We start from the raw sequence: 72,089 nt of genomic DNA on the forward strand, positions 1-72,089 counted from the left end.
AACATCTGCTAAACTGTGTACTCGACCAATAAACGTTGAATTGATTTTGTTCTGCTGAAAACCAGGGATGCTCTCACACATAAACCTGAGTGTACAAAACATTATGAACACCTGCTCTTTCCATGACATAGACTGACCAGGTGAAAGCTATGATCCCTTATTGATGTCACTTGTTAAATCCACTTCAACCAGTGTAGGTGAAGGGGAGGAGACAGGTTAAAAACAGATTGTTAAACCTTGAGACAATTGAGACATGGATTGTGTATGTGTGTCATTTAGAGGCTGAATGGACAAGACAAAAAATTTAAATGCATTTGAACAGGATACGGTAGTAGGTGCCAGGCGCACCAGTTTGTGTCAAGAACTGCAACGCTACAGGGTTTTTCACACTCAACAGTTTCCCGTGTGTATCGAGAATGGTCCACCACCCAAAGGACATCCAGCCAACTTGATACAACTTTGGGAAGAATTGGAGTCAACATGGGCCAGCATCGCTGTGGAATGCTTTTGACATATTGTAGAGTCCATGCCCCGACGGATTGAGGCTGTTCTGAGGGAAAAAGGGGGGGCGGGGTGTGCAACACAATATTAGGAAGGAGTTCCTAATGTTTGGTATACTCAGTATATGTTTCTGAGCATGAGACAATGGAAGAAGGAGACAAAAAGTATGTGATTCCACCACAACGTGCAAATCCCTTCTATGGGAAGGTTATTATCTCTCTCTTAATGGAAGATGGCCCTAAAGGGTGAGGGTGTCACATTGAGTGGATGGAATGAAATCCTAAGGCTGTGTTGTTGAGAGGTTAAGTTGGTTGGTAACTACTGCCACCTTGTGGATATCAGTACTGCAGCCTCGCATACAAAGAGGTCTCATGCCATGCACCAATATCATAATAAAATAACCTTGATATGGGCTATATTGAATTGCAACACACTTCAATTTAAATTAGAAAATACAATTATCATTGTATAAAATACCGTTCATACAGATTGCTAAATATTTTTGAAATGATTTAACCAATTAGCCAAATTAACACAATGCTAAGCAAGTTCAGAAACACTTTAGGTACTAGCACCATAAGCGCAGGAGTGGATACATTTTTCAACCCATACCTTAGTGTTACTATTGCTGATTGTTTATAGAATGTCAAGAATGTTCCAAAAAGTATCCTAGCTTGGCCATAAAGAGATTATATGAAGCGGGAAAATTCAAAAGCCTGATTTCCACCTTGATAGCGACAAACTCAGACCTGCGAAAAACACACCTTGGATTCCATCCACTTTCTCTTCCCCTGCTTCTCATTCCCCCCCTCTCTCTCTCTCTCTCTCTCTCTCTCTCTCTCTCTCTCTCTCTCTCTCTCTCTCTCTCTCTCTCTCTCTCTCTCTCTCTCTCTCTCTCTCTCTCTCTCTCTCTCTCTCTCTCTCTCTCTCTCTCTCTCTCTCTCTCTCTCTTTCTTCTTCTTGCGCATTCCCTTTCTCTTTTTCTCTCTCACTCCCCTTTTCTTCTTCTCTTACTCCCGCTATTTCTCTTCACAGCTCGTCTTTGTCATCGTCTGCTTCAGCTCCGATGGGACAGCTCACCCCGGTCCCCTTCAGACAGCAGTAGCCCTTGGGGACCTTCTTCAGGTACTGCTGGTGGTAGTCTTCTGCGTAGAAGAACTCCTGGCCCTCCAGAACCTCTGTGGTGATGGATCCATAGCCCTTCTCAGATAACACCTGAAATGGACACAAGATAAAAATACAAGAAATGTATCATGAATGGAGCCAGGAGATTTCCCTCCTGACCATGTGACCTGACCAGGAACAATTCTAGATTTAGTTTTTGAGGCATTGGTCAGGTTACAGGGTCAGGAATTGCCCTAATCATAACAACAACTGACGTCAGGGTTTTGTTTACTAGGCAGAAAATGGAAGAAAGTCGTCTGAAATGGAGCGAAACTGCTCATTTGCATTTTCCATTGCGCAACATTTTAAAAATGTTTTGCTACGGTGTGCCCAGAACATGAACCAGGTACACTGAACCAAAAATAGGCTTTTTCAAAGATAGTGGATTTGCTCTCTGACTTAAAAAGCAGCGTAATTGATTGACACATGAAACAGACTCTGTTTCTCTATAGCGTTGGCTCTGTTCCTCGCGCCCTGGGACAAAGCATGAAAGAGTCTCCGGTTGCTTTGAGCTCTCCATAAGCGTTGCAACATGGTGTAAGCACCTCGAGAGCAGGATTCAAACACACTACCTGCTGAGGGATTACTCCATTGCAGCAAAACACACGGCTTCCTTCCACCACAAAATACCTTTAAAGATTAGCACTCTGGAAACCCTAACAAACAACAATTCTAAGGTGTGCTGGATTGTTCACCGACACAAGGGATCATCACTTCATCCTTCCTCGATTCCTTGCATCCTTGTTTTCTTGGCCTCGTTCTCAAAACACATTGGAAGGTCCGAGAGGAGGAGAGAGGATGCCAAAAATCACTGAAAGACGAATTGAGATTGAGCCTAAGTTGTACACGTGCCGACTAGACTACAGAGCAGTCAATATTAGTGTCTTATTTGTGAGGGAGAAAGAATAAAGCTGCAACATGCAGTACCAGTCTTCAGCCACAAGGAAGGAGTGTAGTATTTAGAGTGGCATTGTGCTGGAGGTGACGCAGAGGTGGTGGTTCTCTCTCTACATCAAAGCACTGGCTGCCCCAGAAAAAAGGCTGATTTCGATGGAGTAGGATGAAGGTGCCCCTAGAAACTGATCTAAGATCAGTTTTCCGTCATTCACTTAATGGCTAAGGTTAGTATTTGGGAAGGTAAGTTGTTCCTAGATCTGTAGCCCATGGATCATTTCGAACCAGAGCACATTCAAAACAGGATTCAAGACCATCGGTCCTCACTGGCCAATACGGTTTGTGATTAGATATTTCTGACTGGCATCGCATCAAAATCAAACGCCACATTTGGAGAAGTTGATGGTCAAAAAGCATTACACTTACATCAAATGTAGGATATGCCTATGGCAAATGCACTGCTATAATATACACATTCCCCAATGAAAGCTGCAAAGGGATTGCCCACCCTTTGCATATTTTACAATGGAGGGCAGCTTTTCCAGACTATAAATAGGCCTACTACCCACTCATTAAAGACAGAAAGCCCCAGGGCATCAGATGCATTAGAGGTTTGCTTTTATATGAGAGGAATACAATGTCCAAGAAATTGCCTGATAACAGAGAAGGAATAGGCTACACTCTCAAGCCTGAATCCAATGCAAGTCACAATACGGCGGCCATTTTGTGCACATAAATCAGAATGCATGCAGACACATCATGTCAAAACCCCGTAGTGGATCTGCGATGCTCACTGCGGCTGGAGAATCAGCTAGCGCTTGTGTTAGCAATGGGTCTGACTGAACTGTCTTTGAGTGCAGGGCACCTTAGCGCTGCACTAGCCCCAGTGAGTCCTGTATTGCGAGCTAGCTCAGTCAGGCCATCTTCATGCCTGTCGGAAAGGCTCGGCTGTCAAAGGCACTACGGCCGAGCGAGCGCGTCTCTCTCCCCTGTGTGACGACGGGAGGACCGCGGAGAGTGAGCTTCACCGCCGCTCCAGTCAAGCGAGAAAGCAAGATACCCCCCCCACCCTGCACCGCTAGCGAGAGAGACGGACAGCCCCCCCGGACACAAATAAAACGTGACACACCGAGCGGGATGAAAAAAAAGAAAGGTTCACTCTCTATCTATCTACCTCCCGAGTGGCGCAGTGGTCTAAGGCACTGCATCGCAGTGCTAGCTGTGCCACTAGAGATCCTGGTTCGAATCCAGGCTCTGTCGTAGAGACCCATGGGGAGACCGGGAGACCCATGGGGCGGCGCACAATTGGTCCAGGGTACGGGAGGGGAGGGAATGGCCGGCAGGGATGTAGCTCAGTTGGTAGAGCATGGCGTTTGCAACGCCAGGGTTGTGGGTTCGATTCCCACGGGGGCCAGTATGAAAAAAAGTAAAACATATATAATGTATGCACTCACTAACTGTAAGTCACTCTAGATAAGAGCGTCTGCTAAATGACTAAAATGTACTGTATTCTCTCCTTTGGAAGGCCCATGCTGCAGAAAGAGAGAGAGACAGAGAGCGAGAAAGTGAAACAAACATACTGAGTCATCAGTAGGACATTTTTAGAGGAGTTTTGCCCTCACCATGGACATTGTCATTTATGCGATCATTTAAAAAACATGGTTGACGGTTCTGTCAAAAGCAAGCTAAAGGACTGTTCCTTTTTTTCCCAGTCCTCTTCTGGGTAATGCGTCACAGATAAATGACATACCATAATATCTAAACAGAGCACACAGCATCCATAATAATGTTACTACAATTAAAATACGTTACTCAATCAAATAAAGGTTGCTAAAAAAATACACGTATTTTCTCATCTTCACCCAACAATGCACTCTACAATATTTTGTAAAAAATGTTTTGAAAATCATATCTTCATTAACAATACCTCATTGTGATATAATATTATAATATGATGCTCCTGACATGTTAGAGATAAATAATAAAAAATAATTGGTCATTTAGCAGACGCTCTTATCCAGAGCGACTTACAGGAGCAATTAGGGTTAAGTGCCTTGCTCAAGGGCACATCGACAGATTTTTCACCTAGTCGGCTCGGGGATTAGAACCAGCGACCTTTCGGTTACTGGCACAACGCTCTTAACCACTAAGCTACCTGCTGCCCTCAACTAGATTCAGCTGTGGGATGATTTTTCTGGAGTGGATGGTCAGGGGGCTGGAACAGAATTAGTAGACTGCAAAGTGACTGCAACAAGCCCAAACAGATCTAACATTTGACTAAAACATAATAATTTCAAAGCTTGCTTACATTTGTATACGGTCACATATATCTCTCTATTATGCGTGGGAATACTTTGGAACAGATTTCCAAAAATGAAATTACATGGATCTGATTTGTTGCTGTTTTTACAGTTTTTTTGTCCAACAATAAAACATTTAAATAAATAAAAAATATATATATATTATTATTTTTTTGCTCTGAAAACTTGGAGAGCCAAATAAAATCCTGCGGGCCGCCAGTTGGGGAATCATGCCCTATGTAGAGGATCAACAGAAAAATAATAGCTGAAAGATAAAGGGAAGGGAGAGGTTTCGACACAATTGTTATCCAGATAGACAAAGAGGGCAACCATGACAGTGTACCAAATGACCTGAGGGAGAGGGGGAGATGGAAAGGGAAGTATAGGAGAGGGGAATGAAGATTGATAGACAGGGAGAGGAGAATAGAGGAGCCCCCTGCTCTTCTCTTTTTTTTCTGGGAAAAAAGGAGGACAGAGAAACGGAGTAGAGAGAAGACATTTTAGAGGCCTGACTAGCAATGTTTTCTCCTGACAGGTTCGGGACAGCGACAGAGCCAAAAACACTTTTGAGTGTGTTTGTGTATCCCTACTCTCCAATGTACCTCTAGTGGTACCCTACATACACACACACACACACAAACACACCCTTCTCCTCACATACATCGAGGAAAGGAGTGTGTCGGTGCATGAGCGAAATAAAAAGGAAGCTGCGTCTTGACAAAATGGTTCCAAAAGGAAATCCGACGAGGAGAAAACTGATTATGCCGTTTGTTCTTTATGGGATCTGGGAATAGTGAACTGACAGCGCACATCACATATGTAAAGTACATTTGCTGTGTGAGTGGGTGCTCAGTTCTGTGTATCCTCTGTGAGAGTGTGAGTGTGTGAGTGTGCATGCTCATTTCTGTGTGTGTGTGAGTATGTGTGAGTGCGCATCTGTGCACGTAGGATCGTCTCCGCTCATCCCACTCACAGAGTGGGTCAGGCATCCATTTTAGGTTGCCTCTCTAATCTGCAGCCAGAGTGCGGTCCTACATTTTGTGAGGGAGGCAGCGAGCGACCAACAAGCGTGGTTGTGCTTTTCCACAGCCACAGCACTCCAGCTGCACGCTGCGATATCACGCAGCTCACCTATGAACAGTTATTTCATTTCTACTTATGCATGACTTTTGAAATACTTAAAAGTATTCTGTACATGTACATATGAATGCACGCAAGTATATGCATGTGTTACCTGCATGGGTTTTGCATGTTCAATAGTGAATGGCAGGGGATTTTAGTAGCATTCAGAGCCTTTTTCATTGTGGCGGTTATAAACTAGTGGGTGGATAAGTAGGTGTAAGGTGTGTGTGTGTGTATGATGGAATACAGACTATGGGGATAATCGGGATAGATATCACTGATAGTTACACTCAAGAGTATGCTGAGACACAACAAGGACATACGTAGACACATTCATGGACACGCACAGACAGACACATAGTCAAAGACCTCACATAGGGAAAGACATGAGTTTTATGGACCAAACCAAGGTGAGGAATTGGATAAGGCATTCCACAGCTCATTAAGCCAGGCTCTCTTATCAGAGGGCACACTTGCTTCACCAAGGCTCCTATCACACACACGCACGCACACACATACACATTCACTCAATGCACTCTGGCTGGCTTGTTAAAAACCATTGTTCTACACACAGAACGGAACGCGGTCGCACCCTCCCCCAACTTCCTACAAACCCCCTAGCCCACCTCACCCCATCCCCCCCCCCGCCACGCTTCTCCCCCTAATCAAACCTTCCCATCCCTCCGCTCTTCCCCATAGCTCAGGAAAGAGACACTGCAGCAGAGAGAGAGAGAGAGAGAGAGAGAGAGAGAGATGGATGGATGGATGGATGGATGGATGGATGGATGGAGGAAAGAGAGAAAATATGAAAAGAAAGAGAGAGAGAGGAGAGAGAGAGGGAGAGAGAAGGAGAAGGAGGAGAGAGAGAGAGAGAGAGAGAGAGAGAGAGAGAGAGAGAGAGAGAGAGAGAGAGAGAGAGAGAGAGAGAGAGAGAGAGAGGGAGAGAGAAGGAGAAGGAGGAGAGAGAGAGATGGAGAAAGAGAGAGAGAGAGAGAGAGAGAGAGAGAGAGAGAGAGAGAGAGAGAGAGAGAGAGAGAGAGAGAGAGAGAGAGAGAGAGAGAGAGAGAGAGAGAGAGAGAGGGAGAGAGAGAGAGAGAGATGGAGAAAGAGAGAGAGAGAGAGAGAGAGAGAGAGAGAGAGAGAGAGAGAGGGAGAGAGAGAGAGAGAGAGAGAGAGAGAGAGAGAGAGAGAGGGAGAGAGAAGGAGAAGGAGGAGAGAGAGAGGGAGAGAGAAGGAGAAGGAGGAGAGAGAGAGATGGAGAAAGAGAGAGAGAGAGAGAGAGAGAGAGAGAGAGAGAGAGAGAGAGAGAGAGAGAGAGAGAGAGAGAGAGGAGAGATACATAGTGTGTGTGTGGGAGGGTAAGGGGGGCAGAGCGTTATGGTGCTCCTTAGCACAGCGCTGCTCCAGAAGTCTTTGATGTTCCGCAAATTTCAAATGTCATTATAGCAAACCCCCCACCTCCTCCTCTCCTCTCCTCCATGCCCTCCCCTCTTCTCACGCTTAAACAAGCTTTTCTGCCTCTCTATTTTTTTTGTTGGTTTAAATATGCACACTATCTTTTTTGTGCCGCTGTGCTGAAGTTAAGAAACTGAAAGCCCTGCAGAAGGAAGGAGCCTTGTAAGGGTTAATTATTATTTGGGCTGTGTGTGTGTGGCACGCTGGCAGGTTGGCAGTGGGGTAGAACCTGGGTCTTGTTGTGATGCCCATTTTACAGTCTCTTGGGCAGCCTCTAGTACCTATTGCCAAGCCAACCACATCTCTTCAAGGATGAGGATGTGCTTTTAGGGAGGCACACACACACACACACACAAGCACACACAGTCATGCATGCAGTGCACGTGCGTGCAGTACACACACACACACACACACACACACACACACACACACACAGAGAGCTCCAAATCATAATGAGACGGCATAGCAATAGTAATTTCATTACATCAGATATTACGCAACGGACAGATTCTTTGAAATCCATCTGATGTGCTTTGGCACTGTACGAATGAGGACTTGGGGTATATAGAAAAGACTAACCATTTAAGTTATCATAGCGAGACAGAAGTCCTTCTATGGCAGGGTTCTATTCATTAAGGTATGCAACGGAAAACATAAAAAAAAACGTTTAGCAAAACTGAAATGAGTGTTTCTTATTGGACAAGTAGTCCTAGTAGTCCTTCTCTGTTTCAGTCCGTTTTTGTCCATTCAGTGCCTTACAAGACAAACCTCTCTCTACAATATGCAATTGTCCAAAACTAACCAACAAGGCCTCAAGCTCCCTGAGAAGCAAACATTTGTTTCGACAGTTTATTGTTAACTGCTTTGACCGTTGTGATCTTGAACGGCCCCAACCGCAGCCTATCTGCACATACAGCCAATGACTGGGTTTAACGGTTAGCCTCTCAATGACAATGACTGGGGTTAGCGGTTAGCCTCTCAATGACAATGACTGGATTTAGCAGTTAGCCTCTCAATGGCAATGACTGGGGTTAGCAGTTAGCATCTCAATGACAATGACTGGGCTTAGCAGTTAGCCTCTCAATGGCAATGACTGGGGTTAGCGGCTACCATCTCAATGACAATGGCTGGGCTTAGCAGTTAGCATCTCAATGACAATGACTGGGCTTAGCAGTTAACCTCTCAATGGCAATGACTGGGGTTAGCAGTTAGCATCTCAATGACAATGACTGGGCTTAGCAGTTAGCCTCTCAATGGCAATGACTGGGGTTAGCGGCTACCATCTCAATGACAATGGCTGGGCTTAGCAGTTAGCATCTCAATGACAATGACTGGGCTTAGCAGTTAACCTCTCAATGACAATTACTGGGGTTAACATTTAGCCTATGGAGCCCTAACCTTTTGCATTGGAGGCTAGTTTGTGAAACAAGCCATCTTGCCTATTCACCCCATCTTAGAATGACACTGCGCTTCTCTCTCTCTTTTTCTCTCTAGCTCTCTCTGTCTCTCTCTCTCTCTCTCTAATGGCACATTAATCCAAACCGACTCTCAGATGCACATGTATTCCCTCATCCATCCCTCCATCCCGTCCTAAATGGGATTCATAGGAAATGAGGGGAATGGGAGCGCCATGGTAACTGATCGCTCACAGGGTCAGCGGTCATGGACCAGGGGGCTGTCAGGTTGCCGTGACAGTGACCCACCCCCCCAGCCTTGGCCTTGGGCATGGGTCAAATGTCAGGCAGGGGTGGCAGCTGGGACAAAGAGAGGGGATGAGGGGGGCTAGGAGGAGGACAGGGGGGGACGCAATCAGATCACAGAGCCGAGACTGAAGGGTTAGGTTAAATGCGGAAGACAAATTGAATGCATTCAGTTGTGCAACTGACTAGGTATCCCCTTTCCTTTCCCAAATCGTAATGAGACACACACACATGACCCTCACACCCCAGGACCCACCACACACACATTTATCCTGACCCCCCAGAACCCAAGGGACGAGGGCGGTGGAGGGCTAGGTCCGTCTATCCGTCCAGACTGTCACAGAAGGACAGTAGGACACGCACAAGAGGCCCTGTCACTTCTGTAACCTCAGTGTCAGCCAAGAGTCCAGTGACCTGACTCAGCAGAAAACAAGAGGGACAACAGAGTCCCCTTCAGTCACAAACCCTGCTGAGGCCTCTGATGTGTCAAACATTTCACTGTCCTCAGTGCAACTGATGCGGAGAGGCCCAAAATGGTGCCTCGGTAGCCTAAAGGGTAAGACACAATTAGAAATCTGACTGCCGATAGGTACTTACCACCTCTGCTCAGTGTCAGAAGTTAACTTTTTGTTGTTCACATAGAACAGTTTTACCTCCAATTTGCTTAGTTTAAATACTCCAGGCCACAAGGTGGCAGTGGCTTGTTGGCTTGTGCCTGTAGCTATTAAGCTAACTATCAAGCTGCGCTAACATTGTTGCTAGCTAGCTAGAATTGTAGTAGTATTAACCAGATGGCCTCAACTAGATAACTAGCATCATTATAATTCAATCACAATGGATTTGTTTTTTAATGAAGCTGCCTGTTAGCTGTAGAGAGTTGGCGGAGTAGCTAGCTAGCTATGTTGTGCTAAATGGCGATGCTAACCATTTAGCTAATGTTAGCTAGCGATCAGGAAGGGATAATGCTAAGCGGGAATCCTTGAAATGTAAAATGGTTACGGTATGGGTGTCACGGAATCAGTCGAGGCTGCTCCTCCTCCTTGCTCGGGCAGGCTTCAGCGTTCGTCGTCCCCGGAGTACTAGCTGCCACCGATCTATGTTTCGGTGTTTGACTTGTTTTGTCCTGATTGTGTACACCTGTTCCCCATTATGTTGTTTGTATTCCCTATTTAACCCTCTGTCGTGCATTGTGTGTTGTGTGTTATTGTATTTCGTCATCGGCAGTGTTCGTGTGCGGGTCGTTTATTCCTCCTATGTTGGAGATTGTTTCTTCTCTGGTTACTTTCGAGTAAAGTACGTTTCCAGAAAGCTCTGTGTCCTGCGTTTGACTTCACCTACCGCATTTCACTGTCGCCTTCTGACAATGGGTTAAGGTTAGGGTTAGGTAAGGGTTATGGTTATGGTTAAGGTTAGGGTATTGGGTAGGGATGTCCCAAGGATCCCAGAGAGCACTAATCATGGGATAATGGAGAATGAATTAAATTATTTCATCATAATCTTGCTAGATCACTAGCTTGGTAAAGCATTTAGTGTTCTGTGCATTGTGCTGCACTTACCACCCCATTTGTTTCATATGAAGTGTGTGTGACTGCCTGGTTCAGTTAGCAAGCTAACGTTAGCTTGCTAACTAACTAATGAGCAGATGCACATTATCAAACTGAACCTAACAGAAAAATCCTTCTTCAAGCACATAAATCCTTTGCTAGATGTAAAAGATGTAAAGATGTGTATATATTATGCAGCTTTATTGTTTTAGTTAGAACAATTCTTGTGAAAACACCAGGAATAGTGCCCTCTTTTTTCCTTTTTCTTGTCACTTCTGTTGGCTTCCCCACATGGAGGTTTGTGCTCTCTGATTGGCTCAAAGTCAAGTTCTCGGCCACTGACAAGCATTGCGATTCTACAAGTACAAATGGCAGGTTCGTCGGTACCAGGTCGGTACACAGCAGGGGCATCGTTTGTTCTAGCAAGTGAAGAAACAGCCTCCTGCTGTGCTACAGTAAGTACCTATCGGCAGTAAGATTTCTCTGTGTGTCTGTACCATAACATGGCTACTTTGGAGATGAATGCAAGTGGTTCTATGATATTGAAGGGTTATCATTTGCTAGCAATGAATCATGACTTGCTGGAGACAAGTGAACTTGAGGAGCAAAAATTATTCAGTGTTTTTACACAGTAGCATTCGTGATATCAAAATTCCCTGATAATGACGTAATGTCAACGTAAAGCAGAGATTCAGGTTTGTTTAAACCAGTGTTTCCAAAAATCGTTCCTGGAGACCCTGGTTTTTGCGCTAGCACTACACAGCTGATTCAAATAATCAAAGCTTTATGATGAGTTGATTATTATTATTATTATGTAGTGCTAGGGCAAAAACCAAAACTGTTAGCCTAGTGTAAGAGCGAAGTGTTAGAAGTATAGTGTTAGATAATAGTGTATGTGAGTACACAAAACATTAAGAACACCTACTCTATCCCATGACACAGACTGACCAGGTGAATCCAGGAGGTGAAAGCTATGATCCCTTATTGATGTCACCTGTTAAATCCACTTCAATAAGTGTAGATGAAGGGGAGGAGACAATTGATACATGGATTGTGTATGTGTGCCATTCAGAGGGTGAATGGGCAAGACAGAGTATTTAAGTGCCTATGAACGGGGCATGGTAGTAGGTGCCAGGAGCACCCGTTTGAGTGTGCCAAGAACTGCAATGCTGCCAGGGTTTTCACGCTCAACAGTTTCTTGTGTGTATCAAGAATGGTCCACCACCCAAAGGACATCCAGCCAACTTGACACAACTGTGGGAAGCATTGGAGTCAACATGGGGCAGCATCCCTGTGGAATGCTTTCGACACTTGGTAGAGTCCATGCCCCGGCGAATTGAGGCTGTTCTGAAGGCAAAAGGGGTGCAACTCAATATTAGAAAGGTGTTCCTAATGTTTTGTACACTTAACGTGTGTTTGTGTAATGTAGCGTAAGAAGGATTTCAGAGTCAGCTCTGGTAGTGACATTGAGTTTGGTTAAACCCTTTGGTGTGTGTGCATATGTGTGTGTCAATGGAGGCTCCTCAGAGGAGGAAGGGGAGGACCATCATCCTCAGTGAAATTCATAAAAATTAAAATAGTGAAACATTTAAAAAGCTATCCTTTTTAGATAAAACTATACTAAATATATTCACATCACCAAATAATTGATTAAAACACACTGTTTTGCAATGAAGGTCTACAGTAGCCTCAACAGCACTCTGTAGGGTAGCACCATGGTGTAGCCGGAGGACAGCTAGCTTCCGTCCTCCTCTGGGTACATTGACGTCAATACAAAATCTAGGAGGCTCATGGTTCTCACTCCCTTCCATAGACTTACACAGTAATTATGACAACTTCCGGAGGATGTCCTCTAACCTGTCAGAGCTCTTGCAGCATGAACTGACATGTTGTCCACCCAATCAAAGGATCAGAGAATGAATTTAGTACTGAAAGCATAAACTACAGCTAGCTAGCACTGCAGTGCATACAATGTGGTGACTAGTTGACTCAAAGAGAGAGAAAGAGAGTAGTTGAACAGTTTTGAACAAATTAATTTATTCAAAAATGAAGGAGAAGCAAAAGAGTGAGAGAGTAATTTTTTTCCACTTTCACTTACTTAGCTAGCAAATGCAGCTAGTTAGTTTAGCCTACTCAAACACCTGGCTCAAACAGAGGGATGCTATGTTAGCTAGCTGGCTATGACTATCCAACACTGTAACTCTTCCAAGTCAAAAGTAAGCTTTTGGTTTTACTAATTTACGTGTAACTGCTAAACTGCTTACTGACTGTACACACTGTACTGCATGATTGTAGCGGGTTTACTAACGCGTTAGTTCTATTAGCTACAGTATGTTGATTATGACGTTACTTTAGCTAATATGGTGACAACGATGTAGGCTGTGTGTAGCGGTTATGATATGGTTTGGTTTTGATTTTTTTTTTTGCCTGGTCACAGACAGCTGATGTGTTGTGCATTGAAGTCCACAAGTGAAGGGAAAAGGTGAGAGGAGGAGAGTGCCTAGATGCGAGAAGGAATACAATGTGGCTGCTATGAAAGTGAACTGTGTTTACGTGTGATTAGGGGTGTATTCATTCCACCGATTCTGTTGAAAAAAGAATCTTAAACGGAAGCAAACGGAATTAAACGGGGATAAACACACCTGAATTTGTCCAATAGAAACTCTCGTTTGCAACTGTTGGACTAATGATCACACCCTAGATCAGCTTGATACAGGCAAGAGTGTGCAAGGCGGTATTGAATGTGTCACTGTCTGTCACCGAAAAAAATTATCTCGACCTGTGTGCACCTCATCTTAAACGGCACAGACCGCCACTGGTGTGTGTGTGTGCGCTTGCATGCATCTATGTGTGTGTGAGTTCACACGGGTGTGTGTGTGTGTGTGTTTGTTTGTTAGTGTAGTGTTAGAAGGGTTTCAGTACCTCTTGGTAGGCTTGTCTGGTGTTGAGAGCCAGCTCCTGTTGAGAGGGACTGGAGGTGTAAATGGCTGAACGGTACTGGGTTCCATGGTCTGCCTGCTGCTTCATACCTGAAAACACACAGACGGGAGACAATGCAGGTAATTATAGTTGAAGTGCTAACAAATAGTGATTTACACATCATATTTTTGCCATGAAAGAGCAGACTTAATTGTTCAAGATTTTAGCATACATTTTCTACACCACCTAGCCACATTTCCATATTGTATGATCAATTATTCAGATTGTAATGTATGCTCACTAAACTAAGTCAACATTTAAACTGAACTGAAATTACATTTGTCATTGAGTTAGCAATTTAAATATCTCCATATATCTATTTCTATAAAAGTGTAGCTCTTTCTCTTGTGTTGTAGATACAGTAGTAGAGTGTATCTGTTTCCCATTCTCAGTCTGCTAGCACGGCTTGTCAAGCTGTGCTCTGCAGCTTGTCAATATTTTCATCAGCTTTACATCAGACACGTTGGAGAAGACTTGGCTCCCGTATGTGTACTGCTAAGCGGCCAAATAGCTTGCTTCTATTTTATACTTTCGAAATGCCACTATCCTGGGGGACGTTTGGCATCGAATGGCATCGGAGTCTCTCTTAGGCAATCTGTCCCTCTATGCATCTATCTCTTTCTCTCTCCTTCTCTCTCTTTCTCTCTCTCTCTCTCGCCATCTTTTCCCTCTCTGGTCCTTCTCATCCCCTTCTCCATCCATCCCTACCTCTCAATTTTACTCTCCTATCTGTTCTTTCACTATCACTTTCTGTCCCTCTTTTCAGCCTTTTCTCCTTCCCTTTCTCTCCCTCTCTATCTCCTTCCCTTTCTCTCCCTCTCTATCTCCTTCCCTTTCTCTCCCTCTCTATCTCCTTCCCTTTCTCTCCCTCTCTATCTCCTTCCCTTTCTCTCCCTCTCTATCTCCTTCCCTTTCTCTCCCTCTCTATCTCCTTCCCTTTCTCTCTCTATCGCTTCCCCTCTCGGTCCCTCCTCTCATCCCTTTCTCCATCTATCCCTCCCTCATATCCCTCCCTTTCTTTCTCTCCCACTCTCTCGTTCCCTCTCTTTCTCTCTCTCCTTCTAGCTCTCTGCAGTGCTGGATGCAGGCCATCTTACCCCCAGCTCCCGTCAGTGTGAAAAGGCTTATGGCTGCCGCCACCGCCTTCATCAAAGGGCACAACAACGCTCTCTGATTGGCTGCCCCAGCGCTGGTCCCGCAGCGCCGCCGACCGTTCCCGTGACCTTCCCGTGTGACCTCCTAGGGTCCCTAACCAGCCACCGCCACGGCAACCATCGCCGTTGCCACTTCACGCCCCACATGGCTTTCACCATGACACAGGATGTCAAACGGTCGATAACAAATATTTTGGAAGCAAAAGGGACTCAGGTAAACTGGGTTTTATAAATAAAGGGGGAAGAGGGGAGAGATGAATATTGGAGTAGAACAGATAGATAGAATAGGATAGGTAGAATAGAACGGAATATAATAAAATATAATAGAATTAAATGGAATTAATATAATAGAATAGAACAGAATAGAATGGAATAACATAGAATAAATTAAATAAATAGAATGTAATAGTTTTCACTTAGGAGGTTGTGTTGGAGAGGGAGACAATGACGAAACCAAGGAATACATGACACTATCCACGGCGTCATTACACTTCGCCCTATATCACGATTAAATATGGTAAATCATGTCACATTTGATACCTCTTACTCTTCCTTTAAGAACTCCTCAGAGCCCAAAAAATAATCAAATACTTAAAAACTCCCCATCTTTCCTTCTCTTCCTCTTCCTTTATTTTTAAGGGCCCTTATTTTTCTCCACCATCCATCAAAGAGCATCAGAAATTATTAATGAGAGCCTCCCTGTTCCTCTTGAATAATTCATGAGTGCCTTGCTTCTGAAAACAGAGGGGATAATGGGGGGGTGTAGAGGGGGCTAGGGGTTACCCACCCACCCCACATTTCACAAAAGGTCACCCACCTAACCTATGCCCAACCAAGCCCTAATTTAAATTGGGTCCTTAAAAAAAAGAACCCCTTCCCAAAAAATGAACCCCCCCAAAAAAAATCAAAAAATGTTGCAACAAAAGAGGTGTGGTAAAAAATGTTTTTTCCTGAGCTCTAGGGAGATGACTAGTTAGTAGTGACTACTCTCCCCAACAACACATCTCGTCTGCGTCCCAAATGGCACCCTATTCCCTATATGGTGCACTACTTTTGACCAGAGCCTTATGGGCCCCGGGCCAGAAATAGATGGAATCGGCTGCTATTTGGTATACAGCCCTCTTGGTTGTGCTTTAAACCCTCAAGAGATTTCCTACTCCTCCATTCTCCACAAAGAAAATCTCTTTCAGCACTAACTCTGGCACGCACGTATACCCTATCGTCCCCGCAGCTAGCTTCCTACTTCTGGCTGTTGGATGTGGACACATCCTAAAAGCCTCCTCTTTCTTTCTTTCTTTCTTTCTTTCTTTCCTTTCTGTCTCTTTCCTCTATTTCTCTCTCTACCCCCCTCTCTTTCTTTCATCTCTCTCTGCCACCCTGATGAAATCGCGTGGCCGGATGAGGAGTGTGTGTGTGTGTCTGTCTGTGAAACGTGTGTGGGTATGTGTGTGTGTGTGTGCATAGGTCTGAGCGTGTGTGTGTGTATGTGAAACGTGTGTGTGTGTGCACCTTTGTGTAGGCCTTGCACAGATTTGTGTGTTTTTCGGTTGCAGGCAAAAAAGAGGATGAAACGGTAAGAAGTTAATCAGATTAAGAGGCACGCCGGCTGCTATGAAAAGACAGCCATGGCAAACGGGAGGACGGATGAGGAGGAGGGGTGGAAAGAGGGAAGAGAACAGAGGGAGAAAGAAGGTCTACTCAAAACGATGAGGAACCATAATTCAGAAAACAAAATGGCAGACACCACCACCACCTCGGTACTAAACAAGCTTTGTTTAAAACGCTCAAGCCAAAAGACGACAAACTATGTTTGATGGAGACGGTGTTACGGTGTATATGTGTCCCCATCCGACAGCCTTTATCCTCCCCATTGCCCCAGCCCCGCCCCCACCGTCCTGAACTCGTGCCCTGAACCCGGCCAGCTAAGTCCTCTTTGGCATATTTACAGGAATAGTCCCTTATCCCGTTATCAACTTAAAGTGCTCCGATTAGCCACTCCTTCTCGCCCCGTTCCTCTCCTCCTCTCTGGCCCCTCTTTAGTTCCCTTCTCACCCTTCAACGTGCTTTTCTACGCAAATATACGTACACACACACTCATGTCCTCGTGCCTGGCAGAGATTGGAGCAGAGGTGAGGACAACTCAGAGTCACTCAGAGTCACAGTCAGCAGCTAGGACAGAGCAGAACAGCCAATGCAATCCTGCAGCACTATCCCTGCACATCTCGCAATAATTTAAACCAGAGAACACAACCACGACAACACAGGCCACTTTATTCAAATCGACTCACATTAAAAATAAAGAGAGAAATAAGCCCATTAGGCGTAAGGCTAGCCGATGTGATAAGAATAGCGTAACTAAGCCCACAGTAATATCTACACACACAAGAACACTTCTTCTATTTTGGAGGAAAAAAACACCCTAAAACACAAGCCAAACTCCTTCGTTCATAGCTAGTATTCAAAATGTATTCTATTCTAAGGAGCACAATAGTACTACAGAGGAGAGCCGCAGTGCTACTAAAGTACCCAGGTAGCGCTGTGGCCCGCGGGACTGCTTGAGTTGTGTGCGTGCCAACCCAGAGACCAACCGCTCCACTCACTGCTGCTATTTTTGCCCCCGTCTTATGTAACCCGTTGCTGACGCACAGGAGAGGGAAATGTAAGAAAGAACCCTCAGGACCCATACGCAATGAAAAGTGCGTGTAAATGTGCACAAGCAGGATGGCAATCACACACACACACACACACAAAGTCGCACGTTCCACCCACTCCACCACGCACTCTCTCTCTCTGGCTGGGTGAGAGGGTAGAGGTTAGGAGTGGGGAATCAGTGAGGAAGAGGGCATAGCTAACCCTCCAGCTAACCTTGCTAGACTAGAACAGAGCTGCTCAGCAGAGGGTTGGCAGACCGACATGCACAAACACGCTGAGGATCATGGAGAGAGACAGGGGAAGATGCTCTGTTTGTCTGCAGGTACTCTTTGTATATAGCCTCGTTATTGTTAGGTTATTGTGCTATTTTATTGTGTTACTATTTTATTTGGATCTATTTGTTAATGTTCTAACTTTTTAACTGCATTGTTGGGAACTGGCTCGGAAGTAAGCATTTCACGGTAAACGTTACACTTGTTGTAATCGGCGCTTCTGACAAATACAATTTGATTTGATTTCCTCACTGTCTAGTCCAAGTCTTCCCGCTATAATAACACGACCCTGTGAGTGTGTGTGTGTGTGTGTGTGTGTGTGTGAGCTCTAAATAAAACCATACTGTTACTGCTTTACACTAAGGCAGACTGCATCTACACCATATTCACCACTACTAACAACATAAAGCTTGGTGCTTTTACTATCTGTACAACCACATGCGCTACTGCTAATATGGCCCTTATATCAATGCACAGCACACCACTTGGGGTCTTCAAGCATCAGTCTAGTCTGTGTGTTTACAAAACCCTCACCTCCTATCACCACATATTGGTGTATTTGTATTTGGGGGGGGGTTCACCGGGTACATGTCTGTTGATTATTTGTTGTGTCTCATCACATGCTAATTCATCTCCTCAATGAGAAATGAACGCCATTCCGGGAAGCCTCACCTACTACCACTACTACTACCACCACACACACACTGTAACGATCCCGGCAGTCTGAGTCGGGTCCTGTCTGTGGACTAGTTTTTCTGCTCGTGATCTCCAGTTTCCCGAGGGTTCTGGAACGCTCCGGGGAGCTCTCTTGATTTCCGCACCTGCATCCCATCAGCAATCTGCACACCTGGTCCTGATCATCACCCTTCTTAGGCTCTGGCCTAACATCCATTCCCTGCCGGATCGTTAGCCATGAACATCACTCGTCCGGAACCTTCATCCAACCTCTGCCTGGTGGTCGGCGGCTGCCGAGCCATGATTGGATCAACCACTGCACCCCCAACAACTAACCAACGCCGCCCGCTCTGTTCCCTGGATTATTCAGCATCACTCTTGAACTTGTAAATAAACACTCACCTTCGTTTCAACTAACCTTGTCCTGGTCTGCTTCTGGGTTCTGGCTTTGTAACTCCTGACAGAACGATCCGGCCAGTAATGAACCCAGCGGACCTGGACTCTGTTCGCCATGCCATTTCCCATCAGGAGAAGATGTTGGGACAACATAGCACGGTACTACAGGAGATAGCGTTGTCAGTTCGGAACCTTTCTACCGGTCTGACGGAGGTCCAGAACCAGCGCAAGTTTCCGGTGGAGGATCCACTACCGGTTTCACCCATCTCGCCTGCCGCGTCTGGAGCTGTGTCCTTCCGTGAGCCCAAGGTTCCGGCGCCGGATAAATATGAGGGGGAGCTGGGAAGATGCCGTTCTTTCCTTATGCAGTGTGGGTTAGTGTTCGATCTACAGCCCTACTCTTATGCCACAGACAAGGCTAGGATAGCCTTTGTGATTGAGTTGCTGCGTGGTCGAGCGCTGGAGTGGGCTTCAGCCGTTTGGGAACGACAAGACCCCTGCATGGCTTCATACCAGGGGTTCACGGCCGAGATGAGGAAGCTCTTCGACCATTCCGTCCGAGGGAGGGACGCAGCTAGGCGCCTGTTTTCGCTTCACCAAGGAACTCGCAGCGTGGCCGACTTCGTGATCGAGTTCAAGACGTTGGCTGTGGAGAGTGGGTGGAATGAGGAGTCTCTGCAAGCGGCCTTTACCAGGGTCTGTCGGAGCAGCTCAAGGATGAGTTGATCTCCTATCCGGAGCCTAGTGACCTGGACAGCTTGGTAGCTTTGTCTATTCGGGTGGATAATCGAGTCCGAGAGCGAAGGAGGGAGAAGCAATGGGGTCCGTCCAATCGATCAGCTTCTCAGTTCCCAGTCGGGTCGGGTGGTGGACCAGAACACGTCGATCATTCTCCACCACAAAGGATTAGTGGAGAGGTCCTCTCTCCCGATTCTGAACCCATGCAAGTGGGGCGGCACGGGTTAACCAAGGAGGAGCGTCAACATAGACGTAAGACCAACTGCTGCCTCTACTGTGGTAGCTCGGGACATTACATCTCCACTTGTTCCCGGCGGTCGTCAAACTGCCCGGCTCGCTAAAGTTGGGAGGACTTTTAGCGAGCCAGTTTCAACCTCTCAGTACCTCTGTCAGACCCCGTTTCCCGGCTACCCTTGTGAACAGGAATCAGAGCTTAGCGATTAACGCTTTTATCGATTCAGGTGCCGATGGAAGCTTTCTTGATGCCGAGTTGGTGGAACAGCTGGGGCTTTCCAAGGAGCAATTGCCGGAAGCCATTGAAGCGACCACTCTGAACGGCAGTAGTCTGGCACGTATCACGATGAGGACTGAACCGGTTAAGATGCTGTTGTCGGGGAATCATTCGGAGATGATTTCATTCTTCATTCTGCCGTCTTCCCATGTTCCTCTGGTCCTTGGATACCCCTGGCTGAAGGAACACAATCCCACGTTCGATTGGGTGACGGGCAAGGTAACGAGTTGGAGCCTTGATTGTCATGCTAACTGTCTCAAGACTGCCTGTCCCCATTCGGTTCCCAGTCAGGTGATTGAGGCTAAACCCCCCAGATTTGTCCCTGGTTCCCGAGACATATCACGATTTGGGGAAGTGTTCAGTAAGCAGAAGGCTCTGTCACTCCCTCCCCACCGACCATATGATTGTGCCATCAACCTGTTCCCTGGAGCTGTCTACCCCAAGGGAAGGTTATACAGTATCTCCCGCCCTGAACGTGAGGCTTTGGAGACCTACATCAAGGAGTCCCTAGCTGCTGGTCTCGTTCGTCCCTCGTCATCACCCCTGGGGGCAGGATTCTTCTTTGTGGGTAAGAAGGATGGCTCTCTTCGACCGTGTATTGATTATCGGGGGTTGAATGACATCACGGTCAAGAACAAGTATCCCCTGCCCTTGATGAGTTCTGCCTTCGACTCCTTACAGGGTGCTACGGTGTTCACCAAGCTAGACCTACGCAATGCGTATCACATGGTCCGGATCAGAGAGGGAGACGAGTGGTTGACGGGTTTCAATACACCGATGGGTCACTTTGAGTATCAGGTGATGCCGTTTGGACTGACCAATGCTCCAGCGGTATTCCAGAGTATGGTGAACGACGTCCTGAGAGATATGATCGGTCTCTTTGTGTTTGTTTACCTGGATGACATTCTGATCTTCTCGAAGGAACCTTCCGACCACGTCCAGCATGTCCGGCAGGTTCTGCAGCGATTGTTGGAGAATCGCCTGTTCGTGAAGGCCGAGAAGTGCGAGTTTCACGCCCACACGACATCCTTTCTCGGGTACATCATCTCCAGGGGAGAGATTAGGATGGACCAGGAGAAGGTTAGAGCGGTCCTGGAATGGGCCCAGCCCGGTACGAGATTGCAGCTCCAGAGATTTTTGGGGTTTGCGAATTTCTACCGCAGATTCATCCGGGATTACAGCCGTGTGGCCGCTCCGTTAACGGCCTTGACTTCCAGTATCAGGAGCTTCAAGTGGAATCCGGAGGCGGATCGAGCGTTTCTGGATTTGAAGAGGCGATTCACCAACGCACCGATTCTCTCTCAACCGGACACGGCCCGTCAGTTCGTCGTTGAAGTGGACGCGTCTGATGTGGGGAGTTGGCGCCATCCTGTCGCAGCGATGCTCCACGGACAGTAAACTCCATCCCTGCGCCTACTACTCTCGTCGCCTTTCGCCTGCGGAGAGGAATTACGATGTGGGTAACCGGGAGCTTCTCGCGGTGAAACTTGCCTTGGAGGAGTGGCGCCACTGGTTGGAGGGGCGGAGCAGCCGTTTATTGTCTGGACTGACCACAAGAATCTTGCTTACGTGCAATCGGCTAGACGTCTCAACTCCCCGTCAGGCCAGGTGGTCGTTGTTTTTCGGACTATTCAATTTTTTCCCTGACGTTCCGACCTGGATCTAAGAACGGCAAGGCGGACGCCTTGTCTCGGATGTTCTCCAAGACGGAGGAGAGTGGGTCCAAGACCGAGACAATTCTCCCCCGGAACTGCGTCGTGGGAGCTGTTAGGTGGAAGATTGAGGAGGAGGTGATGGCGGCTCTTCGGACGCAGCCCGGTCCCGGTAACGGTCCACCCGGTCGGTTGTTTGTGCCTGAGTCGGTTCGTCCTGCGGTCCTCAAATGGTCCCACGCCAGCAAGATGGCTTGTCACCCTGGCGTGGCTCGGACGATGGCGTTTCTTCGCAGACGTTTTTGGTGGCCTGCCATGGCCGAGGATACTCGGGGTTATGTTGCTGCCTGTCCAGTGTGTGCGCAGAATAAGAGTACCAATCGGCCCAGCTCTGGACTACTTCACCCCCTTCCTATTCCCCGCGACCATGGTCGCATCTGGCCCTGGACTTTGTCACTGGGTTGCCCGCTTCTGAGGGGAACACGGTCGTTCTGACTATCGTGGACAGATTCAGCAAGTTCGCCCCACTTTGTGCCAATTGCCAAGCTTCCCTCTGCCTCGGAGACGTCCGAGATCCTGGTTAGGGAGGTTTTCAGGGTCCACGGGTTGCCCAGTGATATCGTTTCCGACCGTGGCCCTCAGTTTACCTCTGCTGTCTGGAAGTCCTTCTGTTTGGCCATTGGAGCTACAGTCAGTCTCACATCTGGTTTTCACCCCCAATCTAATGGTCAGGCGGAGAGAGCCAACCAGAAGATGGAATCCACGCTACGCTGCCTGGCCTCTTCCAACCCCACCTCCTGGGTCTCTCAGTTGCCTTGGGTTGAGTATGCCCACAATACTCTCCCTACATCTGCCACTGGGATGTCTCCCTTCCAGTGCCTGTATGGCTACCAACCTCCCTTGTTCCCTTCTCAGGAGAAGGAGCTCTCAGTGCCTTCTGTTCAGGCCCATATTCGTCGTTGCCACCGGACCTGGCATCGGGCCAGAAAGGCACTCCTTAGAGTTTCGGACCGGTATCAGCTCCAGGCGAATCGTCGCCGGATCCCCGCTCCCACCTACACCATCGGAGATAGGGTCTGGTTGGCCACACGGGATCTTCCTTTACGGACTGAGTCTAGGAAGTTGTTACCGAAGTTCATTGGTCCGTTTGTGGTGGAGAAGGTGATCAATCCGGTGGCAGTTCGACTCAAACTCCCGAGGACGCTCAGAGTCCATCCCACCTTTCATGTCTCCTGCCTCAAGCCTGTTTTCCTCAGTCCTCTGTTGCCTCCTCCGCCTCCTCCTCCTCCTCCTCGGATGATCGGAGGTGGTCCTGCCTACACGGTGCGACGCATCATGGATTCCAGACGGCGGGGCCGGGGTTTCCAGTATCTCGTGGACTGGGAGGGGTATGGTCCTGAAGAGAGGAGTTGGATTCCGCGGCGACAGATCCTAGATGCTGACCTCATCCGTGACTTCTACCGCCTCCATCCTGGCGCTCCGGGGAGTCCTCCCGGTGGCGTTCGTCGGAGGGGGGGTACTGTAACGATCCCGGCAGTCTGAGTCGGGTCCTGTCTGTGGACTAGTTTTTCTGCTCGTGATCTCCAGTTTCCCGAGGGTTCTGGAACGCTCCGGGGAGCTCTCTTGATTTCCGCACCTGCATCCCATCAGCAATCTGCACACCTGGTCCTGATCATCACCCTTCTTAGGCTCTGGCCTAACATCCATTCCCTGCCGGATCGTTAGCCATGAACATCACTCGTCCGGAACCTTCATCCAACCTCTGCCTGGTGGTCGGCGGCTGCCGAGCCATGATTGGATCAACCACTGCACCCCCAACAACTAACCAACGCCGCCCGCTCTGTTCCCTGGATTATTCAGCATCACTCTTGAACTTGTAAATAAACACTCACCTTCGTTTCAACTAACCTTGTCCTGGTCTGCTTCTGGGTTCTGGCTTTGTAACTCCTGACACACACACGTAATGCCAGACAATCTCCATAAATTCGACCTGTCACCCAACCCGTCGTCAGTAATGAAGTGACACGTGGTAATCAGAGGGGGAGGAGGCCACTTTCAGCATGACAGAGGGGTGTGGGAGGGGGGGCAGGGGTTAAAGGTCACCTCCCTAGAGGGCTTCTCGCTTTAGATAGGGGGTTCCCCTAAAATATGATGGGGGGAGATGCGTGTCATTAGGGACGCGTGTCTTTTCCAGCTGGGGAGGAGGGGAGGTAAAATGGGAAGGATGGTAGCAGATTAATTTGTTATGTCGTCACTGGTTTATAGGCGGAGGTAGAAAGGTATCAAATAAAAAAGGGCCCGCAGTTAGTTGATGCATTTGGCGATTTGATTCACGTGGAATCATCTCGACATTCACATCCATGAAGAGTACGTTGTTTGCCGTCTTCAGCATGTGTGTGGGAGATAGAGGGAGGTATTCACATACTTATATGCCCTATACCATATACTGCAACACCAATCTCTTACCTCTGTGTATGTCCATGCATAAGCTAACTCACAGAACAAAAAAAGAAACAAATGGAACCTAGTGAAAAGAAATATGGAAAATACATCAATGCAAATACAAGAGCTAGGTCTTTCCTTGGTCTGTACAAGCATAAACAGGCCCGCATTGAGCAGGACACAACATTGTGGCACATTCAGATACATTATGTAGAACAAGCATGCCTCTCTGACATGTAGAATAAGGAATCACGTCAGCTCTATTCATGCCATTTCTATCTGTAACATTTCACACATGGAGCCCACTGAACGTGGCCCAGGTCTATCACTTCAACAGTCACACAGCGAGTGCATCGCTATCATCTGAAGAAAACGGTTGCGTCGGCCATTTTGTTGCCTTGCTCACTGACACAGCAGCATCGGCAGCCAGACACATAAATACTGCATGTCTTCAAAAAATAGACGAAAGAACGAGAAAGAGGAGGAAGATAAAAAACTGAGAAGAGGAGACAAAGAGGGGGGGGGGGGGAACCCATGTTAAGATGAAGAGTGGGGGTTGATGATGGGGGAAGAGAGAGAGGATGAGGAGAGGAGAGAGTGACTAAGAGATAAAAGGGGAGCGGGACGGCCTCGGGGGAGCGGTCGACTCATAGCGCTGCTCTGCTCTGCGGATGTGCTGACGGGACGAGAGGAGATGGGGAGGAGGTGAGGAGGAGAGGAGAGAAGGAGAGAGGAAAGGAGAGGAAATGAGAGGAGGGAAGAGGAGAGGAGAGGAGAGGAGAGGAGAGGAGAGGAGAGGAGAGGAGAGGAGAGGAGAGGAAGAGAGAGGAGAGGAGAGGAGAGTAAAGCATCAGCTCTGGGGTGTTAGGGGATGAGGAGGAGAAGGGGATGGAGGGATGGGAGGTGGAGAGGGGTGAATGGGTAAGGAAGGGGGAGATAAGATGCTCTTATCCTCCAGACAGATTGAGAGCCCCGGGGTCTGCTGAGAGAACAGGGGGTTGGGTCCCTCTTTTAACAAGGAAGTAACGAACTGCTGAAGCAGCCAAGCGTATGTGTGTGTTCTCTGTACGTGTGTGTGTGTATGTGTCTCTTCGTGTGTGTGTGTGTGTGTGTGTATGTGACTCTTCGTGTGTGTGTGTGCTCTGTATGTGTGTGTGTTTCTGTGTGTGTGTGTGCTTTTTGAGAGTGCGTACATGTATTTTGTGTGATGATGTACCTGCGTATATGCGCCCAAGAGTATCTACAAAGCTCTCTAACAGTACAGTAGTCATCAGTTCCTGTTTTTCGAATCCACACAGGAACAAACGTTACATTTGAGTATTTCCTTATGCAGATGTCACATTCAGGGTTTGATCATTTTACGACACAGCAGTGTGTGTATGTGTGTAGAGTGAGTGTCTGTGTGTGTGTGTGTGTGTGTGTGTAAGAGAGAGAGAGATATATAGAGAGAGAGAGAAAGAAAGAGAGAGAATGGAGGGTGTTGGTGAGTAGACAGAAAGAACAAACTTCTCATTTGTGTTGAGGGTATGCACGTAAGTCTTTATGCAACATCCAAGAGAACCCACCAGATTAAGTGTGTTACTGAATATGGAAACAGGGCACAAAGAGGAGGCTGCTGGGAGTATCTGGTTGGCTGCGAATGTTGCTATCCTAGCCATGATTGGTGGAGGCTATGCAGTTCGACATCACGTTGTCGGGACTAAACCCTTCTGAACTGAGGCAAGGCAAAAAGGCAGAGATCTCACACAACCATGCACGCACAAATACACACAATGGGAAGAACTGTGCGTGTGCATGCGCACGTACAGTGGTTTCAGAAAGTATTCACACCCCTTGACTTTCCACATTTAATTGTGTTACAGCCTGAATTTAAAATGAATTCAATGGAGATGTTCTGTCACTTTCTTACAGACACTACCCCATAATGTCAAAGTGGAATGTTTATCAATTTTTTTCCCCTTCACATTAATTACAAATGAAAAGCTGAAATGTCTTCAGTCAATAAGTATTCAACCCCTTTGGTATTGCAAGCCTAAATAAGTTCAGGAGTAAAAATGTGCTTAACAAGTCACATTATACGTTTGCATAGACTCACTCTGTGTGCAATAATAGTGTTTAACTAGATTTTTGAATGACTACCTCATCTCTGTACCCCACACATACAATTATCTGTAAAGTCCCTCAGTCGAGCAGTGAATTTCAAACACAGATTCAACCACAAAGACCAGGGAGGTTTTCCAATGCCTCGCGAAGAAGGGTACCTATTGGTAGATGGGTAAAAATTCTAAAAACAGACATTGAATATCCCTTTGAACATGGTGAAGTTATTAAATTACACTTTGGATGGTGTATCAATACACCCAGCCACTACAAAGATACAGGCGTCCTTCCTAACTCAGTTGCCAGAGAGGAAGGAAACCACTCAGGGATTTCACTATGAGGTCAATGGTGTCTTTAAAACAGTTACAGAGTTTAATGGCTGTTATAGGAGAAAACTGAGGAAGGATCAACAACATTGCAGTTACTCCACAATAATAACCTAATTGACAGAGTAAAAAGAAGGAAGCCTGTACAGAATGAAAATATTCCAAAACAAGCACCCTGTTTACAACAAGGCACTAAAGTAATACAATTACAGCAATTAACTTTTTGTCCTGAATACAAAGTGATATGTTTGGGGCAAATCCAATACAACACATTACTGAGTACCACTCTCCATATTTTCAAGCAGAGTGGCGGCTGCATCATGTTATGGGTATGCTTGTAATGGTTAAGGACTGGGGAGTTTTTCAGGATAAAAAATAAACAGAATGGAGCTAAGCACAGGCAAAATCCTAAAGGAAAACCTGGTTCAGTTTGCTTTCCACCAGACACAGGGAGATGAATTAACCTTTCAGCAGGACAATAACCTAAAACACAAGGCCAAATCTACACTGGAGTTGCTTACCAAGAAGACAGTGAATGTTCCTGAGTGGCCAAGTTACAGTTATGACTTAAATCTACTTGAAAATCTATGGCAAGACCTGAAAATGGTTGTCTAGCAATGATCAACAACCAATTTGACAGAGCTTGATGCATTTTTTAAAGAATAATGGGAAAATGTTGCACAATCCAGTGTGGAACGCTCTTAGAGACTTACCCAGAAAGACTCAAAGCTGTAATCGCTGCCAAAGGTGCTTCTACAAAGTATTGACTCAGGGGGTTGAGATATTTCTTTATTTCAATTTCAATCCATTTGTTAACATTTCTAAAAACATATTTTCACATTTTGATTATGGGGTATTGTGTGTAGATTGGGGAGAAAACATATATGTTTAATCCATTTTGAATTCAGGCGTAACACAACAAAATGTGAAATAAGTCGAGGTATGAATACTTTCTGAAGGCGTATGTGTATGTATGCATGTGTGAGTGAGAATCAGTGCACTGAAATGAGAGGGAATATTCTTCATTTCTTCCCTCAGTTTTAACAGACTCATAGGTGGATGGAATAAATTGGGGGTTAAGCAGGCGTGGAGGAACTGCCTACAGGGTTGTTTCCACCACTCCATGCCACATTTGTCAAATCAGACAAATTCTTCCGCACGTGAACTGAAAGTCAAAAGGAGGAGGTATACATTTTTAAGTCACACAAATGACAAACGCTGGAGAAAAAAGCCTGAATAAAGGTAGCGCCATCCGTGCTTTCGTAATGGAATGCAATGCTACTGTATATGTAAGGGATGTACATACGGTACAAGCCAAACATCTACAAAATGGCAGTGCACATATGACACAAAAGCGGCAAACTAATAAATATATTATGAGCCAAGAGAGAGAGTGAGTCAGGGTTAATGTATAAATAGCGGTTGGTTGTCTACTGTGTCCATGCATTGCCCCAAAGGGAGTAGCGCACGGGAGAATTTACTATTGAGGTTACGGAGGTGACATAGGGTAAAATAATCATGGTTGATGTAACGGAGGTGACACCCCGGCGAGAGGTAACGCGAATGACCAAAAAAATGACCGTAGGTGACAGGTAACTTGGTTAAGGAAACGGAGTTGACATGGGTGAAAGGTAACATGAATGGCTGGACACATGCGAGTGGAAACGCGGTTGAGGTAACGTAGGAGACACGGCAGGAGTTGACGCTGTTGACGGCTGGAGGTCAGGCCTCGTGAATCTTTGATGGAACTCTCTCCCCATCTCTCTTCTGGGTGACTGAGCAGAGTGCCTCATGCTAATGCTGTTACATCACCTTCTCCCAAGAACAGAGAAAAGGAGGGAGAGAAAGAGCGGGAAAGACTATAAAAGAAGGTGCGGGGGGTCATTTACAAGGTGAATTCAGAATGGTGAAAAGCGTTGCTAGCCACTCCACTTTTGTTGGGTAGGTAGGAGGAATCAAACCAAGTCGTACATTTTAGTTATTTAGCAGACGCGCTTATCCAGAGCGACTTACAGGAGTAATTAGTGTTAAGTGCCTTGCTCAAAGGCACATTGACAGATTTTTCACCTAATCGGGTCGGGGATTCAAACCAGCAATATTTTGGTTACTGGCCCAACGCTATTAACCGCTAGGCTACCTTCTGTCCTACAGTATGTCCACAACCCTTCTGTCCTGATGCTCAACTCTGATGTACGAATGAACCTGACCATACACAACCATATATTATTATATATTTGTATTATTATATTATTTGGTGGAAGTCATGGAAGGTTTGAGGAACGAACACAAACTACCCCGGCCCTCCGTCTCATGCAGGGCAGGTGGGGCAGAAAATGCCTGTTTTGCATGTTATTTTGGCATTAATACGTGTCACATATCAGTTTGCAAACATTGTAAAAAAATATATATCTTTGAGTTAATAAAGCCGCATACAAACATGGTCTCTTTTTTGTTTTCTTGAGTAAGGCAGCTCCAAAATGCAGGTGTTTTAGTCCAGCTCAGTGCTTTCTGTTGTGGTGGGGCAAGCCAGCAGAAAATAGGAGCGTTGCGCCGTGATTGGCTCAGTGTTCCGTCACTCATGGGGACACTACGTCACGACCAAGTCTAAGTCCTTAGTAAGGGTAGACATCGAAAATTCAAGCCCTTTGTGTCCTGCCATAGAGTTACATTAGAAGTGCACATCCAAGAAGCCTCAAGGTCATTGGCCACAGATAAAATGACATCAAATCACGTTATATGTACAGTAGCTTTGATTGGACTGATCATGTCAACATCTTACTTTCAAAATCTTAGCTAGCAGTCATCATCATGAATCAAGTCAACAATCTACTGGCAAATCCTTTTTAATCCTTGTCATATGAAGAGAAATAATGAAGAGAAATTATAGATAAAACATATCGGTGCTCATCGGCCATTGGACATAAACATTACACAACAAGTTGGAAATCGCAAATTCAACAGTGAGTGGTTTGGAAGGAATCAGTGACAGTGGCTAACTGCAAGCATTGCAACTGGGAAGTCGGGAATAAACGAACTCAGACTGGGAAAACACGTTTTGAACGGTCATCCAACTCGGAATTGTAAATCCGGCCTCTTTCTCTTTCTTTGAGAGCAGTTTGTGGGCACCGTTTGTCACCGTTATAGTGCAATTAATGTATTGTTTAGTGCTGTGTTGTGTAGTGGCTTTGCTGGGTTGCATCCCACATATTTATTTGTTTGCCCCACCAAGATTTACATGCTACAATCGCCACTGGTCTCATGGATGATTGGCTCCCAGACACATTAACACAGTCTGTCGTTGACTTACCCTCCTGAGACCCACCCAACCCCCATTGCCACCACACGCGCGCACACACACACACACACGCACGCACGCACGCACACACAAACACACACACACACCCATGCTTCCTTCTGCTCTAATACACCCTGCGCCCCCCGGGATGTGTGTGTGTCTGTATATGCATCTGTGTGTGTGTGTGTCTGTCTGTATGTGCATCCGTGTGGGTGTGTGTGTAAGGTGCTACCTTGAGTGGGGTCGTGGCTCTCCCAGAACACCTTGAGTAGCTCCTCCAGACTGATGTCCTCGGGGGAGAAGACCACCCTCACCACCTCAGTGTGTCCTGTCAAACCTGTGGACAAACCAGGCTGTTGTGTTCATTTGGCACGAAACGGAAGAAAATGTTCTGAAATGGGGAGGTGCAATTTATTTTCCCGTTGCAAAATGTTTTTCTACGGTGTGACAAAAGGAACGCAGCCTAGGCCATAACAGAGTATAACACATCATAGTCACACATGAACCCTTACATTTCCATTCAATAGGTCTGTATTGAATAGAATATTATCGTGGAACACATCTTTTCATCTATCCTACTGTGAGGAGTCTGATTGATCATTTATTTATGTGTTATCATTATCATTATCTTGTAAGTTATTTTGCATGCCCCGCTTATACTTCAAACTATAGAAATGATTTTCTAAAATGTGTTCCTTTTCTCCTATGAAATCAATTGATTGACACAAACAGCTATTACATAGATATAATGGTCTAGCTGAATGTAGAAATCTTACGGAGTGCGCTTGAAGATATTCACCCAGCATCACATGTAATATATTCAATTTGAGATGCTCAGCACCGCTAGTGTTTGGAAGTCTGCCCATTAACGTTGCCTGATAGAATGCAGCCTCTGTGTGAAGAGGAGCGCACAGTCACACGCGCGCGCGCGAATCCACTTGAGATACATGTTATTGCTAGAGGCAGCGTGGGAGCACAGCAACTGTTTCAAGTAGGATGTTGCCAAAAGCACACAGGCACTGTGGGGGGCACCTCTCTGGCTGCCTGCAGCTGCCAGGACCCCAAAGCTTCAACAAGCCGCCTGGAGGCATTCGGAAAGTGGGGCCTGCTCAGGGTCAGCTGTTACACACACACATACACACACATACACACACATATACACACATACACACACTCAGCTGGTGCAACAAGACTCACATCCACATTAGCAGACACAAAGCAATAAACAAGCTGAGGCTCATATCCATGGAAAATAAAGAAATAAATCAGGTTTATGAAACACACACACACACACACACACACACACACACTGAATCAAGTGTGCAGAAGGAAAACAGAAAGAATGCACAGACACACACACACGGCTGCATGCACACACACACAAGAGAGGAATCAGGTGTGAAGCTAGAAACAAAGGTGGGACTCACACACAGGAGGGACCCGGTAATACTGACATACGCATCAATCAAGCAGTCCCAGCTGTCAGTCCCTCTCTCCCTCTGTCTTACACACTCACTCACACGCACACACACACACTGGACTGGACCCCTGTCTCTGTCTCTCTTCCCCCTCCCGTGACTCTGTGGACAGCTCCTCTCCTCCTTTCTGTCTCCAGAGCAGCGGTCGGATCCGTCACACCCAGTGAAGCGATGCCAGTTCCTCCGCTGTGCCCAACTCTCTTTTATTTCTTTCCTTCCCCCCCCCAGCTTGTTTCGGGGCTGCCAGCAAGAGGGAGCTCGCACCCCCCAAAGGGATTCCACTCAGAAGGTCCGCCAGCCAAGCCAGAAGCGCCCCTCTCGCCGCCCGCTCACTCCCTGCCCGCTCACTCCCTGCCTGCTCGCCCCCCTGCTCGCCCGCGCTCACGCTTGCATTCCAATGCCTTGAGCGGCGGGGGCGCCCAAAGTGACTGTGGAAGCTCCGCAGTCAAACACTCTCACTATATTTGGGATCGTTTTAACTCTTTCATAAGTCATTTATAAAACAGGGGCATTGCACCCTTTAGTATTGTTCACATGAAATCTTCCAATGCACCAATGAACTGAGCTAGGAAGTGTTATGCTAACCAAACCAATCAATGGTAACTCTGCAGTATCATATGTAAGGTTTTCAGTTTGAGCGACTTTTCGTACATGGCCACAATGACTATCATGGCCAAATATGAATCAGTATCAATCAATATTAATGAATCTATTTCAATTAATTAATCTTCCCATAGGCTGTCACTTCACAGTGCCAACCAGCCCAAGGATGGAGTCTGAAATCCTTTGCGTTACATTCACCCTCCGCTTTTCATCCCAACCCTCTCTCTCTTTCTTCCATTGCAGGGTGAAGGTGTCTGTCTGTCCTCTGTTGCAGGTTTAAGGTGTCTGTCTGTCCTCCATTTTGCAGGTTTACATTTTAGTCATTTAGCAGACGCTCTTATCCAGAGCAACTTACAGTAGTGAGTGCATACATTTTCATAACTTTCTTTTGTACTGGTGCCCCACAGGAATCAAAATCACAACCCTCGCATTGCAAGCGCTGTGCTCTACCAACTGAGCTACACAGTGTGAGTGCAACTACAAACGTCGGATTGCAGGGAATCCTGGATCTACAAATCAATGTGCATCCCAAATAACTTCTCATTATGTGATCAAGACCAGCGATTCTGCGCCTCGCCATACTCAAACTGAACAGGGCCATTGCCTTGGGCTGAGCTGCAGGGTTGAGGTACAGTATGTGTAGTAGGGAGAGTGGGTTACTCCTGAGTGGCGCAGTGTTCTAACTGTGCCACTAGAGATCCTGGTTCGAATCCAGGCTCTGTCGCAGCCGGCCGCGACCGGGAGACTCATGGGCGGCGCACAGGGTAGGGGAGGGAATGGCCGGCAGGGATGTAGCTCAGTTGATAGAGCATGGCGTTTGCAACGCCAGGGTTGTGGGTTCGATTCCCACAGGGGGCCAGTATAAAAAAATATGTATTCACTAACTGTAAGTCGCTCTGGATAAGAGCGTCTGCTAAATGACTAAAATGTAATGTAAATGTGAGAGGAGTAGTGGTGGAGTACATTAGCAGTGGATGGCAGTGGTGGCGAAGGTGGCACAGGAACCAGTGTAGAGCAAAACGCTGCAGTACAGAACCCAATCCCTCCAAGTAGGTCACAGGCGGGGGGGAGAGAGATGAAAGAGAAGCAGAGAGAGGGAGGGAGGACCAGAGAGCTTTACTGTAGAACGTCTATCTCTCGCCCTCTTTCTCTCTGACTCGGACTGATCCTTCTGAGGAGTAGGGTGGCACTACCCACTCTAGCTATCCTATGCAGGGATATTGTACTGGTATTATCTTGAAATTGGTGATAAAGCTGGTATTATCAGGGTGGAGGACAGTCAGAGGAGGGGATGCCATGCCATTCTGTGTGGCCGTCAAAAGTGGTTTAGACGTATTCTGGGCATGTTATTGTCCATGCTAGCCACTGGAAAAAACTTAGAATTGTGCAATGTGTGTGTGTAATCAAATGGTCTGAGACTCTGCGCCTGTCCGTGGGTTTACTGCATTTAGTGTACTCACATATTACCATCAGTTGGTAGAAAGACTTTGATGTTACACTACATGACCAAAAGTATGTGGACACCTGCTTGTCGAACATCTCATTCCAAAATCATGGGCATTAATATGGAGTTGGTCCCCCCTTTGCTGCTATAACAGCCTCCACTCTTCTGGGAAGTCTTTCCACTAGATGTTGGAACATTGCTGCGGGGTCTTGCTTCCATTCAGCCACAAGAGCATTAGTGAGGTCGGGCACTGATGTTGGGGGTTTTAGGCCTGGCTCGCAGTCGGCGTTCCAATTCATCCCAAAGGTATACGATGGGGTTGAGGTCAGGGCTCTGTGCAGACCAGTCAAGTTCTTCCACGCCGATCTCGACAAACCATTTCTGTATGAACCTTGCTTTGTGCAAGGGGGCACTGTCATGCTGAAACAGGAAAGGGCCTTCCCCAAACTGTTGCCACAAAGTTGGAAGCACAGAATAATCTAGAACGTCATTGTATGCTCTAGCGTTAAGATTTCCCTTCACTGGAACTAAGGGGCCTAGCCCGAATCATGACAAACAGCCGCAGACCATTATTCCTCCTCCACCAAACTTTACAGTTGGCATTGGGGCAGATAGCGTTATCCTGGCATCCGCCAAACCCAGATTAGTCCAGATGGTGAAGCGTGATTAATCACTGCAGAGAACGCATTTCAACTGCTCCAGAGTCCAATGGTGGCGAGCTTTATACCACTCCAGCCGACGGTTGGCATTGCGCATGGTAATCTTAGGCTTGTGTGCGGCTGCTCGGCCATGGAAACCCATTTCACGAAAGTCCCAACGAACAGTTATTGTGCTGACATTGCTTCCAGAGGCAGTTTGGAACTCGGTAGTGAGTGTTGCAACCGAGGAGAGACTATTTTTACGTGCAACGCGCTTCAGCACTCGGCGGTCCCGTTCTATGAGCTTGTGTGGCCTACCACTTCACGGCTGAGCCATTGTTGCTCCTAGATGTTTCCACTTCACAATAACATCACTTACAGTTGACCGGGGCAGCTCTAGCAGGGCAGAAATTTGACGAACTGACTTGTTGGAAAGGTGGCTTCCTATGACGGTGCCACGTTGAAAGTCTGAGCTCTTCAGGAAGGCCATTCTACTGCCAATGTTTGTCTATGGAGATTGCATGGCTGTGTGCTCGAGTTTATACACCTGTCAGCAGCTTGTGTGGCTCAAATACCTGAATCCACTCATTTTTTACTATTTATTTTTACTATTTTCCACATTGTAGAATAATAGTGAAGACATCAAAACTATGACATGGAATCACGTAGTAACCCAAAAACAAATCAAAATATATTTTATATTTGAGATTCTTCAAATAGCCACCCTTTGCCTTGATCACAGCTTTGCACACCCTTGAATGAGTAGGTGTGTTCAAACTTTTGACTGGTACTGTATAGTATATGTTCTGCCCAGATACTCAGGTGTAGCACAGACATACATAAGCAAACACTGCAGACATATACACCCATACACACTAACAGAGACATGGTGTACATAAGTGATGCACGGTTTGACTTTATTTTGCGTTAGTGCGTAAGCCTAAGCTTTAGGGCTTAACTGTACACGCACACCAAATACATGCCAATTGCCAAATGCTTTTGGGAACTTGGGCTGAAAAGGTTAATGTCGATCCACTGAGGCAAAGAGGACAACGTTTGAGTTTAATTCAATAAGAGAAAAGCTGCAAAATGGAGAGTTGCAAATAAAGAGAAGGGAGGGCCAGAACAGTAGACTAACGTTTGGGAAAGATGTTATGTGTGATGATTGTGAGGTGCTATACAATTTCCACAGTCACAAGACAGGGACTTCAAATATGGAACGTCAAGGGAACTGTTCAGATGGGTTAAATGGAATAGTAACTGAAATCTGGACACTGACCGCTCACATAGCCTTAATATTAACTCCTGCAGAATTAAGCAGTTCTTGCAGTAAAATAATTCAACAAATTTCAATTTTGACTCAGGAACAGGAGTGGAGAGAACAAATGCGCGGTTAGGGACCGTCTATAAAGGTGCTATCTTTATCAGCAGCATAAAAAGCTGATAGTATTTCAACCACAAGCCGAACTGAAATCTTATCAGAAATATGTTGGGTCGTTTTCACATCCCTTAAAACCGGTGAAACTGATGTCATTTCAAATCTTTCCCATTTTTTATTGCATATTCTCCCCGTTCCATGTCTTCGCTGTGCGAGAGAAGCAGAGATGAAAGACAAAACTTTCCAGATTAAGTATTCATTCTATCGATGTATGACATATTTTCTGGTGAGCAAGAGTGTATCTAGATTCAATCTGATCAAGCGTTAACCGGCGATAGCCGACACTGCTCTTGATCATTGTCACGAAGCTACACCCGTCCCACTCACGTTAGGTCAGAACGAGAAAGTGTAGGCTATATAGAAATAATGACGCTCAAATTTTAAATCATTCAACAAAATAATGAGGATTTCGATCAGCCTAATCGAGGTGTAGATTACATCTCACATTCCAGTATTCCAACTTGTAAATAAGGCTGCATGGGATTTCTCTTAATGAGACTCCGCTTTAGGTATAATGCCAGGAGCCGCTTGTGGATTTGACAGCTCTTACGCAGTTCCACCTCCAACACTACCAAAACAACCGCTGGATGTCGTCTAAAGAAGATCTGATTGAGTCCCAAGTAATGACAGAAGAGAAACTGCATGTATCTAATTATAGGCATGTTGAATAACAAATAGCCCCTGTCAAAAAATCATTCCAGCATCTCTGACTGTACAGCACATTTTCTATATTTGCGGGTTAGGATCGGGTGCGACCTCAGATTCTCACTTCATCACATTTAGTCGGCCTGTTGCGGACGGGTTATTGGCAATTGCGGGCGGGTGCGGGTGAACAAACAGCTGACCCGCGCATCACTAGTGTACATAGACGTGTTTGTGTGTGAGAAGGGTGGGGTTTGTGTGTGTGTGTGTGTTACCTGAGCACACTTCCTGGTAGTTGGGGTTGGGTGTGTGTCCCCCTGCGTAGCCCACATGGGTAGAGAACACCCCCGGCTTCTGCCAGAAGAGCTTTTCAGGCCCCCAGAAACAGCCCATACCTGGCCCAGAGAGAGACATACTTAGACATGATCTAAGGTCAGTTTGACATGGTTTTACCTCATAGTTAAGGTTAGGATTTGGGGACGGTAAGCTGATCCTAGATGGTCAAAAACACATACTCTATCAATACTACTGTGTTCCTCCGTATAACACTACTACTATAGTATACTAATAATACTGATACTATTGTTCATAAGACTGTAATATGACAACAGCTAATGAGAACCAATGAAAAGTGAAAGCGGTCATCAGTGGTAGCGGTCATTTGAAAGAGATTGAGGCTTACCAAACATGATGGTCTCCATGCCCTCTGGAAACGGCTCCACTGTGGGGTTGCCATTGACAGCATGCTTCTCTATGGGGGAGAGAGAGAGAGAGATAGAGAGAGAAATTACAATCAGTATCTTGGTGTATAAAATGCTTTGTGCAATTCAATGAAAATGATTCATATGAGACCATCAACATCACAGCATCAGATCCCTAACCAATGAGTGGCGACATCAACATGTCATTGTGAGAGTATGTGTTTGTGTCCTATCTTTGCCATGCTGCTTAACAGTAGTGCAAGGAGGTCAGGAGGGCAAAGGTCACCACAGCGAAGCGGGGTAAAGTGGCACTAGTCAGGCGATGTCCCAGTCAAATCTCCCCCTCCTCCCCCTCTCCTCCTCCTCTCCCCAGGTAAACTGAAACGGTGGCATGCTGGATGGGTCGGATTAGCGACAGCTTTGGCAAGCCGGCCTGCTCTTGCTAAGCGGGATCAGGTGGCTCTAACGTTGGAAGACACTTAGGAGATGAAACGGTTCTGACCCCCATTCCTAACCCCACCCTCTGGCCTCACCCTCACCTACTCCAAACCAAACAGCGGCCATTTCGGTCGAGGGCAAGGGTTTAGCCCACCATCTGGGGCTAAACAACGAGGTCAAAAGGTGGAAGATACACTGTCTTTGTATGACCCTGGTGACATGGTGGAATGGACTGTCATGCCAAGCTGTACCCCCTGTTATACAGTATTGAATAGAACCTGAAATACAAATGATATGCTACATATACGAAGTGGTTGTGGGGGCGGTGCGTCGATGCCAACTGTGCCGATATGGATGGAATAGATGGAATGGAATTAAAGCGCTAAAACTGAAAGAATAAACAGCATACAGATTAGCGCTAAGACGACTGAGGTGACTTAGTGTGTAAATCTCTCACCGAGCCAGGCTGGTTTGCACTGCTTCACAGACTAATATTAGTTGGTGGATAAACGGCTGTGAATGTGAGAACACACATTCAAGCACACACACACACACACACCAGAGTGCAATGGGAGCATTTGCTTTTGGTCAGTGTCAAATCTGAGTGGATTTCGGATCATGTTTGACATTGACCTGAATAGTGAAAAACTCCTGATCCCAATGTTGAAATAGATCGCTTCAAGCAGACACTCGTCTTACTGCGCTCACCCGTGCCAGGTCACATCTTGAGTCAGTAGGTAGACTGGCCCTGCCACCCTATTCATGGGCACACTCGTACCCCTGCCACCCACCACCCTCTCTCAAAAAGACAGAAACAGGCAAACAGCAGTATCGCAGTATTGCAAGAAGGAAATGAGTGGAGAAATAAGTGGAGAGGACAGAGAAAGCAATGGAGTGGGAGGAGTAGGAGTAGGAGGAAAACGAGGAGGAGGAGTGTAGGATGCCAAAAAAAAGAGAAAAGAAAATCGCCAGGGAGAAGCAACAGATGACCGTGGCAGAGGGATGGATGGCGAGATTATTTTGGCTTCCGAAACCGCCATGCCTTTGGGCAGCAGATGAACGCACTGGCACGGGCGCCCGGTCCAAAAAGCGAACGGGTCGAAAAAACAAACAAACAAGGGGAAAAAAAGGCGAAAACAGAGAAGGCCAAGAACACGCCGACACATAGCGGTCGTCAACAGAATCTCGCTCAGCGCCAAAATCGCTCTCCCTCTCTCTCTGTGTTCCTGCCATTCTCCTGCCATCTCTCTCTTCACACCCCCTCCTCTCCTCCCACCATGTTCCTATCATCAGTCTCTCTCTCCCTTACACACATACAGTACACAGACACACACACACGAAAGCTACGTCTCCTTGGAGCACACACACCAACCTCTGCTGTGGGTATTTCTCCCATGGAGCCCTGGCAGAGGTCCAGACGGTTCCAGGATGGCTCTTTTCACTGAGCCCAATCCCCCCGTCAATGCCAGCGGGCGCCTTTGCCAACAACACCCCACCTTACAAATAGCACCAAGGAGGCAAAAGAACTGGCTGAATATGCCAACAATGGAGAGGAGGGAGAGAAAAGAAAGAAGGGAGGGTGGTAGTGAGCTTACAAAAGGATACAATGTGTGAAAAATATTTTTTGTGTGATTTGGATGAAATATGGGCGTTTTCTTTGTCCTTTGTTTTTGGAGGAAATTGAAAAGCGCCTACAGTCAAACCGTAAAGCAGTAGTAAGCAGAATTCGGACAGCTTTTGTTGGCTCATTTGGTTTTTAATTGTGGTGGTAGAAATAAAACAACTCCGCAAACCATCGGCTACCACGTTCGGTCAAAACCCGCTTTAGCCAGCCTCTCCACCGGTCATGGTAGGGCTAACTTTGCTCTTTTGCTACCAGATATTATGTCCAGTTCCGTCACCGAACTGGCGTTTTTCTTCGCTACCCTTTCGTGCCACTGTGACATTCCTGCATTTTTCGTCCGGGGAAACAGATTCCTGCCACACACGTAAATATGAGAGAATCCAGGTTCCCGGGAATCCAGGATTCCATGCCAATGCTGTGATGAAGAGGTTGCATTCCAGACGGTTAACTTCTCCCAAGTGGCATTGTCTCTCTCTTTCTCTCTCTCGCTCTCTCTGTCCCCTCACACAGGCTGGCAGACAGTCCGGCACGAGGCGGAGGTTGGCGCTTTCTACTGGTGCCAACGACCCTCTGCTGCACCGCAAAGCATCATGGGATGATAAGTCGGGATGAGGCGAAGCGGGGCGTTGTGGGGAGAGGTAGGTGGGGTGGGACAATATGGTGGTGGTGATGGTGGTCTGTAGTTTTAGAACTATTGGAAAGAAGAGGTGAGTGAAGCATTGAGCTCTTCTGAGTGAGAAAAAAGACATGGCAAATTCAATGGTTTTTCATTTGGAGTGTTGTGGCTGAAAGTTTGAAAAAACATACTATACTATCTTTTTCTGTGAGTAAGAATAGTCATTGGTATACCTACACGGTCAGCATATTTGAAAAAGTTCCAAAAAGCTATTTGCAATGGGTCACTAGTAGCAAAGCATTAAAAGCGACCGGCTTTCGCTAGCTCAGCCATGGCGAGACAGCATTAAGTGGGAAAACTAGGGTCGTGGGTAAGTTTGTGCTAACATTTATTCAGTGAGGGAGAAGGGGAGACCACAGACTGTCAGAACATTCATCCCCCATGCGTCCCATACAATGTGTATCCTAGCAACCATTTCCGGTTGCTATGGAGAGGACTCCCGCCCGTCACCCAATTGATCTTGACTGCTACAGTCAGCAAGATGGAGCTGCTACAGAATACTGAAGAAAAGACAAATACACTAGGCTACAGGGAAAACCAAAGAGCAAACCGTGTTAAGGTAGCTTCTATTCCAAAACAAAAGCATGTGGATTCTTCCTCAGTTATGACTCCTTCTCTACAGAAGGCTATATCCTGCCTGTCAGAGCCTATTCCTATGATGCCATATCAAACCAAATACAAACCAATTAGTCATTCCCTCTGCTGTCTGTCATCTGACGCTAAGCAGGCTTGGGCCTGGTCAGAACCTGGATGGGAGACCACCTGGGACACTGAGTAGAGACTGGGTCATATCAGGGATACTGACACCATGTAGGAAACATGACTTCCCTGCATTGACAGGCCAAATGTTGGTCAATAGCCTACATCAGATCAATTACATTACAAGTTCCTTTCAGAGAACGGAAGCTAGGCAAGTGCGGCAATGCAGTGTGTAGACATTCACACCACTATAGCCTATGTGCACTTCCCTCCATGAAGGCCCCAAGTTAAAGTCTGACTTAGGATAGTAGTGACACCCTGTCCGTCCATCCTAATGCTAGGTGTTTCTGGTTAGCGCCTACAGGCAACAAGACCACGATTAGGATATATTCTGAGGATTGAACCATCAACCATGGATAAATCTCGTGCAGTACATGCGAAGCAAACGCTCTACTGCTGAGCTACAAGCCTCGGGCTTATATTCACAAAGGTTCTCAGAGTAGGAGTGCTGATCCAGGATCAGTGTTGCCTTTTAGATCATAATGAATATGATTACATGGACATGGGGACCTGATCATAGATCAGCACTCCTACTCTGAGAACCTTTGTGAAAACGGGCCCTGACATATTTAGGACCAAGTTGGCCAGGAACAGTGCGTCCTTCTCTCAGTCCCCCTCCCCTCCCCCCCCCCAACCCCCCCACGGTGACTAGGGGAGGAACAGATTTCCGCCATGCGGTGTCTCCGAGCTGCTCCGACAGACGGCCCGGGAATTTACGACAGGGCGGAGCTTCTCATGCGCATAATGCACAGATGGGCCCCTGGACGCTGCAGTGGGCTGCAGAGTTACCCAGAATGCTTTGGGTGTGGTGCTCAAGGCCATGCAGTAAGCAGCTAGTTGGCGGGGGGTCAACCGGACCTCAAAATCATCCTCTTTGCAATCTCAGGATGGATGACGCATTGCATAATCAATGCCAACAATCTGATTTGTCACATTGTGTGCAGATTTATGCGGTTGGAATCTTGAAATTGGTGATTATGCTTATTACAAACACAAGTTAGATAAATAGTTATAGACACCATCCAAGCACATACTCTCATAAGCATTAAACTCACTCAAATTATCTAAAATGAATACCCCTAAAGAATTACACCACAGTGGAGGGGAAAGTTTGCAAAGGCTACTTTGTCCCAAAAATATTTTGTCCAGACCAAATCAAACAACACTTTCAATGATCTGAGGGCAAACTATGTGCATTATAAAGTGATACAGTAAATAGTTTGGGATAACTTTGGCTATGACTGATAAGGCGTAGCCTAATACGTCACAAAACTAGGCTCAGGACCACCCCTCATTGGTCGTTAAACCCATATGCCAATGGTTGAACCAGAGAGGTGAATAACCATATATTAACTTATAAAAGTCATATGACAATCATGGAAAACTTTAAACCAGTGTGTGCATCGTCATCTGACTTTGCTGTGTCCGGAGGACTTGTAAACAAACATATTCTGTGGCACGAGGTAGTTTTACGAGAGACGTGATTTCATTTACCTGCCACGACAATTTTTTCCTCCCTTCCTTTCAGAGCGCAGTCTTTGGTGGGCATGGCTGTTGTGTCTGCCATGTCTGCGACAGCGAGTGACACAATGAAAAGAAGATGCCAAGCGACAAGTATTTGTGCTTTAGCGAATAACAGTAAATATAGCTTCTTCTGTACTTTGACAGTCTCCATTGCCCTGCGTCGCGCCGCTGTTGCGTTGGGATATGGGAGGAGTAAAACGACAGCGAATGGCTATCAACATGAATATTCAACGTGCGTGCGGGACGTCGTGCACTGAATAACAACTAGGCAGGGGTTAATATGACTTTGGCACAAAAGCCTACAGTGCAGTGTGTGCGTGAAATAAATTAAATTTAAATAAATATCCACATTAAGAACGCCGTTCAGCATGCAAATGAGCTTTTCACCATCCTCCATCGCTCATTCTGCGGGTTAGTTCAGGGCGGTGCATCTGTTTAAATGCAGCAAAGGGCAAAGGCAGACTCGATTTTTTTTCTTTAGTAATTTCCAATCAAGTAATTAATGTGTTTTATGTTTGGGTTTAATCTTGAAAATTATTTCACCAATCTCCTAAACAAAATGGCACTAACATTTGCATGAGTGACGGTTCTTGGTGAATATAGGAGGATTCAAAGACTAGTGGATTAAATATTTGAAACGAAAGATAAATGGTTGAGCATTCAAATCTGGAAAATGTTGTGTCTGCGGAGCAATAATAGACCTAAACTTTAAACACTGGAAGAAAATGCATGGTTATTAAAATAAAATAACCATGCATTTTCTTCCACTGTTTATAGTTTAGGCTTATTATTGCTCCAGTGCCGGTACCTGTGTATAGTGTAAAGTAAATTGGATCGCCGGCAACAACAAAAAAATCCCTTTGTACAGGGGCGGTGTGTTCAATAGGGCGATATGGGCGACGCACTGCCAAACGGGAAAAGGAAGGGATTTTTTTTCTAATCAATTATATCACGGCAACAGTAGTTATCAGTGTTGTAATCTAGACGTCTGATCTGCCACAGTGCCACTAAATGTCCAATCAGGCTAAAGTCGTGCTTCAAATGCCCCCCTTTTTGGGGGCGATTTCAGTCAGGTTGAAAATCGCCCAGAAGTCTGTCATAGACTCCCATGTAAAATCTATTTTTTTCAAATATCAGAGCTTTCAATACAATCTCTATGGGTTTCTGAGGGCTTGCACTTACGCGCTTTCGTCATACGTAACATAACCATGAACGTAACTAAGAAAAGAGCGGGTAGCAGCATCAATCAATTCACTACTACTATCAAAATGGCTAGGCTTCAGTGCAACTCGATTGTGTCTTTGAAAGAAGTTCATTTTTGTCGGCGAACAAATGAAGATAAATTGGCAACGAAACAATTAGGACCTCCCAGACCAAATTTAATAATTCAACAGGTTTCTACTAAAGGGGGAAGTCCTACACCCGAGGATTTTCCAAAAATTGGTACGAACGAAAAACCTGGCTAGCAGGCTGCGATGTAGCTAATGCAGTCTTCTGCTACCCCCTGCTTACTCTTTCACCCTGAAGGCGGCACGGCAGACAGCACCGCTTGGACAGCGACTGGTGTGTAACGGACATGCACCATCTTTCAGGAAAGATTAAGAAACATGAGCTGTCAAAGACCCACATGGATAGCTGTTTGAGATTGTCTGCTTTGGGAGAGTGAACATTCCCACTCAACTGGATGAGGGATACAGGCTAGCTGTCCGCCGCCACAACGATGAGGTTAGTGTTGATAATCACAAGTTTACTGGAGAACTGAAACTGACAAGGCTGACAAGATAGGACCCTTTTGTCCATTGTTATTGGATAGGAACAGAACTTATAACCAGCTCCTGACCTAAATAGATCTTAGCACAACATTTTACTCAACATATCATATTCCATATTCACTATAACAAATATATTTACTACGACATTAGCAAGAACCGCCACATCCTCAGCCGGCTAATCCAGTGTGTGAAGTTTTGCGGAGTGTTTGAGTTAGCTTTGCGAGGCAAAGATGAAACTGAGGGCTCCACCAACCCTGGTAAGCCAACACTTTTGAGATCAGTCAATAAATGCTTCTGGTATTGACTTATATGCTGCCCCTGTCTTCATGTTGTTGCTGGACATATCTTTTTTAAAATGTGTGTAGGTCACCTAAATCATCAGAAAAATTGCCCCCCCTGAGAATTTTTTCAGGAGCCGCCACTGCCTTTGTAACAGACTTGTGGATTATGATATGGCCACTGATGTTCCTACCAGGCACACATTTCAATGAAATTACATTGAACCAATAGAAGTTGAATTGAAGTCTGTGCTCTGTGGGTTTCTCTCAAAAACAAGGGGATAATGGGTGAGGCAGAAAAGTCCATCATCAGACCCATTTTGTGTTAAGCTGTTTTAGCCACCCTTCTTATTTTGTTAGGAAATCAAGAGCTCCAAAACTAGTATGTATTTTGACATTGGACACTTTGTCAATAACAAGCTTGCCATACATTTTGCTGGAATAACCTTTAGAATGACCTTTTTCTTCAAGGAGAGGGTGGAATTCCCTCTTGTGCTCTCTTCATAATGTGTAGCCTCTGAAGATAAACTAAAACTACCATTATACAAGGAAGAAGATGAAATATTTCAATCACAAGACCTTATTTAATTTGTTCACCTAGATGTTACAATCACAAACCATGAGAACATACCTGTACATTGACTCATAATTGCTTTTAAGTAGCTGTCTCAGGCAGTGAGAGAGCTTTACTAAGTATGCTAAAAAAAATGAGGGGTTCAACAAGGGTTCTTCTAAGATCCTCAAAGTTCTTTGAAGAACCTTAGGCTTCTAGGCACTGAAAATGTACCCCAAAAGGTTCTTCCAAGAACGCCATAGGAGGTGGGGTTAATCGAGGAACCTCCTTAGTGGGTGGGGGTTCTTGCAGGAACCTAACTGCCCAACTGAAACATTTGGATTTGAATTTGAAAGGACAGCAGGTGCAGGCACTTAACTGAAAAATGTAAAGATCTCTTTAATTTAAGGTAATGTTTGTCCCTTGTATGATCTAAATTGATATTGTTTTATGATGAAAACATCAATCTTTTCATATTTGTGCAAATCTTTCTAAAAACAGAAAATGGACACAATTAAATGGATATCAATCAACAAAGAGGTAAGAATATGTATGCTATAAGAATATGTTGAAGGCTAGCTGTATTGGGTGCAGATGACTGAACTGCTCACTTTTGTGTCTGTGTCTGCAGGTATACAGACGAGGAGGCATACAAAGGTATGTCAATTGGTATTGGTATGTTATGCAGATCACATGTACCATCCTCCTCCCTTACCACTTCAATGAAAATCCCATAGGCCTCCACATTATGGACAAGGTATGTGTATGAAAACCATTATCAAAACAGTTTTTTTCATTCACGTTTACCACAAAAACCAAGGTATGAATACTGTTGTGTGCATGCTTTGTTAAACATCTGTATAATAAAACATATTTGGATTCACAGACTTCACCCTCCTTACACCTCTGATGAATATAACAGGAAACCTGTTCGATCACCATGCACTGCAAAATCATTCTGGCTACGGATACGGAGAACATCAACACTAACATCAACACGCCAGAGGATATACCCATTATACTTGAGGCTCTGCTGGGAGTTTACCTCATATTTAGATTTTTTAATTCTGCTTTGCCACTAAAATCATAATAAACACTGACAACTAAAATATGATGTTACTGTTGTTATTTTAGGTGCATTATTATTATTATTAATAATAATAATGTTAATAATAATAAGGGGGGGTTAGTTAAAAAACAAACCCCAAAATCTTCTTCAAAAGGTTATTTGAGGAACCATTAAAAGGGGTTCTTAAAAGGGGTTATTTGAAGAACCCTTTTATAGGGTTCTTCGATGAACTTATAGGGGTTCCCCCACAGTTTCAATTTGAAGAACCCCTAAAGGATACTCCAGGAACCTTTTCTTTTTAGAGTGTACTATGCTTTTGAGAGTGTATTAATACGCATATACACTGATTGTACAAAACATTAGGAACACTTTCCTAATATTACGTTATACAGTTGAAGTCAGAAGTCTACATACACCTTAGCCAAATACATTTAAACTCAGTTTTTCACAATTCCTGACATTTAATCCTAATAAAAATTCCCTGTCTTAGGTCAGTTAGGATCACCACTTTATTTTAAGAATGTGAAATGTCAGAATAATAGTAGAGAGAATGATTTATTTCAGCTTTCACTTCTTTCATCACATTCCCAGTGGGTCAGAAGTTTACATACACTCAATTAGTATTTGGTAGCATTGCCTTTAAATTGTTTAACTTGGGTCAAACGTTTCGGGAAGCCTTCCACAAGCTTCCCACAATAAGTTGGGTGAATTTTGGCCCATTCCTCCTGACAGAGCTGGTGTAACTGAGTCAGGTTTGTAGGCCTCCTTCTGCCCACACATTTTCTATAGGATTGAGGTCAGGGCTTTGTGATGGCCACTCCAATACCTTGACTTTGTTGTCCTTAAGCAATTTTGCCACAACTTTGGAAGTATGCTTGGGGTCATTGTCCATTTGGAAGACCCATTTGTGACCAAGCTTTAACTTCCTGACTGATGTCTTGAGATGTTGCTTCAATATATCCACATAATTTTCCTTCTTCATGATGCCATCTATTTTGTGAAGTGCACCAGTCCCTCCTGCAGCAAAGCAACCCCACAGCATGATGCTGCCACCCCCGTGATTCACAGTTGGGATGGTGTTCTTCGGCTTGCAAGCCTTCCCCTTTTTCCTCCAAACATAACAATGGTCATTATGGCCAAACAGTTATATTTATGTTTCATCAGACCAGAGGACATTTCTCCAAAAAGTAAGATCTTTGTCCCCATGTGCAGTTGCAAACCGTAGTCTGGCTTTTTTATGGCGGTTTTGGAGCAGTGGCTTCTTCCTTGCTGAGCGGCCTTTCAGGTTATGTTGATATAGGACTCGTTTTACTGTGGATATAGATACTTTTGTACCTGTTTCCTCCAGCATCTTCACAAGGTCCTTTGCTGTTGTTCTGGGATTGATTTGCACTTTTCGCACCAAAGTACATTCATGTCTAGGAGACAGAACACGTCTCCTTCCTGAGCGGTATGATGGCTGCGTGGTCCCATGGTGTTTATACTTGCGTACTATTGTTTGTACAGATGAACGTGGTACCTTCACAGGTACACCTCCAATTGACTCAAATGATGTCAATTAGCCTATCAGAAGCTTCTAAAGCCATTACATCATTTTCTGGAAATTTCCAAGCTGTTTAAAGGCACAGGCAACTTAGTGTATGTAAACTTCTGACCCACTGGAATTGTGATACAGTGAATTATAAGTGAAATAATCTGTCTGTAAACAATTGTTGGAAAAATTACTTGTGTCATGCACAAAGTAGATGTCCTAACCGACTTGCCAAAACTATAGTTTGTTAACAAGAAATGTGTGGCGTGGTTGAAAAACTAGTTTTAATGACTCCAACCTAAGTGTATGTAAACTTCCGACTTCAACTGTATATTATATAACTCCCTTTTGCCCTCAGAACAGCCTCAATTCATCGGGGCATGGACCTTACAATGGTTTAAAAGTATTCCACAGCGATGCTGGCCCATGTTGACTCCAACGCTTCCTACAGTTGTGTTAAGTTGGCTGAATGTCTTTTCGGTGGTGGACCATTCTTGATACACATGGGAAACTGTTGAGCGTGAAAAACCCAGCAGTGTTGCAGTTCGTGACACACTCTAACCGGTGCGCCTGGCACCTATTATCATACCCCGTCCAAAGGCACTTAAATATTTTGTCTTACCCATTCAACCTCTGAATGGCACACATATACAATCCATGTCTCAATTTTCTCAAGGCTTAAAAATCCTTCTTTAACCTGTCTCCTCCCCTTCATCTACACTGATTGAAATGGATTTAATAAGTGACATCAATAAGGGATCATAATTTTCACCTGGATTCACCTGGTGAGTCTATGTAATGGAAATGAATGTTTTGTACACTCAGTATACATATGTAGCCTACTTATGTCAGCGAATCATATCACATATGATCTGCATATATCAAACTGCTCATGGGAGAACAGAACGTGTAGGAAGGCTATCCCTCATGTCCTCCACAAATAACATCACATCGCCCCTCTCCATAATTGCCGCTCTCCCCCTATCTCTCCCCCCTCTCTCTTTTTGTCTATCAGAGTGGATATGGAACATATAGGTTGGCTATGTAATCCACAAATAACATCACATCACCCTCTCCATAACTCTCTCTCTTTCTCTCTGTCATGGTAGATATTGAAGCTCAATCACCTGCGGAGGAGCTGAGGGGATCTGAGGGCTGCTCGGGGGACTTTGCGATGCAAATCTGAGGTAATTACCTAAAGCCAGGAGAGTGAGTGGAAGGCGGCGCAGGCTAAAATAGAGCAAGAAGGAAAAGCAACGGGGAGAGAAGTGAAAGGTTCACAAGCCTGTTGATGCTGACTGATTGGAGCACTCGGAATGAAGGGCAAAAATGGAGGGGTGTTGTGTAGGAAAGGCCTCATTTATCAACCGTGTGTGCATTTCATACAAAATGTTGGCGTATGTATAGATTCTAGGATTTGCGTGCGCCACAAATTATTGGGATTTCTCAAACTGTTCTATGTTCTATGTAAGGGATAATCAACGAGGGGCTATGCGTTCTATGGAAAATAATGAACGACACGGAGTGGAACTGACCTTCCACAGCGTTCCATTATTTCCCAGAGAACGCATAGAGCCCCGAGTTGATTATCCCTTTTATACCATAATTTAACACATTTGCTGCTAGAAATGTGTTAATTTGCCAGTAGAAATGTGTTCAACATCCACTGAAGTAGCTAGCAAGTTTACTAGAGTTGTTGCCGTGGTAACCAAACAAACAGACTTGCTAGTTTAGCTAACCAAACCATAATTCCTAGCTTGCCATTATGAAAATCTAATTCAACAATGCCAATAATATTTTCAATTTGACTTTTGCTTTCAAAAGCAGCTCAAACATAGAAAATGTAAGAATGAACTATAGCCATTGAATTCTACCGTGCAAATATACATTGCGTTATAGGGAAATAATGCACGCTCTATAATGCCCTTCAAGCCAATCAGAGACAAGTATTCAACAATGCCATGGTATAAATACGCATGTTTTCATTGATAAATCAGAACCATATTATATTTGTGTGCTAATAAACGAGCGCTAAAACCCTGCCTGGAAAACGCCCTTTATTCACCTAACAAAAACATCTTAATTTGCTGTATGATTTGGACATTTTGGAACTGGGCCATGTCTGTTTCTAAAATAAGCAAATTTGATCACATTTCTGTAGAGGTGTGGGCAGAATGTTTTAATGTTTTTAAGTTACTTTTTTCAAACAAAAAATGCATGCCGCCTATAGAGTGAGTGCCAAACACTGGCCGCACATTCTGCATGATTGATTGTCTATTCAAACAATTTAAAAGTAAATGCTACAGCAAACACTACGCAAAATAATAATTGTTGTTCAATATTTAGTTTGTCAATAGCTGTTTGTATTTCTGTCTCCTTTCTTGGTATAGGCTCTTACTGTAGATTAAATAGGCTATGATGTCGCGCTCCTATCTCACAGCAATATAATAATAATAATAATAATAATATGCCATTATGCCATTTAGCAATACTGCAGCCTACCCATCCTGTCTAGGCTACTGGTATATTTATAAATGGTATCCTAATATTTGTTGTGTAACAGGAATAAACCAGTAATGTCAGAAAATATGATTATGATTCAGGCCCATATAATAAAACTCAAAGAAACACATGCTACTATGTGATCTCCTTACCAATGGAAAATGCATCTGTTTCATCATTTTATCAAATGCATCTGTTTTATCAGCCACGCATGTTCTGAGATTTACGTGGATATACGCACATTTCCTCTTCAAGTTCAACATTGATAAATACCAACCTTTACGGGAATACTGGCGCACGCAAGGTTTTGAGTATTTTTTGTGCGCATGCACCTTTGATAAATGAGGTCCCAGGAGAGCGAGGAAGAAATAAAAACACGGCAGCTGTTGTCAGTCAGGAGAAGCGGTTATGCAGATCTGGGCTGAGCATCAAAGAGATTACCAAATGACCTGGAATAAACAAACCCACTGAACTCAATGGCTCATCCATTCTGTTTGATTGCAGTGGTGGTTATATAAGTTGTAAAAAACCTAGCGTCTCATTCAGACGAAAAGAGGTTTGGGGTTATGTGTGTGTGTGTGTGTACATGGGTGCATCGTTTGGGGCATTTGATTTAGTGTGTGTGGTGTCAGATACTTTGTGAGCATGCTTCCCCATTTGATTATTAGTGAGACTACCTACAGTATGTGTCAGTCTAGGGGTGCGTCCCAAATGGCACCCTATTTCCCATATAGTGCACTACTTTTAACAACTCTAAAGGGAATAAGGAATGGGCCCCATTTGTGTCAGAAACAGATAGGCCACTACTGCCATTCTTTCATCTTTGCCTCTTGACTCCACAACTGATTCTAACTAGCATTTGAAAAAGGCAGCAAACTGTTTGGCACTTTGGCGTAATTGCTGCTTTTGCTAGTCACACTGCTGAGGGCCTTCATTAAAATTATAAATCACCAATCACACCACCTCACTCGCTGTTTCTAAAGAGCTCTCCTCTTCCTGGGCAGGTGGGATTGTGGCACGGTCGGCACCAATAAACAAAGGGACTGATGATGTCTGTGCTTAATAATGTAATGTGACTCTCTGACAGAGTGTTTCCTAGGCACTGCCGTGGTGACATAGACGTGATTGGCAAAATATGCAAAGTTGATCAAATCCAAAATAATCAGTTACCCTGACACGTGAGAATTTTGCCTATTTATTGCCTCAGGTGACCTACTGACTTTATGTCTTTAAGGACAGGGTTTTTTCCAGGTCACATTATGAGATCAAATAGGGCCTTACGTCATCATGGCTCATTCTACTTGATGATATTGTATCTTCAAATTTCATAGAGGTGTTTAGGCTAGCCGCATGAGAGAGAGAGAGAGAGAGAGAGAGAGAGAGAGAGAGAGAGAGAGAGAGAGAGAGAGAGAGAGAGAGAGAGAGAGAGAGAGAGAGAGAGAGAGAGAGAGAGAGAGAGAGAGAGAGAGAGAGAGAGAGAGAGAGAGAGAGAGAGAGAGAGAGAGAGAGAGAGAGAGAGAGAGAGAGAGAGAGAACTAGAAACAGGCTATTCAAACACAAGGACGTACAGTATGTGTGAAATGAATCAGGGGGGTGAAGGCCTTATCTCGTACATTATTTGATCTGAGTAAGGAATGTTTAACGGAGTCGAGAAACAGGAAGTGACCTATGACAGAGTGTGAGAGAGACAGGAAGCTCTTTGAATGACACAATAGGTACAGAGGAGTGTATTCTGGGCTCTGTCCAGGTCATGTGTAGTCTTAACTCTCACTTACAAGAAGTAAGTACATTCAGAAGCAGTCGGTACAGTAGCGGCACAAGGTGACCTTGTAGGTGTGACACCCGCGTGACATCTCGCTGCCTCTGAGATAGATAGATAGCTAGATAGATAGATAGAGAGAGAGAGAGAGAGAGAGAGAGAGAGAGAGAGAGAGAGAGAGAGAGAGAGAGAGAGAGAGAGAGAGAGAGAGAGAGAGAGAGAGAGAGAGAGAGAGAGAGAGAGAGAGAGAGAGAGAGAGAGAGAGAGAGAGAGAGAGAGAGAGAGATCACTATCCCGTACCAAGCAGCCTACAATTCAGCAAGTTTAGCCAACCGCTCACACCAACCGAGTGTACGGTAATGGACTGCAAGCATGCATGAGTGCTCTGCGCTTGTGTACAATGGCAATGGAACATAGCGGGTTACTATGGGCCTGCCCATATCTATAGAGAGGGGGAGAGCCCATTGCCCCTCCCCAAACTCGAACCCAATCGACCCGTGCTAAGAATGGCCCGGCTAAGCCACTCTTGCCCTACATACACAGGGCAGATTACACCCTGTGCATAATCCCACAGACACCAGAGGCATGTGCCACTGTCACCACTCCTCACCCTGCTGCCTACACACACACACATACACACACATCGAAGTACACACGCACACTCACCCACCATACACACACACCGACCTGCCCCCTCTCTTTCTTCCCTAGCAACTCCCTGCCTCCCCCGATCCCCCGCCCTGGTTTTAACCCCATCATGACCACCTGGCATGGCTGCCTTCCTACAGACTGGTTTCCTCACCTAAACCCCGCATGGAGCACCAGTCCTGGGATTAGGGTTAATCTGGACCTCGTGTCATCCAATATCCCATCCCTCCATCCCTCCCTCCTCTCCCCATCCCTCCCTCCCCTTTGGAAAGAGGCTTTGGGTGAAATCCTTTTTAGTGACTCACTCCCCTCTCCTCACACAGACTCTGAGCCTGCTGTTAGGGTAAACTTTTCCTCCCAGGCCAAGCCAATCACTGTCCAGCTGACCCGCTCCAGTAGAAATTATACAGGACATATAGCAAATACTAGATGGATTTCTTCTCTGTATGAAATACACACAGACCTTGGGATTTTGTGCACAAACTATGATGATTGTATAGTACAATTAACCACAAACTAAAATACCATGTGGGTTTAATACCACAGAGTAAGCAAGTGTGTGTGTGTGTGTGTGCATACGCGTGCATGCATGTGTGCGTGTGTGCACAATTCCGATGGACTACACATACCAAGGAATTTCGATGGTCTAGAAATTACTCCTGCACCCTCCCACCCACCCGCCAAACCACCCAACCCCCAGCGCCCATTACCCATCCATCCTTCCATACTCTGTCTGTGCGATCACCCCTGGGACAGAGGAACCTGCTAGGCCTGAGTAAGAAGAAGAAAGTGCACAGTGATGTGGAGAGCAGAAAAGAGGAGAGGAGAGAGAGGGAGCAACAAAACACTATATCGTCCTTTTTTGTATTTCTGTCTTCGGAAATAAATAGCAAATTCACCCTGAAGCAGAGCTCTACATTGAGTTGAAAGCCATGTTGAGAGAGAGAGCGAGAGAGAGAGAAAGCGTGAGCGAGAGGGAGAGAGGGAGAGAGGGAGAGAGAGAGAGAGAGAGAGAGAGAGAGAGAGAGAGAGAGAGAGAGAGAGAGAGAGAGAGAGAGAGAGAGAGAGAGAGAGAGAAAAGATGTAGGCCAGTGTTTTTGTGTTCCATTCTTTAGGGGCAGAAGAAGAAATACCCTTGAGCTTGAACACTCATGGTAAAACATGAGAGAATCTCTATAGTGGAATCCCTACAGAGAGGGGGAGATGAAAGTGTATCATAAATTACTAATGGATTGGGCTCATCATACCAATGCAGCAAAACAGTACCAATCAAATGCAGTTGACACCAAAGACATTCCAAATCAACTAGATCGGTTGTTCATACAGTATAGCTAGATAGTTTGTGCAACTACCGTTATTGAGAAGTAGGAAATGACACACACACACAGAATACTTTGAGGAAAAACCAGAGCAAGCGATAGAACAAGGGAGGAGAAGGATGAGTATGGATGGACAGAGAGAGATAGATATTTAATGGATGAAAATGATTTGCCGTCACGTGGAGTCTGATTCCAATCAATCAGAGTCGACCGTGTCCCCAGTGCTCTCCTCTCCTCTCCTCTCCTCTCCTCTCCTCTCCTCTCCTCTCCTCTCCTCTTTTCTCCTCGGGACTGGTAAACGATATAGTGGAAGGAGCATCAATCTATCACACACACATGCACACACTCACGCACACACAAACATGCACACACGCGAGCACGTACAAACGTATACACACGTGCACACACAAGCATACACGTGCACGAACTCACACACTGTACAAACACACACACACATGCATACATGTCAAAATACACAATGGCAGGGTGAAACTGTATCATCACGGTGTGACTGTTAGATACTGTACACTCTGGTTTTGTTTCTCTGCCACCAATCACACCTATCACACATTCATTAATATCTGTAGCAATAAATTATATATACAGTAGGCTTTTGTTTTGGTTTAGCCAAGAAATGCCCCATGTCCCTCTAAAATTAGCCTAGTAGAGCATACTCTTGAACAATATAGGCCTACTACAATTTAAAAACACATTAACCTACTTGAAAACCACTGTTGGTGGTAGCTACTGGTAGCATACCCAGCGCTTTTATGTGATGGCTTTTTAAAACGAACAGTAATAAAAACAGCATCTCCAAAACCAACTGGTGCAGACCTAACCGAGTTATCAATGTTATGTGGCCCATTGAATTAAGCGGCGCTCATTATAAAAAAATTGCCACTCTTCTTTCTGCTTAACTAGGCTGCAAAATTGATTTACCTTATCCCCACAATCACTATGACATACTGTTATTATTAAAAGTAGGGCCGTTATTCTATGTGTTACTCAGAAAAGACATCGTCCATGAACCATGTGTTGTAATTACAAATCTGAAACATACAGTTTTATGGGAAGGGGATAATGTATTGCCTATGCATAAAAATGTAAGCTGTAACTGCACAACAATTTCCAGATAATATATGCCATTTAGCAGACGCTTTTATCCAAAGCTACTTACAGTCATGTGTGCATACAGTACATTTTACATATGGGTGGTCCCAGAAATCAAACCCACTACCTAGGCTTTACAAGCGCCATGCCCTACCAACTAAGCTATAAAAGACCAGATAAACAATCGAAAATGTTATTTCAGCATTTTTAATAAAGCTGATAATACATTTAAATGATTAAATATAATGTTGTTGTTTTTTTATTCAACACACAATCAAATCCTGTTCATTTGTCCTCTTTTTTAAACATATTCTTTGACATTATTGAATTACACTTGTGCCGATAATATCAATAATCTTATTGGCACAAATGTAATTTCGTATGATATTGTCCAGCAGAATACTACTGAGTAATAATGAATAATACTGAATACTACTGAATAATACTGAATAATACGTGAACATGAGGAAATGGTGCAAAATCACAAGTAGGTCACTAAGCGATTTATTTGAGAAAAAGAGGGGGATGGAAGACAGAGGGGGGAAATTGGGTCATGCTGAATGCAGAATGATGCATAGGCAGAGAGAGGTTTGAGGAAGCTCTGTCAGAGATGCGATATGTGTCAGTCAAGCGGTTGGTCCCCCTCAACATCAGGGGTGTATTCACTAGGAACCAAACTAAACCAAACAGAACAAAATCAGGAGGGACCTACCTGAACAGAAACTCTCAATCTCGTGGCAAAAGGTTTTCCGTTACGAAACATTTTGCTACGGTCTGCATTAATGAAGACACCCCAGTATCCTCTCTGACTGTTGTGTTGTGTTGTGTTTGGGGAGGGCAGGGCAGGTTTTTCTCCCCTTAATGCAGGGGAGAAGCTGTGTAAGATTTAACTAGCTGTGTGGATACCATTTAGGCCACTATAGACAAATAGCCAGATTAACCATTTTAGGATACTTAGCACCAAGTGGCACATCAAACTATCTTCTAAAAAGATTTACTATTTGATAAATACGAACACACACACACACACACACAAACACACAAACCACTCAGTCAGTCTGCTCTCGCTAATGAAACTGAAACTGATATTCTGGTCATTGGAGCACATCAGTGTCTAACCCACTGAGAGTCAAGGTCATCGATGTGTCCACAATGAACTACTCTGTCACGCACTGGAATTGTCACACACACACATACGCACATAAACATATGCACACACGCACGCACGCACACACACACACACACACACACACACACACACACACACACACACACACACACACACACACACACACACACACACACACACACACACACACACACACACACACACACACACACACACACACACACACACACACACACACACACACACACACTATATCAAAACTAAAAAGGCATAGCTATTTCCCCCTATTTGATACAGATTGAGACTGCTTAGCTCTGTAGTTAAAAATACAATAGAGATACTGTTTTAATCAGGTGAAAGCTTCAACACAATGTGTATGTCATTGTGTGTGTGTGTGTGCTTACGAGGAGCTGGGATGCGTGTGTGCAAACAGAGCTCACTATGAGTAGGCGGTGCACTTCATGCTCCAGCAGACACAATACCACATGCTGCCATCAGCCATTTTGCCGAGCTGCTCTATGGCATGTGCCAGATAGAGGGACATGGCTACTCTCACCTCCCCCCTCCTACCGTACTGCTCGTTTCAAACACACAAACACACATACACACACACATGCTTTATTCATACATACACACACACATTTACATTCTGCACACACACCCACACACACACACACACTCACATACCCAGTCGCTTGAAAATGTCTTCCTATCCACCTACACATCCAGCTGTATCAGACATCATAGCAGAATGTGACATAGCGTATAATGCAAGGCAATTCCCATTCTACTCTCCAGTCAGTTACAGCTAGTTGAGCTTATCTGGGCAAGGCGACAGTGCACAGCGTCTGTCCATGCATTAGAGATGTCGATAAAGCTGCTGTATTTGTATTGCCATATAGGCTCAGAGATGTGTAGTCCAGAATCATCTGCAATCAGTTCAACTACAAACCTTGATGACATCATTTGAAATTGCTTTATGGATATAAATAAGTAATTTGCTGGACTGTTTTAAACTGAAAGACTAATATCAAAAAGGTATGTTTTTCATACAGGAGAGCATAAGGAATAATATCTAGGATGAGTCGAGAATATATTAGTGTGAATATTTGTACAGCACAAGCCATATGAACTGCAGTGGATCGGCACGATACTACAGCTACATATAGTGCCTTCAGAAAGTATTCACACCCCTTGACTTCTTCCACATTTTGTTGTGTTACAGCCTGAATTCAAAATGGATTACATGTATTTATTTTCTCACCCAATCTACGCCCAATATCCCATAATGACAAAGTGAAAACATGTTTTTAGAAATTTTAGCATAAGTATTCACACCCCTTTGCTATGACACTCCAAACTGAGCTCAGGTGCATCCAATTTCCTTTGATCATACTTGAGATGTCACTACAACTTGATTGGAGTCCACCTGTGGGCAATTCAATTGTTTGGACATGATATAGAAAGAAACACAGCTGTCTATATAAGATCCCACAGTTGACAGTGCATGTCCGAGCAGAAACTATACCATGAAGTGCAAGGAACTGTCAGTAGATCTCTGAGATAGAATTGTGATAAGGCATTTATCTGGGGAAGTGTCCAAGAGCACAGTGGTTTCCATCATTGGGAAATTGAAAAAATATGGAACTACCCAGACTCTGCCTAGAGCTGGCTGTCTGACCAAACTGAGCAACCGGGCAAGAAGGATCTTGGTCAGGGAGGTGAACAAGAACCCAATGACCACTCTGAAAGAACTACAGAGTTCCTTGGCTGAGATGGGAGAAGCTGCCAGAAGGACAACAGTCACTACAGCACTTCACCAATCTGGGCTTTATGGGAGAGTGGCCAGACGAAAGCCACTCCTGAGAAAAACGCACATGACAGCACGCCTGGAGTTTGCAAAAAGGCATGTGAAAGACTCTGAGAGCATAACGCAAAATATTATGTGGTCTGATGTTACAAAAATGTAACTTTTTGTCCTGAATGCAAAGCGCTATGTCTGGAGAAAAACAGGCACAGCTCATCACCCGTCTAACACCATCCCTACCGTGAAGCATGGTGGTGGCAGCATCATGCTATGGGGATTATTTTCTGAAACAGGGACTGAGAGACTGGTAAGGATAGAGGGAACAATGAATAGAGCCAAATAAAGGCAAATCCTTGATGAGAACCTGCTTTAGAGTGCAAATGTCCTTAAACTGGGGTGAAGATTTACGTTCCTACAAGACAATGACCCCAAGCATACAGCCAAAGCAATGCTGGAATGGCTTCAGAACAAGAATGTGAAAGTCCAGCCAAAGCCCAGACTTGAATCCCATTGAAAATCTGTGTTAAGACTTGAAGATTGCTGTTCACCGCCACTCCCCATCTAACTTTACAGAGCTTGAGAAAATCTGCAAGGAAGAATGGGAGAAAATCCAGAAATTCTGATGTGCAAAGCTGATACAGACATACCCAAGACGACTCAAAGCTGTAATCGCCACCAAAGGTGACTCTACAAAGTATTGACTCAGGGGTGTGAATACTTATGTAAATTAGATATATCTGTATTTCATTTTCAATAAATCTGCAAACATTTCTAAAAACATGTTTTCACTTTGTCATTATGGGGTATTGTGTAGATGGTGGAGAGAAAAAAAAGATTTAATCCATTTAGAATTTAGGCTGTAACACAACAAAATGTGGAATAAATCAAGGGGTATGAATACTTTCTGAAGGCACTGTAGATTAACATAAAATCTGTCGCAAAATCAGCATGTAATATTAAACCATAGGCCTATTTGCTGAAAGGATGCAATCATACAATGATGGTTTAGCTTTACATAACATCTTTATATTTAACCATGGGCAATCAAAAAGCGTATTATCCTTAATGCTAATATTTCTACATTTTAGAGTAGGCCTACAAAAATTCAACATGCATTAATTTCCTTAATAAATTGGATAAATATTTATAAAAATAGAGCCAACATATTTGCTAAAATACTAGAGGATTTCACAAAAACCAGTTGTCATGTCAAGATTAAGAAATAAAAAATAAATAAAAAGAACCACATACAGTATTATAAATGTATTCAATTAAATGAAAGGGGAGTTTACGAAACAATTGTTTTGGAATAGAACACAAAGACATGTGCCTAGCTATGCCAGCAGCTGCCCACAAAAAAACATGCGATTCATAAGATGAATTAAATAAAATCTGTTCGTCCTACGAGTAGTCGATTGCTTACAAAATGGCTGACAAAAATAGACTGAAATCTGTGTAATGCCACATTAACACGTACAACAGGGGCTGGGGAAGCACCAGTCATTTGTAATGAGATCATAATCCGGCCAAATGCTGCCTATGTGCTAATCTCTCCATCAGATTACCAAACCATGGAGGAGAGAAACTCTGCTGCAAACCAGTTAAAATGGGGGATGTGATAGCAGGGAGAGGTGGAAGAGAAAAATACCAAATCTCCTCCTCCTCCTCTCTGTAACACACACACATGCATGGGCTCATATATACACACACACACACATACGCAAGCATGTGCACTTGCACATTTTTACACACACACATACACACACAAACACACACATACATGTGTAGGCCACATTATGTAGGCCACATTATGTAAGCCAGACACACACACAAAGTATTTACCCAACAAAGTCCTTTGTAAACACACACCTCTCGCCGACATGCATTCACACACAGAAATGACAGAATGCACATATTTACTCTCTTCATAAAATGCAATAAGAATGGCTAAAACCCTCTACAAAAACCCACACATTTGAGCTTGGACTTCAAATAATCCAATGCTCAGTCCCCTTCTTAATAACTTCCAAACAAACACATGCTTTCCATATCAGCCCACTCCAAACCTCTAGGCAACATTACAGTGTTATTCATGTGAAAAGTCCTCAACATTCTCTATGCGTCGCAGCTATTCCATGTGCGACTTGATACGTTCACCATTAAACCCTGACGCCGTCTGCCTGCAAGGCCGCTCAGAATCTCCCTTTGATTTTACAATAATCTTTCTTGATACCGGTGTGTGCAATGTGCAGAGTATGTTTATGTGTTTGTGTTTATAAGTGTTTCATCTCTCTCTGTGTGTGTGTGTGTGTGTGTGTGTGTGTGTGTGTGTGTGTGTGTGTGTGTGTGTGTGTGTGTGTGTGTGCGCGCGTGCATGTGTGTGTGTGTGAGAATACGAGTAAGATGGAGAGTGAAAACAGTAGTGAGCTTTCTGTACTTTTATCTCCGATTCCTAAAGATCCGACCTCTGGTGATAGCCTGAGGAGAAACAGATAGAATATCTACACAAAATTACATAGAATAAAACAAAATGGTGGTGGCTGAAGAAGCAGTTGAATTTGCTCTAATATCTACCTAACAGTTACAGGCTCTCTTTGGGGACAATGCCATTTTTCAACGGCACAAATTCGAAGTCATTTAATTTAATCGAAATACACGCAATTCAGCGTGATAACGAGAGAGAGATTTTCTCTTTGCCAAAAATGTAGATCAAAGGCTGTGGGGGAAATGTGTCTCAAATTGCAAGGGGCAAAAAATCATGCCGTTTAGCCTGCACAGGGTCGACGTCTCCTTCGAACATATCACACTACCAATGACCAAACAAATCCTGCTTTTTCCACCACCACCACCATCACACATGAACTGTTCATTACATGTGGAAGGAAGCCGTGGATGTTTGTGCTGTTTCCATGTGCATGTGTCTATATGCAGAAATCAAATGTAATTTCTCCATTTCAATCATAACTTGTGCAATCTCATGCCCCAACACATTGCACTTTGAGATTATTCTTGTGTAATGAAAGATGCTTTACAAATGTAATAAACATGCAACAATTCCAAAGATTTTACTGAGTTACAGTTCATATAAGGAAATCAGTCAATTTAAATAAATAAATTAGTCCCTAATCTATGGATTTCACATGACTGGGCAGGGGCGCAGCCATGGGTGGACCTGGGAGGGCATAGGCCCACCCACTTGGCAGCCAGGCCCACCCACTGGGGAGCCAGGCCCAGCCAATCAGAATGAGTTCTTCCCCACAAAATGGCTTTATTACAGACATAAATACACCTCAGCACCCCCTCCCACCCCCCTCAGACGATCCCGCAGGTGAAGAAGCCAGATGTGGAGGTCCTAGGCTGGCGTGGTTACAGGTTACGATTGTGAGGCCGGTGGGACGTACTGCCACATTTTCTAAAACAACGTTGGAGGCAGTTTATGATAAAGAAATTAACATTAAATTATCTGGCAACAGCTCTGTTGGACATCCCTGCAGTCAGCATGCCAATTGCACACTCCCTCAAAACGTTTATAGAGTGTCCTTTTATTGTCCCCAGCAGAAGGTGCACCTGTGTGATGATCATGCTGTTTAATCAGCTTCTTGATGTGCCACACCTGTCAGGTTTATCTTGGCAAAGGAGAAATGCTCAATAACAGGGATGTAAAATATGAGAGAAATAAGCTTTTGTGCGTATGGAACATTTCTGGGATCTTTTATTTCAGCTCATGAAACATGGGATTAACACTTTATATGTTGCGTTTATATTTTTGTTCAGTGTATTGTTATAACACAGTAAATGAAGTAAACAAGCAGCTGTTGTTGGTTATGCACCGCTGCAATATATCATTTCTAAGAAAGAGAAAATGTCAAGAAGGCCTTGTTCATCAGTGCATTGGTGTTTGGCACAGAAATGTTTTTAATTACTTCAAATGTGCCTCATTACCTTTTAGGTATATTCTCAGCCGGGGTCTGATTTTTTGGAATTAATATAATAATAATAAGGGTTCATACTACAAACAAGTTACCCAACCAATTATGAAAATATATAGAGTTATAACACAATTACATTGGGGCAACTTCACGGTAATGCAATGACGCTGAGACTCCGATGTTTCACTTTAAAAGTATGCCCAACAAAAACCATTGATTTCAATGTTAAACAAACCATACAACTCTATGGATAATTTTTAACACTTTCCACAGAAGATTTTTCCAAAAAACATTTACTCGAAGAACAGTGCAAATGTAAAGTTTGGTAACAAAATGACAATAAAATCTCCCTCAGTTTTTTATGTGACCACTTTTTCCAAGAACTCTGTGAAATATCTACTCTGAATTAAGATTCAAAGATTTCTGCAGAAACGTGTCAGCTATGATATGACACTTTGAGTTTGAAAAAATCCTCTTTTGGATATTGAACTACAGTAAGTGAAGTGGCTCAACACCCGGTAACAGAATGACATCATGGAACCCTGATCTGTACTATACAGAAATGCATCATTATGAATGTCATTCTCTTCCATGGTGATGTAGGCTATCCTGAATAATGTCATATCCTCCTTTGCATGTTTGAGTATTATTCGACATACTGGCTATTATTCTAATGAGCTCCGCCCCCCAAAAAGACACAATTTGGTTGGTTCGGACCAAATCTGTACCACTCATAGATGTCTATGTTTCACAATTGTGTAGTAATTCTGGTAACATATTTACATGTTTTAACCACTTAATAAATCATAAACCAAATTGTTATCAGTAAAAACACTATAAATAATTGGTAGGTCTACCTTTACTTGTTACTTCTGTGAACTTTCATTATCCTCCCTCACGAGGGAGAGAAATGTGAAAATATCTTAAAGATATGTGGTGTTTTGTTAACAGAATGACAAGACACTAAGCAATATTTCTTAAACTTACAGAAGGCAAATAATTTCAGCAAAACTAAATATAAATGTTGATATTAGTTGGCAGGGGTCTTTACTTAAACATTATTGTGTTTTGATGTATTTCTAATATCTTTTAAGACTTTTTCTGTTAGATGTTTACTAAGACATATTTTCCATCTGTTTGACCAGATATGAAAGCCTTTGCTTATTCCAATTATTTGGGATGGAAAATGGTTGAAAGAAGTATGTATGCCTTAATTTATCAGAAATATAGACTCTTAGCTTTCATTTGACACCAACTTTGATGTGCTCCTATGAACTCACATGTTAGTGCTCATGGGGCTTTTTACATGGAAATGCCCATCGCTAATACGAATATTTAGGATTGACAAAATACTACATAACAGTGAATCAGTAAATGGTGAACCTAGGCCACTATTTTCGAGCTACGGTTTAGCACGGTCCAAATCAATGTGCTAGTAACTGATGTATTAGGATGAACAGAGCGAGGAGCAAATGGCTGAGAGGGAGGGATGGAGAGAGGGAATGAGTGAGGGGGGAAGGGAGGTGGAGGTGCCCCAGGAGATCGGGACGCTGCCTGCCCCCCTCTCTCCCTCCCTGCCAGCCTGCAGCCTGCTGCCTGTTTCCCGGGATCAGCTGATCTGTGTGGATGATGGAGCGAGCTAGGGTTCAGAGGTCATCCCCTTGCATTGTCAGACGTCCTCCCCCCGTCCCCCACCACCACACACACACACTCCCCTCTGCAACATTTACATACATTTTACATACATTTAACAACCCCCCCCCCCGCTGCTCCCGCCTTTAATAATCACTGGGGCTCGGAGTGTGTGTCCAGGAAAGAGAGGGTCTCTCCCCCCTTGCTCCAGCATAGCATTAGGGCCTACCCCAAACCCCCACCCGCCTGTGTAATCCCTGCCAGCTGGCCCCGTTGGTTAATCCCTCAACACAGATCAGCTGGGCCACGCATCTCAACCCGGATGGGACAGGGACAGGGGCAGATAGGGGCGGGACGGTGTGAGTGTGTGTGTGTGTGTGTGGAGTGAGGGTGGGGGTGGTGTCGAAACAGAGAGCATAAATTGAAGCCCCATGCCTTGGCTGCGTGAAGTGTGTGTGTGTGTGAGCGAGTCGCCTGTACCTCTGTTTCCCTCCTCCTCCCTTGGATCCTTATACATATATACCTTTCTCTGGGTTTATATATGTATATATATATGTATATTTTACATTTTGGGCATTTTTTCTCTTGGTTGTCTTGCGAGCAGAAACCAAATGGATTTTTTTGGCGGGGAGGATTTTTTATGTTTTTAGGGGGGTAACGACTGAAATCTCCCCATCGTCCCCTTTCCTACCCTTTCTCTTCTAACCCTGACTGCATGCGTGACACCTGCCTGCATCCCATCCCCTCAGACCCCTTCCAGCAGCACCCCTACCCCTACCCCTATCACAGCCCCCGTGCACCCCTCTACTCCCGCCGCAGATGGTGCTTCACCGGACGGAGATGCGCCACGATCGAAGGACCCAAGGATATGGAGGAAATACTCTGCTCGATGACAGTTTTTTCTCCAATAGGATATTATCTGAAACAACAGTATTCTTCTTGTGTCTAATATTCTATCTATACTCAAGGGAATCGAGCACATTGGTCAAGATTTAAAGAAAAAGGAATTGTATATTATCACTAAGTGCCTCTGCAGATATGGATGTGTGAGAGTCTTGGCGTAGTCGCACCATTCTCATTCTTATTTTGGTTTGATATCACATGTATTTACTCATTTATTTATTTATTTGCGTGTATCTAGTCATTTCATTGAGGACGGCGCTTTAAAGTATCTTGGTGTTTCACTTTTGTGTTTTTCTTTCTGTACATGTCTTTAAGAGCTATACATGCTTGCGCAAGGAGAGAGAGATAGAAAGAGAGAGAGACAGTGAGGGAGAGAGAGATGAGAGGGAGGGAGGGAATAGGATGGAGAGAGAGCGGCACAGCTGTAACAAACTGTGATAGAGAAATGCTTGGTGTGGGTCTAACAGCTTACGAACACCTTTACGTGGACCACAGGCTGCAATCCTATCGCTAAGGATAATGGATATAGCTTATAGCTTAGCATCTCTTGTCTAGCCATTTCATATACGGTGCGGGTCGTCATCCTTTGTTTTGCTACTACTAGCAAGGTCTGACTGCAGGAATGAACTAGCAAGCAGGTACCAGGGCTGCTCTCTAGCTGTATGATGCAACAAAGGTACATTTCTTTCTCTCTCTCTCTCTCTCTCTCTCTCTCTCTCTGGTGCATGATTTACTGTAGCAGTAGCATGCTAAAATAGTATTTGGAATTCCATATGAATGGTTCTTTGACTGTGACTGGATGTTGTGTTTTTTATTGTTGGAATCGCTTCTTCACATACATACACATATGCATACACACACCAGCACACTCACCACATACGCAGGCAGCAGCATAGGCATGCATATAGACGTTGTATCTCTGCATGTGTGTGTATATAGTAGCGAGTCCGTGTTTTTCTCCGTGTTCCAAGGGGCTGCATATATGTATGTGTGCGTGGGATTATCTTGTGAGGTGCTTCGACTTGCAAAAAGGACGTCGCAGAAACAGCACCAGAGCCAAGAGGAAGAGAAGGACAGGTGAGGAAGAGAGGAGAGCGGGAGGAGAGTTGATGGACTAAAACAGAGAGGACGGACTAGAAGCTCTAGGTCAAGCACAGTCAGGCACGTACGGGGGTGCAAGACTCCACAGGGGGTGCAAGACCCTACATGCAGACAAGACCCTACATAGGACAGAGAAGAGAAGAGGGGCGAAAAGAACAGAGCGAATGTAAAGCTCAACGGTGGAACGACTGGGAGAAAGTGATAGTAAGCGATAGCGCCGTAGCCTAGAAAGGCAGGAGGAAAAGGAGAAGAGGAGAGGAGGAGGAGGTTGGAACTTGGGTTTGAGCTCTTTGTGTTCACAGTGGACCTTGATTTAATTTCAATACAATTAAGGCACGCGGTGAATGCCAAGAGAGGAGCCATGGACGTCACACTCTTACTCTCACCTGAGAGACCACCGAGCTGACCCGGGGATAAAGAGACAGACAGAGAGAGGGAGAGAGAGAGAGAGAGAAATAGATACGTACATAGGGCACCGCCATGGCCAACTGGACAGAGGGATCACGCCAGGGTAGCCACGGACCATGTGGCGAGAAGTGGAAATCGAATGGCAGTGTTTCTGCATGTGTGCACATGCCTCCAAGGTACATGTGTCCTATCTGAATGAGAGAGAGAGAGCCAAAGAGAGAAAGATAGGTACAACCAAATCAAGCCTTATGCTTCAGTGTCCCAACTAGAACAAATTCTCACAGGATTCTGAATGACGGCAGGGTAGCCTAGGCAACTGTGGCCCTAGTTGTTGGGACACTTATAGTTGACAGGATTTAGTAAACCAGTTCAGTTTGATTTGAAGGAGAACTGGTTGGTGAATCTATTTATGTTTGGCTGATAGAAACTCCATCTCCAGCTAAATCCTATGCAGGCATCTGCCCGTAGCCTTGCAAGTTAAATCCTACTCAACAGATATGCCCTTGCATTTTGGATTATGAAATATTGAAATGATAACCTCTATTTTTGTAAGTATCCTTAATAAAGCAGCAACGTGGAGAGAAACACTACTGTTTGTTACATTTTGTACATTTTTCAAATGCCAAAATGGACATGGTTCCATGAAAGCAAAAGCCTGGATGAGAGCGCATGAAACACACCAAAAAGGCTATGAGAGGAAAGGTCTTATTGATTATTTCCCAATTCAATACACAAATACATTTCAAAATATAACTTACGTGCAAAACAAGAGCGACAGAGATTGAGGGGTGACCTGATACGAAAATGTTGCAGGCGAAGCCATTCACGTAAAGCGATGCCAAAACAAGCAAAATCAGATATCAAACAGTAGGCTACAAAACATTTATTACAATATATTTTCACATTTAGGCCTACCTGTGATCAAAAAGCCACATAGAAGGACAATATTTGTCAGACGCCAGACAGACAGAAAATATAATCCAACCTTCATCTGCATGCATGAGATTAAATCTAAATACATAATAGCATACAATTTCATTATAAATGTGTGCTTTGTTTGGTAAGCAATTTAAATAAGCATACATGTTCAAATGATCAGATCAGAATATGTTTTGGTATATAGATTGTCTGGACAAATATATATAAAAATTATATCTAAAGAAATCCACACACACTCTCTTTCACACGCACACGCACATGCACGCACGCATGCACGCACACACACACACACACACACACACACACACACACACACACACACACACACACACACACACACACACACACACCTGTAGTATATGCAGTATAAGCAAATTCAAATGAAACTGGAGAATTAGTCATTTTACAGCGTTTTCTCTCTTTTTCAGATCTTAAACATGTTCAAATCTTAATAATTGTCTGGACCAATATATATAAATGTGGTCCTCTGTAGCTCAGCTGGTAGAGCACGGCGCTTGTAACGCCAAGGTAGTGGGTTCGATCCCCGGGACCACCCATACACAAAAATGTATGCACGCATGACTGTAAGTCGCTTTGGATAAAAGCGTCTGCTAAATGGCATATTATTATTATTATTATTTATTATTATAAAAACTATATCTAAAGTATTCCACAAACACTCACACACACACTCCTATAGTATATCATACAGCATAAGCAAATCCAATGCAAGTCAATGGAGAGTGAGGCCTGCTACAGCATTCTCCCTCTTTCTCTACACAAGCACATGTGTGTACAAACATACCACAGACATGTACATGGGTGTCTCATGGTAGGGTGGGGTATGCAAAATGGGTCATCTTTAAACACTTTCTGACCACTTCTACCATGGGCAAACATGTATGGAAGGTTTCGTTCAAATCAAAAAGGGTGCAGTCAAAAAATGACAAAATTCATAATATGAACGACCCACACTTATTCCACAGCAAAAGGTACAAAATTAAAATCTTACCATTCCCACAAACTAAACATTCAATCAAAGAAACCAATTAGGACATCAGACAAAACAAGATTAGCTTCACAGACCTGTATTTGTAAAAAAAATTGTGGGGTGGCTTTCCCACCATGTGTTGCTTGTGTGTGTGTGTGTGTGTGTGTGTGTGTGTTCGTGAGAGAGGGAGGGAGGGAGAGAAAATGGGAGAATGCTTTAGCATGCATCACTCTTCATTGACTAGCATTGGATTTGCTGTAGGAGTGTGTGTGTGAGTGTGTGTGAATGTCTTTACATATTGTTTTTATATATATTGGTCCAGACAATTATTAAGATTTGAACATGTTTAAGATCTGAGAAAGAGAGAAAACACTGTAAAATGACTCACTCGCCAGTCTCCATTGAATTTGCTTATAATGCATATACAGTATGTGTGTGTGAGAGCGTGTGTAGATATATATATATATATATACTGTATATACAATGCCTTCAGAAAGTATTCACACCCTTTGACTTTTTCCAAATGTTGTTGTGTTACAGCCTAATTTGAAAATGTATAAACGCTTGAAATAAGGTCTGATTTTAACACAGGTTTAGGAGATGTTATACTTTTTGTTTTAAGAGATTATAGCAGTCAGTTAAAATGACATATATGATTGATGTGTTTTTTATTATTACTTAAATTCAAAAAAATTCACTAAAAGTGACATTAGCTGATGAAGATTATCTCATAGAACAAAACGTATAAGATCTCCTAAGATTGTGTTTAACACAGATCTTATTTTCGGCGTTTATCCAAAAACCCTCCAAAAACGCCATTCATTTTCCTCATATGCTTTGTCCAACGAACCATGGCAGAGTTAGTGCCTACAGAAAGACGCCATTACTATTTCTCTCTATAAGTTCAGGAGTAAAAATATGCTTAACAAGTCACATAATAAGTTGCATGGACTCACTCTGTGTGCAATAATAGTGTTTAACATGATTTTTGAATGACTACCTCATCTCTGTACCCCACACATACAATTATCTGTAAGGTCCCTCAGTTGAGCAGTGAATTTCAAACACAGATTCACCCACAAAGATCAGGGAAGTTTTCCAATGCCTTGCAAATAAGGGCACCTATTGGTAAATGGGTAAAAACCAAACAAACAAACAGACATTGAATATCCCTTTGAACATGTTGTATCAATACACCCAGTCACTACAAAGATACAGGCGTCCTTCCTAACTCAGTTGCTGGAGAGGAAGGAAACCACTCAGGGATTTCACCATGAGGCCAATGGTGGCTTTAAAACAGATACAGAGTTGAATGGCAGTGATAGTAGAAAACTGAGGATGTATCAACAACATTGTAGTTACTCCACAATACTAACCCAATTGACAGAGTGAAAAGAAGGAAGCCCGTACAGAATAAAAATATTGCATGCATCCCACTCCAATTCGCATAGCTCCCCAACAGATCCACAGATGACGACATCTCTATTGCACTCCACACTGCCCTTTCCCACCTGGACAAAAGGAACACCTACGTGAGAATGCTGTTTATTTACTACAGCTCAGCGTTCAACACCATAATGCCCTCAAAGCTAATCACTAAGCTAAGGACCCTGAAACTAAACACCTCTCTCTGCAACTGGATCCTGTACTTCCTGATGGGCCGCCCCCAGGTGGTAAGGGTAGGCAACACATCTGCCACGCTGATCCTCAACACAGGGGGCCCCTCAGAGGTGTGTGCTTAGTCCCCTCCTGTACACCCTGTTCACCCACGACTGCATGGCCAAACACGACTCCAACACCACCATTAAGTTTGCCGTTGACACAGCGGTGGTAGGCCTGATCACCGACAACGATGAGAGCCTATAGGGAGGAGGTCAGAGACCTGGTAGTATGGTGCCAGGACAACTACCTCTCCCTTATTGTGATCAAGACAAAGGAGCTGATTGTGGACTACAGGTAAAGGAGGGCCGAGCACGCCCCCATTCACATCGACGGGTCTGTAGTGGAGCGAGTCGAGAGCTTCAAGTTCTTTGGTGTCCACATCACCAACAAACTATCATGGTCCAAACACACCAAGAGAGGCGTGAAGAGGGCACGGCAATGCCTATTCCCCCTCAGGAGACTGAAAAGATTTGGCATGGGTCCTCAAAAAGTTATACAGCTGCACCATCGAGAACATCCTGACTGGTTGCATCACCGCCTGGTATGGCAACTGCTCGGCATCTGACCGCAAGGCGCTACAGAGGGTAGTGCGTACGGCCCAGTACATTACTGGGGTCAAGCTTCCTGCCATCCAGGATTCCAGGCGGTGTCAGAGGAAAGCTCTAAAAATTGTCAAAGACTCCAGCCACCCTAGTCATAGACTGTTCTTTCTGCTACCGCATGGCAAGCAGTACTGGAGCGTCAAGTCTAGGTCCAAAAGGCTCCTTAACAGATTCTACCCCCAAGCCATAAGACTGCTGAACATTTAATCAAATGGCTACATGGACTATTTGCATTGACCCCCTTTTTTTGACGCTGCTGCTACTTGCTGTTTATTATCTATGCGTAGTCACTTTACCCCTACCTACATGTACATATGACCTCAATTACCTTGACTAACCCGTTCATCCACACATTGACTCGATACCGGTACCCCCTGTATATAGCCTCGTTATTGTTATTTTATTGTGTAACTTTTTTTACTTTAGTTTATTTAGCAAATATTTTCTCACTCTGCACTGTTCGTTAATGGCTTGTAAGGAAGCATTTCACGGTAAGGTCTACACCTGTTGTGTTCGCTGCATGTGACAAATAACATTTGATTTGATTTGATTTGCATAAGGCACTAAAGTAAAACTGCAAAAGAAATTGGATAAGAAATGAACTTTATGTCCTGAATACAAAGTGTTATGTTTGGGGCAAATCCAACACAGCACATCACTGAGTACGACTCTTCATATTTTCAAGCATGGTGGTGGCTGCATCATGTTATGGGTATGCTTGTCATCGGCAAGGACTAGGGAGTTTTTTAGGATAGAAATAAACAGAATGGAGCTAAGCACAGGCAAAATTCTAGAGGAAAACCTGGTTCGCTGGGAGACAAAATCACCTTTCAGCAGGACAATAACCTAAAACACAAGGCCAAATATTACTGGAGTTGCTTACCAAGATGACATTGAATGTTCCTGAGTGGCCTAGTTACAGTTTAGACTTAAATCGGCTAGAAAATCTATGGCAAGACTTGAAAATGGCTGTCTAGCAACAATCAACAACCAACTTGACAGAGCTTGAATAATGTAAAAATAAATATTTTGCTAATATTGTACAATCCAGGTGTGCAAAGCTCTTAGAGACTTACCCAGACTCACAGCTGTAATCGCTGCCAAAGGTGATTCTAACATGTATTGACTAAGGGGTGTGAATACTTATGTAAATTCGATATTTATGTATTTCATTTTCAATAAAATTGCAAACATGTTTTCACTTTGTCATTATGGGGTATTGTGTGTAGATGGGTGAGAAAAAAAATCCACTTCAATCAGTGTAGATGACGGGGAAGAGACAGGTTAAATAAGGATTTTTAAGCCTTGAGACAATTGAGACATGGATTGTGTATGTGTGCCATTCAGAGGGTGAATGGGCAAGACAAAAAATGTAAGTACCTTTGAACAGGGTATTGTAGTAGGTGCCATGCGCACCGGTTTGAGTGTTTCAAGAACTGCAACGCTGCTGGGTTTTTCACGCTTAACAGTTTCCCGTGTGTATCAAGAATGGTTCACCACCCAAAGGACATCCAGTCAACTTGACACAACTGTGGGAAGCATTGGAGTCAACATGGGCCAGCATCCCTGTGGAACACTTTCGACACCTTATAGAGTCCATGCCCCAACGAATTGAAGCTGTTCTGAGGGCAAAAGGGGGCGCAGCTCAATATTAAGAAGGTGTTCCTAATGTGTTGTACACTCAGTATATATATACAGTACCAGTCAAATGTTTGGATACACCTACTCATTCAAGGGTTTTTCTTTACTTTTACTATTTTCTACATTGTAGAATAATGGTGAAGACATCCAAACTAGGAAATAACACATATGGAATCATGTAGTAACAAAAAAAGTGTTAAACAAATCAAAATACATTTTATATTTGAGATACTTCAAATAGCTGGTTGAGAGAATGCCAAGAGTGTGCAAAGCTGTCATCAAGGCAAAGGGTGGCTATTTGAAGAATCTCAAATATAAAATATATTTTGATTAGTTTAACCCTTTTTTGGTTACTCCATGATTCCATATGTGTTATTTCATCGTTTTGATGTCTTCACTATTATTCTACAATGTAAAAAATTGTACAAATAAAGAAAAACCCTTGAATGAGTAGGTGTGTCCAAACTTTTGACTGGTACTGTATATATATACAGTATATATTGGTCCGGAAAATCTATATACCAAAACATTATTAGTATTGGATCATTTGAACATGTATTCACATGACTTGATTCGTGAAATTTGTAGAAAATAGTAACCCCATTTGTCCAAAGACTATAGTACAACAACAAAAATGTGGATATTTTTTCCACTAATTGTTCTTTTGACAATTCACATCAGATCTTTTCACATCAGATCTTTTTCAGAGCTAATCTTATTGGTCAAAAGACCAATTAGTGAAAATAAGATCAGAAGTGGCCTGCCTGTCTAAACGTAGCATTAGATAATCAGATAAAGGCCTATTGACACAGCACACTGGGACAACTGAATGTCACCATATCGTGCTATATGGCAGAATTAGGGCCTTTCCCTCCCCAAGCAAAACTAAAGGATAAGGATGATATTTTAAGATAAGGTCTCATGGGACAGAGGACCATCATTTGCATTAATGCAACAATACAAGTAG

The 72,089-nt window shown here is 44.4% G+C and overlaps 1 protein-coding gene across 2 annotated transcripts; it reads right to left on the minus strand.

The window, feature by feature from the left end:
* Positions 1 to 523: 523 nt before the first annotated feature.
* si:ch1073-358c10.1 (peptide methionine sulfoxide reductase MsrA 1) lies at positions 524 to 42,360 on the minus strand. 2 transcript variants are annotated; one of them, XM_041855543.2, is made up of 7 exons: positions 41,808 to 42,360; positions 36,798 to 36,866; positions 36,391 to 36,510; positions 30,105 to 30,209; positions 13,603 to 13,709; positions 1,516 to 1,716; positions 524 to 550 (listed from the first exon to the last, which is right to left on the minus strand). In XM_041855543.2, the coding sequence occupies exons 1-6, from the start codon at positions 41,986 to 41,988 to the stop codon at positions 1,531 to 1,533; spliced, it is 768 nt and encodes a 255-aa protein (XP_041711477.1). In that variant the 5' UTR covers positions 41,989 to 42,360; the 3' UTR covers positions 524 to 550; positions 1,516 to 1,530. The 2 variants fall into 2 exon arrangements, with proteins under 2 accessions (XP_041711477.1, XP_041711476.1); XM_041855542.2 differs by lacking the exon at positions 524 to 550 and having other exon boundaries at positions 1,457 to 1,716; positions 41,808 to 42,356.
* Positions 42,361 to 72,089: the final 29,729 nt, after the last annotated feature.

Source organism: Coregonus clupeaformis, chromosome 29, assembly GCF_020615455.1.
Source record: "Coregonus clupeaformis isolate EN_2021a chromosome 29, ASM2061545v1, whole genome shotgun sequence".
In the NCBI taxonomy this organism is placed as follows: Eukaryota; Metazoa; Chordata; class Actinopteri; order Salmoniformes; family Salmonidae; genus Coregonus; species Coregonus clupeaformis.

What these genes read in the sequence shown, in the direction of transcription:
- si:ch1073-358c10.1 (XM_041855543.2), bottom strand. Translation starts at nt 41,988, where the DNA reads ATGGAGACTGTCAAAGTACAGAAGAAGCTATATTTACTGTTATTCGCT. An exon ending in CATGGAGACCATCATGTTTG is followed by an intron (nt 36,511 to 36,797) that starts GTAAGCCTCAAT and finishes TCTCTGGGCCAG; the next exon opens with GTATGGGCTGTTTCTGGGGG. An exon ending in CTACCAGGAAGTGTGCTCAG is followed by an intron (nt 30,210 to 36,390) that starts GTAACACACACA and finishes GTTTGTCCACAG; the next exon opens with GTTTGACAGGACACACTGAG.